The 71888-nt window shown below is 42.0% G+C and overlaps 2 protein-coding genes and 1 long non-coding RNA gene across 3 annotated transcripts; all 3 read right to left on the bottom strand.

Annotated features, from left to right (window-relative positions):
* Positions 1-5386: 5386 nt before the first annotated feature.
* NEFL (neurofilament light chain) lies at positions 5387-11036 on the bottom strand. Its single transcript, XM_077868812.1, has 4 exons — positions 9819-11036; positions 8619-8743; positions 7850-8169; positions 5387-7309 (listed from the first exon to the last, which is right to left on the bottom strand). The coding sequence occupies exons 1-4, from the start codon at positions 10863-10865 to the stop codon at positions 7167-7169; spliced, it is 1635 nt and encodes a 544-aa protein (XP_077724938.1). The 5' UTR covers positions 10866-11036; the 3' UTR covers positions 5387-7166.
* Positions 11037-23162: 12126 nt separating this feature from the next.
* LOC144296024 (uncharacterized) lies at positions 23163-50694 on the bottom strand. Its single transcript, XR_013363169.1, has 3 exons — positions 50408-50694; positions 28759-29304; positions 23163-24115 (listed from the first exon to the last, which is right to left on the bottom strand). It is a non-coding gene; the product is annotated as an uncharacterized LOC144296024 (long non-coding RNA).
* LOC144296023 (uncharacterized) lies at positions 46301-50078 on the bottom strand. The gene is made up of 3 exons (XM_077868811.1): positions 49887-50078; positions 49384-49689; positions 46301-46533 (listed from the first exon to the last, which is right to left on the bottom strand). Exons 2-3 carry the CDS (start codon positions 49651-49653, stop codon positions 46483-46485), a joined length of 321 nt encoding a protein of 106 aa, XP_077724937.1. The 5' UTR covers positions 49654-49689; positions 49887-50078; the 3' UTR covers positions 46301-46482.
* Positions 50695-71888: the final 21194 nt, after the last annotated feature.

Here is a 71888-nt window from a genome sequence, read left to right as displayed (position 1 = left end):
CTGTGCCTGTGTGTATTTTAACCTCTGAGATAAAAAGGTGATTTATTCCATTCAATAAATAATTAGAAATAAATTAATAGCTCAGAATGAGTAGATCATTCCTTCCTCTCAAACAAGAGATGATTAGGTAAAAGTCGAAGAGAGTTTTAATATGGGGTTCTGTCTTTAGTAATAGAAGAGATACAGAGCAACAAAGGAATATTTGTTTTACTGCATGGAAGTCCTGCTAGCATTTTGTTTTCTTTTGTTTCTTTGTTTTTTAGTGATCATATCAAGACATGGCCTGTACTCTATATGAAATTATACAGATGTAGGTGGTTATAGATGGAAAGAATGGCATTTAGCTAAGAGCAAAAGGATTAATGTTGATGCAGAAATGAAAATGTCTTTAATAGCTACAAGAAACCGGAGTCTCATCTACAGCCTGAGTTTTTTTTTCTAAAGCCACTTCATATTTAAGATTAGCTGTAACCAACATAACTTTTATTTATTGAAAATGTCTCATTTAAAATTACGTGTGTCCTATATCAGAATCTAAATATTAAAAAAAAAAATCTGAGGTCAACTGGCTTGACCAGCTCACAAAACAAGAACACTTTTATTTTCCTGTCACAACCTACCATAAGTCATGTATTAGCTGCCACCATATGTATCCCAATTAACTGAAATAATACATATTTCATTTCACATGAATTCATACAAGATAGCTAGGGCCTTGAAGTATAGCAACCAAGCTTGATAGAAAAATAATATGGGGATACATATCAGGAGTTATTCATATGTGCATAATACCTTTTTAACACATAATCCTTACAGGGGAATTACTGAAGAAATACTTCAATAGGACAAACATGAAGAAATCCATTGATAAAGACATTCATTGCCAAGCTGTCTATAATTTTCATGAACATATTTTTAAACTTAAATTAGGACATCTGATCAATTAAGGATGAGTACTCTGATGAGAAAAGAGGAATTTTTGAACCTGGAATTGTTTCAGAATCTCTTGAATGGAGAATTGTTCACAAAAGAAATCATCACATGCCCACTATCTTGTGGTAATCTCCAGTGATCTTCATCTCTTGATGTTTATTTCCTTTTCTGTTCCCTTTCCCACTGAATCAGGAAGGCTGATCTCTGTGATTGAAAAGAATATAGTGGAAATCATGGTGTGTGACTTTCAAGGCTAGGTCACAAAAGACATAGCAACTTCTGCCTTGGTTTCTTAGAAGCCTTGCTCTAGGGGAGGCCAGCTGCCACATTTGTGAGGATCCTCAAGTAACTCCCACAGAAAGACCCACATGGAGCAGAAATTGCCAGCCAAGTCAGTGAACCACCTTGAAGTAGACTGGCCTACATAAGCCTTCAGATAACAGTAAGCTCAGCCAACATCTAACTTCAACCCCACTGGAGACCTAGAATCAGAACATCCCAACAGAGCCACTTCTAAACTTCTAATCTGCAGAAACTAAGAAATAATGGGTGATCGGGATTGTTTTAAGCCACTAAGTTTTGGAGTAATTTGTTACACAAAAATCAATAGATAATACTTACTGCGCATGAATTTGATGAATATTATGTAGTTATCAAAAATAAGGTACTGTTTGCTGCTTTCCCTCTCCGTGCATTCACTCTGTCGTCATTAAAATATTACCTCAAGAACCTCTTAAATCTTCTCGCATCATGCCGTGTCTACTACTAATGTCTTCTGCTAAGTCATCATACCATCTTCTCCCATCTGTACTAAAACAGCGTTTTAGTTAGCCACTCTGCTTTGATTCTTGCTTTCCTAAGATCCATTCTCTATGCAGGAGCCAGAGTGGTCCTCATAAAGCAGAAATCAAATCATGCCACCCTTCCCTGTTTAACCCCTTCAAAAATTTCTTATTGCACAAGGAATAAAATTGAAACTCCTTGGTTGGTAGGCCCCTGCATAATCTGGCCTTTGCCCTGTCTTTCACTCTGTCTCATTCTTAATACTCAGCAATGAGCTGAAGACATTTTTCTGGGTTCAAACGAGCCAAGCTTTTGCACTTGCTGTTCCCTCTACCTGGAACACTCTTTCCCCAGATCATTGCATGTCTGACTCGAATCCAATGTCACCTATTTATTAACTAATTTACTTATCTATTATCTGTTTATGCACACACATATCCCACTGAGGTCCCAGAAAGTAGGGATATTGTCTGTCTTACTCCTTATACTTAGAACATGGCCTGTCACATCATTAATATGAGTGAAATGTAAGATAAGCTACGCCTAAATATGCATAAATAGAAGTAAGGGGGGGATTTCTGGGTGGCTCAGTGGTTTGGCACCTGCCTTTGGCCCAGGGCGTGATCCTGGGGTCCTGGGATCGAGTCCTGCATCGGGCTCCCTGCATGGAGCCTGCTTCTCCCTCTGTCTGTGTCTCTGCCTCTCTCTCTCTCTCATGAATAAATAAGTAAAATCCTTAATAAATAAATAAATAGATAGATAGATGATAGATAGATAGATAGATAGATAGATAGAAAGAAGCAAGGACTAAAAAATAATATATAAATGAAAATAATGGTGTTTGGAGGAAATGTTATTTTTTCCATTTTAAATGTGTTTTGAATGGGGCTGTTATATTATGTTTTTAAACCCTCCATAATTAATTAATTAAACCAGTTAAATACATCGAAGAAGGATTAAAAGGGTACGGATAGTTACATTCTGGGGATGATGAAATTTTCTTTTTTCTCATGATGCTTTACCTTTTGACTTTCTGGCTCTCACATAAGATGTTCACTGAGAATTTTCTAGAAGACCTTAACTGAAAATGGCTCCTATGTATAGTTTGTGTAATTCACTCCACTCCATTCTGCTGGACACTTTCCAAAGAGTAAAATACCCAGAATTATTCACAGGAACCCCTTTCAAGCATGAGTTATGGCTTGACCAATTCTGATATCTCACACTCTGTTGCCAAGAGGGAAAGAAGAAATTCTTTGTCCTGGCCATATTTATGGAAAGTTCTCATAAACATTAAACCTTTGCCATTCTAGAAATGTTTATTAAGATGCCTACTAAATGCAAGGCACCTGGTTGGATGTTGTAGACGGAAACCAAGGCGTTTATTTACTTAGTCAACCTTTATCTGCTTCCCAAAATGATTTGGAATAGCTTACTACAAGAAAACATGCAAGAGGGAGGGGAAAGGGGAAGGAGGATAAAGACGAGGAAGAGCAGAAATAGAAAAAAACAATAGCCAGTGGAATATGAACAAAACTAGAAAGCTATGACCAAATAGAAGAATAACACCATTAGAATCAACATCCCTAAAAGTTGAGGATCGTTGAAGAAAAACTTCAAATTTATATCTGCTTACAAAATTTGGCCCCTGCCTTCCAACAGCTTATAGTTAAGCAGAGAAATTAAAATATGGACATAACTAATCAAAGGAATTAAAGAAAAGCTTGAACATCCTAAGGAACTACAGGGGGACATTAAAAGTACAAATGTGTCCCTTGACCACTACAAGAATTGCACTGTGAAAATTCTAATAACTATGTGCAAATTCCGAGGGCACCATCACAACACATGCCTATGAAGATCTGCTCTGATTCCACAAGGATGCATCCCAACCTGACTGCAAAGGAGAGGCAGTACTGGTTAAGAGCATGGACTTTATTTTTTTTTTATTTTTATTTATTTATGATAGTCACAGAGAGAGAGAGAGAGAGAGAGAGAGAGGCAGAGACACAGGCAGAGGGAGAAGCAGGCTCCATGCACCGGGAACCCGATGTGGGATTCGATCCCGGGTCTCCAGGATTGCGCCAAACCGCTGTGCCACCCAGGGATCCCAAGAGCATGGACTTTAGAGCTGACTATGAAGTTTGAATCCCAGCCCTTCCACAAACTAGCTGTGTGACCTTGGTCAACTTACCTAATCTTAGCTCTCTCATCGTATAATGGGGATGATAATCATACTGGACTGAGAACATCGACATAGAAAGGACTTGATGAGTTAATATATATAATGCACTTAGGTCAGTGCCTGGGACACAACTATTCTGACAGCATTAAAATCTCCATGTGGGGAAAAAAAATAACCAGATTGATTGCCTACCAATTTAATGCTAGGAATGAATCTTTACACTAAGTTGAGCATCTCCCTTTAAGTGATGGGTTTTAGTGTGGGCATAATAGTTATATTGTATGTTTCCCATTAAGCCATTTAGCCTGAACTTCCCCAAGTTTTTCAGGAATTTTGAATCACAAATCTAGAAAGGATCTGACATATCAACTGTTGAACCTACATGCAGCTAAAACAATTGAGGCTGGAGTGGAGGTGGGGATGCGGACATAGCCAGGGCTTCAAAACAAAAACACCAGAATCCAGAATGAACAGGTAATTTTTGGACCCCTGCTCTTTCCACAAGGTGTTGGAACTGGGAGTGGGACTGATGAATGGAATACTCTTGGCTTTCTAGGCATGCTACCCTGTCAAGAAGTTATTAACTCAGTATTTCTTTGTGTTCTATTATGGTAGGAACAATGCTAAATGCTTAGGATAAAATGGTGAGCAAGGAGTCTGATTACCATGCTTCTGAAGATCACACTATGGCAGGGAATGCAGACATTTATAAAATGATCATGGAAACAGATGCAGATTACAAGTGTGTAAAAGTCTGCAAAGTCTATGTAGTCTTAAGAACACAATTAGTAGAGGAATTTGGCCCAGTAAGGAAAGGCTTCTCCAAGAGAATACCAACTGAACCTCAATTGGGCAAGAATGAGGGAAGGAAAGAAGAGTGCATCAGATGGAGAAATCAGCAAAAACCCGGTGACAGGTGGAAGAACAGAGGGCCAGGGTGATTGAAGCACTAGAAGTAAGGGGCAAAGGGATACACCGAGGATGAGGTCAGAGAAGGAGGTTGGGGTCAGATCTATACAGTCCTTCAAGATCACTTTAAATATCTTGATTTTCATCTTAGAAGAAATGGGAAAATATTGGAGAGTTTTAATCAAAGGGATGACATGACCAAAATTTCCTTTTTAAAGAATGGCTTACTGTAGGGTGCTGATCAAAGAAAGACACAAGTAGACACTGGGATTACACACCTAGGGTGGTGTCAGGGTAAATGGAGAGGTGTGGATGGGTAGATTCGAGATATATAGGAAATAATATCAGTAAAACTTGGTTAGATTAGACCAGAGGGCTTGGGGAGAGGAAATGGGAGGCACGATGTCATGCCCAGTCTCTGTTTTGCAGAATTGGATAACTGGGGAGTGATGTCATTAACTGGGAGAGGGAATACTGAAAGAGAACTGGAGTTTTGGGGGAAGCAGAAGAGATGGAGGTACTGACCCAGGTACCGGATTTAAGGAAATGTTTTTAAAGACTTCAAATCCATTTAGCTTAGGTTTTTTAATATTTTATTATGGCACACAGGATAGAATATGGTACAGTGTTCTTACTTCAAGTAATTCTGAAACCAACCATTTCCATTTAGCTAAAGTTACTTTTTTTTTACATGTAATTCACACCTGTCTTAGATTTATCATGTGTAGCATCCCATATTTAATGAACATAAATGTAAAAAGCTTGGTTTCTGAGGCGACTCCTAGTCTTTACAGAAGCCAATATACTAAGAATCTTCATAGTTCAAATCCATAGCATCATGACAAATAAATTATTTTACCTATTTGTGTGGTGACATTTATTTAAACAGAAATAGGCCGTATGAAGAATCAGATAAACTTAAATGGAGATGACTTTGTTCTCAGGTTAAATTCGTTGACTTTTGAAAGTTGTCTAAAGAACAAATACTAAATGAAATTAGCTGACAAAGCAATTGTGTAAGAACAAAAGCAGAAGAGCAGATAATCAGTAATTTCATCTACATTCCACATCAAGCGCAAGTGCAAGAGCTTTCATGACTTGACAGTGAACAGGGAGGATGAATGGGGCATGTGTTTGATGCAATGTCCAACCAGTTAGAGCTATCACTGAAATCCAATTATTTCCCAGTAAAGACATGCAGAGCAATGGCAATGCAACATACAGGTATATAACCTCCTCCCTTTACTAACCAATAACAATTTCATTATCTATATCCGTAGTGTTTTAAAAACTTTAAAATGGGTGGCATCAAATGTTTACTTTGAGGCAACGTAATCAGGCTATTAACACACTGAATCATGAGGTCAGGATTGCAGGCAACATGTTTGCAATGGCAAGTAATCTTTGATATTCGTACTGTGTCCATCCAAGGTTATACATGGGAAAAATTTCTTTCTGATTATGTCAGTTGTTTGGGTTTCCACTTCTGCCCATGATATTCAGAAAATATTAAAATAGTATGGTTATAGTAATGGATGGGTGGGATTCATATTCTATACACATTGCATTAATTATTAAATTACCTATTTACCACAAGAGGTCTATTTATCATATTACAGCATTGCCTCCAAGAAAACCATTCCCAACATTATAAAGTACATTTCATGGGACAGAGGATATTGCTAATTATAAAAGAAGAATCCCAGAGACTCCTATTTACTCGTTTATTATCAGCAAAATTTCTGAGGGGAGCAATTTCATGAATGGTCATGACCTAACTGTATCCCTCCGAATTACCAATTAGTGGGAAAAGTGCATTGTAATTGTTAAAATTTAGGACTTAAAAAAAAACTTGGAGGTCGATAGTCCACTTGGCTTATATTGGTGCCTTAAGATATTTTAATTAAGTCCACAACCACAGCAAGAAATGTCATTCAGTATAACTTTATTTACTATTTATTGCACATGATTCGAGGTCTTTAATTTCTAACCACCAAAGGTTCAAAGGACTATTTTTACCATGGAGTTTAACATTAACATTAGTGAATTCATTTATTCATGTTTTTTTTTATTGTAAACATCTGAATTATTCACATTGCCATAGATCCTGAACTCATAAGCGTGGACCATGCACAGGCTGGCAGCAAGCCAGGAAGCCACTCTGCAAGCAAACAGATACTCTGCATAAGGAGAAAAGTCATAGCACAACATTGAATGTCCAACCTAAGTCATCTCAGAATTATACATATATTGACTTCTTAATTCATATAGTATCTGGAACTCAACTGGTTGGTTGGTGATGGGGTTGACCTGATTTCGGGAGAATTCTTCCTGGAAGGATTAAGGACAGAGGGGCTCAATCTTTCTTTTTAGTTGCTTGCTCCTCCCCAGCACCTTCATCTTTTTTCTCCTCCTCTTCAGCTTCTTTGGTTTCTTCTCCTTCTTCGCCTTCACCTCCTTCCTCTTCCTCCTTTGCCTCCTCGGATTCTTCCTTGGCAGCTTTAACATAAAAAGACAATGTACAAACTGCAAGTCCAGGGCAAGTCATTCAAAACATTTCTGCTAAGGTTTTGTGTGGTACTTCAAATGTCAGCTTCACCCAAACTTCCTAGCTCCATCTCCCAACACACATGTGATTGACAATGCTGGCCCCTGAACTCAATAGCTCCTTCTTAGAAAAAAGCCAAAGAGCAAAGAATTATTATAAAAAATATTTCTGTTCTTAAGGCCACCAAACTGCTGGGTCAAATAGATTTTTTTTTAATGTGTAATGAGAATAAAAAGACAGCAGGAGGAGAAAATTTTGAAATGTTACCTTCCAAAAAGCTACCAAGCTAAGCAGAGAGGACAGCCAATTTGAGAAAGTAGGTACTTACAAAAGGCTTGTCAAACAATTGAAGGTATTATTTATGATTCTAAAGTCATATGTGAATAAAACTTCCTTGGCATAAGCAAGGCTTCATTTCTCCTACCCGTCTCCTAGCAAATATCTATGCCCTGATTGCTCTTGACCTTGTAGGGATTTCCTTTTTACCATACCTTCTTCCTCTTCAGCTCCTTCCTCTTCAGCAGCTTCTTCCTTCTCCTTTTCCTCCTCCTCAGCTTCTCCTTCAGAGGGGGGTTCGTCCTTGGCTTCCTCGGCCTTTGCAGCCTCGATGGTCTCCTCCACCTCGATCTGTTCCTCCTGGACGTGGCTGGTGTAATAAGAAGGGAAGGAGCGAGCAGACATCAAGTAGGAGCTGGTCTGTAACCCACCATAGGCAGATCGGCCGAAGACCTGAGAGCTCTGGGAGTAGCCGCTGGTTATGCTTCCCACGCTGGTGAAACTGAGTCGGGTCTCCTCACCTTCCAAGAGTTTCCTGGGAAGGCAAGGGAGGATGGGTTAATAAACACTAACACAGGAAATATGTTGAACTGCTTGCCTGCTCTCAGCCCACCACTCATCATCTTCCCCCTAAATACCACCCTTAAAGGCAAAGGAGAGCAGGAACAGGTGCAAGGCTGGGAATTATCAAAACTTCATGACTGGGGATATTGTGCCTACCATCAGGAAAAAAAGAAAAAGAAACAGAAAAACAAACAAAATAGTCCTGTCTATTCCATTTAAAATGTAACAAGAAACTAGGAATAGAATTCATTAATATCACAGGGTCAAATTCTTCCCTATTTGTCTAAATACCTTCTTGGAAAAAGCCAAAATGCAAACAGTTATTTCAAAGGACTATTCTTAAAGGCTTCTGACTCAATATAAATGAAACCTGATTTTCTTCCTAAACCACAATGGCTGCTACCAGCCCACTGTTTTTACCTGTAAGCTGCAATCTCAATGTCTAAAGCCATCTTCACATTGAGCAAGTCTTGGTATTCTTTAAGGTACCGTGCCATTTCACTCTTTGTGGTTCTCAATTCATTTTCTAATTTGTTGATTGTGTCCTGTTGGAGGACCAAAAAGAAAAAAAAAAATCCAGGCATAAGTCCCAACTGCTATCATTTTAGTGTATTACAGCTGCAAAGGCCTAACCTACATAAAACCAAAGTGCACTCCTTAGATAAGATCTCCCCTAAAACAACTGTCTTTTCTCTTTTTTAACCTTTCCTTCCTTGTATTAAAAAAAAAAAAAAATCCAGCTCAGGAAGCATGAAATGAAAACCAAAAAAATAAAAAATAAAAATAAAAATAATTTAAAAACCTGATAGAAGAAATATTCTTCTTTGTTTTCTTCTAATTGCTACTGTCTAATGATCATCATAAAATGCCTGCAAAAAATTTTTGGTCGATTAAAAAAAAAAAACTTTGTTTCACATTCATTAGTTAACTATGCAAGTGAAGTGGAAGAAATTACTCCATTGCTTTACAGGAGTAGGAAGTAGCTAGCTATAAAAGAAAAATGACAGTCATTGTATCTAAAATATTTTCTATGTATCAATATTATTTTTTTCTCCTTCCCAGAAAATGGAGATCCTTAGAAAAGAAATGTCTTTTTGTGAACATCATTACCTATTCCAATTTTGACTGCACTCCTGTCTACCTAAGGGCGAGGAGTGGTTGATAAAACTAGTCTCAAGCATGCTTGGTCACAGGTAGCCTGCAGAACTAACGAGAGCTGTGTGCTGTAATTATGAAGCTGATGGTCCAATGTGGAGGGCAAAGCGACCTGTGGTTAGTGAAGGACGTTAGAGAGACAGGCCAGAGGCAACGCCCAGCTCCCATCCCCTCCGCCCACCCCACCCTACCCTGGCAGGGCTGGGCAGCTTTAATGCGGAGCTAGATACAGCTGCACCAGGCACGTCTCCTCGGACTGCAGTGGGGCCCCCACCCCCCACCCCCGCCCTCCAAGTGCCCCACCCCTCCCACACAGTCCCCTGGGAGCCAAGTTCTACTGGCTCCTAGCTACCTGCGGAGGCCTCCTCGGTGGTCTCCACGTTCCGGGCGCGCCCTTCCCCTCCCGCCACCACTTGCTCCCGCAGCTCCCTCCCCGCCCCCACTGCGTTGTGCACCGTGCCAGACCTGCATAGCACTGATGTCGGCGTTCTGCTTGTCCTCCAGCTCCTGCAGCTGCTTCTCCAGCGCCTCGTTCATGCCCCGGCATGCTTCGATCTCCAGGGTCTTGGCCTTGAGCAGGCGGCGGCTCTCGGACACCTCGTCCTTGGCGGCGCGCACCGCGTCGGTGTTCTTGGCGGCGCTCTCGGTCAGCACGGTGAAGCGGCTCTTGAACCACTCCTCGGCGTTCTGCATGTTCTTGGCAGCCAGCTTCTCGTACTGAGCGCGGATGTCCTTGAGCGCGGCGGAGAGGTCGGGCTTGGAGGACACGTCCATCTCCACGGAGATCTGCGCGTACTGGATCTGCGCCTGCAGCTCGGCGATCTCCTCTTCGTGCACTTTCTTCAGAAAGGCGATCTCGTCCATCAGGCTGTCGATGCGCTTCTCGAGCTCGGCGCGGGCGAGAGCGGCCTCGTCGGCTCCCTTGCGCGCCTCCATCAGCCGGCCCTCGGCGTCCTCGCGGCTCAGCACCTCCTCTTCATAGCGCGCCTGCAGGTTGCGCAAAGTCTCCTCCAGCCCTTCGCGCTCGCCCTGGAGCGCCTGCTTCTCGTTGGTGGCGTCTTCCGCCGCCAGGCGCAGGTCGCGGATCTCCTGCTCGTACAGCGCCCGGAAGCGGGAGGGCTCGGAGTGCTTCTGGCGCAGCACCAGCAGCTCGGCTTCCAGCACCTTGTTCTGCTGCTCCAGCTCGTGCACGCGCTCGATGAAGCTGGCGAAGCGGTCGTTGAGGTCCTGCAGCTGCGCCTTCTCCTGGGTGCGGATCGACTTGAGGTCGTTGCTGATGGCGGCTACCTGGCTCAGGTCGAGGTTCTCGAGACTGGGCATCAAGGAGCCGGAGCTGGAGGAGTAGCTGCGGCGCACGGACAGCGAGGAGGAGACCGGCGCGGAGTAGCTGGAGTAAGCGGAGCGCGCGGTGCTGTAGCCGCTGCGCACGCTGGAGATGTGCACCCGGGGCGTCTCCACGTAGCGCCGCTTGTAGGAGGTCGAGTAGTACGGCTCGTAGCTGAAGGAACTCATGGTGGCGGTCGGAGGCCCTCCGGCTCGCAGCGGAGGTGGGGGGGCCTACGGAGAGAGAAGAAAGGGGAGAGAGGGAGAGGGGAAGGTGGATGGCTGTGTGCGGCTCGGCGCGGTCCTGCCACCCCTATTTATACGCGGGGAGCATTCTGACGCAGCCTGCGATCGATCACGGCGCGCCGGGCCAGTGGGGGCAGCGCGCTGCTGCAGCCAAGGGGAGGATTCTGCGCAAAAGGGAAGGCGGGGGCGAGCCACAGGCGGCTCCGGGCTGCGGCGCTCGTCCTTTCCACTTACTTGTCTCCGAGGCCTGCGATTTTTTTCCCCCCAAGACCCCTTTACCCCTCACTCATTTCCCTCCCCAACCCCCGTCCCCATCCGAGTTCCTCCCTGGACCCCGCATCACATGGATGCGCGTCCCCAATAATAGGTTCTCACTCCCCCACTGACCTCTTAGTTCTCTGTCTCCCCGCTTCCTCGGAGACACCCTCACCCCTAAGTCGCCCCTTCCCCACCACGGGCCTCTGCCATCATCCCCGTTGGGGCTTACGGGTGACAAGGCAGTGCCTCTAGGGGCTTCGGAAATTGAAAAGTTTAAGCTTGCGTGTATTAGGCCTCCAAGGGGAGGAAAGTTTCCTGTTTCTTTGTAGCTGTTTCTGGCACTTTCTTTAATTCATGTCCCTTGCTCCCGGTGATTTTTCTTTCTGCTTAACGCGCTGCTTCTGCACGCGCGCGCACACACGTGAACCTGCGGCACTGCGGGTGTGGATTTTAGCGTTTCTGACCCCCCGTAGAGCCGTTAATATGAGCCTTCCAGTGTTCTAGATTTAATCGTTTCTTTCCGGAGAAAGAGTGTTTTCAGCGTGTGGAAGCGCGTAGGTGGGGGAGAGCCGAGAAGTGAGTTTGAAACTAAGCGGGGGTTGGGGGGGGGGGGAGCCGACTTGCAAAGGCAGCGGCGAGCCCCGTAAGCCCGGCCCTTGGGACTGATTCACGCAGCCTGTATCTTCTCCATCAAACTGAATTCCCGCGGGGCACCACCAACTCCGACACACCCAGAGCCCCTTTCCCTCTTTTTTTACACCTGTGTAGCATCAACCTGATGATTTCCACAAGCCAGGCAGGTGGCCGGTTGTCAGAAGGAGGCTGCGGCTGCCAGCCCCGAGCGCGCCGAGGGCGGTCTCCCGGGAGGAGCACTCGGACCCCGACACGTCTCGTCCTGGGGCAGCCAGCAGAGAGCCGCGTGATTCTTCCCCCGGCTCACTCTGGTAATTAGATTGCAGACACAGTCAGACATCCGTGTTTCTTTAGGAAACACCCCGATACCTGAAAACAGTAATGCACATTGATACAACCCTGCGGTCTGCAGAGCATTTCACACGCACGATGCTACGGAGTCCTGGTTTCACGGAGCGATTGCAGAGATTTAATAGGATCACTAAGGTTTTTCTACACGAGCGCTTCGTTTCTATTGAGTTTGTGTAAGGGGAGCGTTTGATGTGCAACTTACTAATTTTTTTTTTAATAGCAAACTAAGGGGGGAAACAGGCTAACAGTTTGCAAAAAAGAAAAGCCGGCACCTCTTTCTTTCCCTGTGAGGCTGAGACGGTGAAGTGCTTGGAGCGGGTACCACAGCCGCTCTCAGACATACTGCACTCCTCGCCTGGCAGGCAGGAGGGTGGGATGGGGCTTAGCATCCGGGGGTCTTTGCAGCTCTAAAGAAGAAAAGAAAAGAAAAGAAAAAAAAAAAACCCTGCCTTTCCATATCCCCGTGCTCTTCGTGGCAGAGAGATAGACTGCAGCTGAGAACTTGCATAGGATTTCTAAGCAATATAGTTTCAAGTAATGCAATTTTAGAAACATGAACATTTGTAGTTGACTCTATGGAGAGGTCCATCCACATCACATTCTAGGATTTCAGGCCTGAGCTATTAGGCTCTCCCGGGTTGGGCTTGGCACTGAAAGGCACATTTGGGTCCTTATTCTAATAACTTTATATTGTATAGCTCATGTATCCTTGGCCTTCTCATTCATAGGTGATCCGACAGTGGGAAAGGCTTCTCTGGGGGAGAGAGAGAAAGGATGAGGGAGAGAATCTAGGTAAGTCATAGTTTTGCTTCCTCCCAATTACCCAGTTTGGCTGAAAAGTGGCATAATGGATTTGTTTTAGCCTGCCCCATAGAAGCTACATTGGGCCACATCACTGTGTGTGAGCCTGCCTGCACATGCCACATCCTTGAATATTCATGAATTCATTTTCTTTCTGCCAGTTCCCTTCCCTCAGAGTTTCAGGTCACCCTCTGAGATCTTAAGTCCATCAGCGTTTTTTTTTTTTTGTTTTTGTTTTTTTTTTTTTTTTTTTTGCCACAGCTCCTGGCTGAAGCCTTTGACTGCAGAGGATGCAGGACGCTGCCCCAAGAGGGGGGAGGTGGCTGATGGGTGCTGCAGAGCCCCTGGAATGTCATGCAGGAAGGAAACCTGGGAGAGGGGTGCACCTGCTGTCATCCATTGGGTGGCTGAGAAAGGAGGTGCAGTGGCCCTGCCCTGGCCGGACCTGGTGAGCAGGGAGTGGAGGAGAAGGGCAGATCAACTGTATTTCTGAATGTAGCTCTCTGGGCTTTTTAAAAATAGCTCCTGCCATAGTCACCTCAAGTCTCACCACAGCCTGCTTTCTGGGGGCTCCTGAACCCAGCCCGTGTCTGGGTTTGGTTAGCCTACTTTCAGCCTTCCTCAGCTAGGCGCCTGCCTCTTTTTAAATATTTTGTCCAGTCATCCTCCTTTTACAGTCCTCTTCCCAGCATCTTGCTCTGAATGCCCATGTGGCGTTTGTTCTGTGTGTCAAAGCAAAGGTAAAATGAGCGACTTTAGAAAACCTGTTTAGAAAAAAAGAATCTTGACTTTTTCTTCCCCTGTCATGAATGTTTCTGCCTTAGCATTGTTTGTGATAGTGTCTTTATTTCTTTAGAAGAAGGCTTTTGGGTCTTGATTCACACTCGTGCATTTTCTTTCCCTTTAAGCATATTCTCCACCAACATGAAATGGGTTGAGGGCTGCTAACAAAACATACTCTTAGGAGATACAGATTATTTTAAAAGCAAATGTGGAAGTACGTGGATGAGACTCATTAATAGAATCCCCTCAAGGACTGTTTGAGGTGATGTAGTTAAAAAGTAAAATATATTTGCGTTACCACAGAGCTCATAAAATATAACTCTTAGAACTGCTGCAAAGCTGTTACTTCTCCAAGGCCAATAAAATCAGAAAACTTCAGATGAGTAGGACCAGATCCCTTTTGATTTCATTATTCTAAGGCTCTGTCAGAGCAGGAAGTTCTGTATGAGCATTTGTTTTGAAAAGCACAGTCTGAAATTTAGGCTGAAATTCTTAAGAGGCAAACCTCAGAAAAGCATCAGCTGGGGGGGTGGGGGCAAGTGAGCAAAATTCTCCTGCCACCAGTGAGCTGTAGGAGTGGTTCTCCAGAACAACAGATAGGTCCCAGTCACCTCACCATCATGTAGAAACACCAGTGTCAGCATCCTTTTGAAGCAAGGAGGGATGAAGGAAATAAATATGTGCAGGATACCTACCCTATGACCAGCCTTTAATATCTACTATTTAATAATTCCAAAATCCCCCTGGGATAGTGGTTGTTATTCAGCAAACAGCTGAGGCCCAGAAAGGTTAAATAATTTGCCGACTCACACTGTTACTCAGACCTAAGCTCTGTCTGCTTCCCGTCTGAGTAGTGCTCTACTCCTGCACACATTGCAGCCGGTGACATTTGCTGTTTCCATATGTCTCTGTGGAATTTGATAATTGCGTGCTGCAGTCTGCAGAGTGTGCATGTAGTAAACATCTCATGTTTTGAGGACACCATTCTGAACTGATTTAGATCAGGAGACTGTTAACGAGCATGTTAGCAGTCTCTCTTGGACAACTAGTGATGACAATTGACTATGATTGTTGTAGATTTTTTAAATGGCCCCATGTAAAATTAAATGGAGGCTACCAGTGGACAGATAACCGGTGATGTCACCTTTTAGGCATTACTCTAAACATCGGTTTACAAAACACCTTTCCTGGGATTATGAGCTAAAGTACCACTTGGCTGATCTAAGTTCCTTAAAATGACCACATCGTGACTTCTGCCTTTTTTCCATTTAAAATAATTTCATTTTCTGCCCTTGTAAATAGGTTTGATAAAGTGACTTGAAAAAATTACTATAAAGAATAAGAGAGGGATCCCTGGGTGGCGCAGCGGTTTGGCACCTGCCTTTGGCCCAGGGCGCGATCCTGGAGACCCCGGATCGAGTCCCACATCGGGCTCCCGGTGCATGGAGCCTGCTTCTCCCTCTGCCTGTGTCTCTGCCTCTCTCTCTCTATGACTATCATAAATAAATAAAATTTAAAAAGAAAAAAAAAGAATAAGAGAAAAAAAAGAATAAAAGAAAAATGCTGGCATTTAATATCTCCCTATCAGAGATTGCATGCTTCTTGCAAATGTTTAACTTTTTAAAAAGAAACATAAATAAAATCAACAGAAAATGCCTAATTGGAGGAAGCCACAAATAGATTTTTTTCTGTTTCTTATCACTAGTTTCTTTCTTCATATGTTACGCTCACCATAGGAATCATCACACATGAATCTTCCCATCTTTTGGGAAATATGTCTGAAAGAAAACTTTTCCCATTGTGATACAAAATATGCCTAATTTTATAGCATCACGTTGTGAAGTAATGCATCATAAAATGCGCTATGCAGCTATATAAGATTTAGATTGCAGCAGGAAAGGAATGTCATTTGAATAGATTAAGGATGAAAAGCACGTTTATATTCAAAACACGTGCGATATTAGAAATGACAGGAACTTGCTGCTGTCCAAGCAGAAATGATGGTGATGGGATCAAACCCTAAATGCTTGCTCCACGGAACTAGCCAGGGTAATGTATTTCCTCCCCAGAGGCCTGCTCCACGGTGTCTTGCCCTTAATCACAGTCACCAGATGCAAGAGGTAAGAGGGTATGCCTGGGACATTAAAGGGCTTAATTTGCAGTCATTTCAGGCAGGTCCCAGCCATCGCAGTCAGAACCCACAGTACTAACCCTGTTTGTTCAGTCGTGACTACAGGGGAATACCTGCTGCTGCTGTAGTTTGGGTCTTAACTAGCCACTGAAACATTCCATGCGGCACCTGGCTTTCTCTGCTGACCTTTACAGTGATTTAATAAATCAAGTGGAGGAATGTGAGATTTACAGTTTGCAAAGATAGAGGATAAGCATTTCCGTCTGCAGGAGACAAAGCCCTGAGGTTGGCTCTTTCACAGCCCTGCTGGAGCCCATCCAGGGCAGCAGTTCACTTTCTCGCCAGTACTTCACCACTGCACTGCACGAATGCAGCAAATACTGCAGTATGATTGCAAATGGGCGGATCCCTGGATTCCTACAGTAAAGCAGGCAGGCTTCTCACCCCAGGATATGTAGCAATGGTGTTTGGTAAGTTGAATACATAAGAGACTGTCTGGGTTAGAAAAGTGAAACTTGAGTGTGTCTAAATGGCTTGTTGATTGATTAAATAACTCATATGTTCATTCATCCATTGAATCACCAAATGTCAGCAGAACACTTACAACATGCACAATTCTGTGCAAGTGCCATGGGGCGGGGACTGGGGAGTACAAGGAGTTATGGCACAGTTCCTGTCTCCAAAGGGCTTGGAAAATACTTAAGCACAATAAAAAGACCAGCTACTGATACAGCAACATGGTTGCATCTCAAAAATGATACACTGATACCAGGTGAAAGGAGTCTTAGATGAGGGATGCATACTGTATAATTCCATTTATATAAAATTCATGAACAGGCAAACTAATCTGTGATGGAAAAAAAATCAGAACAGTTGTTGCCTCAGAGAGTGTGAGGTGGGGGATGACTGGGCGGAGGCACAAGAGCACTTTCTGGGGTGAAGGTATTGTTCTAGGTCTCAAGAAGTTTGGATCGTGCAGGCGTGTGCCTTTGTCAAAACTCGGAATGTAACAGGATTTTGTGCATTACACTGAATGTAAATTTTACATCAGGAGAAAAAACTATCCACATAACCAATCACGTTATAAACAGACAAAATGCATGCATATGAAACTCAAAATACTATGTAAAATTTAAATAATAAAAGGCAAAATTCTAAGAGGTGTCATGAGGATGAGAAGAATGGTACAAGCAGTAATTGCTGTGGTTTTGGGCAGGGAAGAGGTCAAGTGAATGAAATGAATCAACATTTCTGTGACTGGTTACTATGCTAGATGCTTCGATCAGGTATCTTGTTTAATCCTCATGGCGGCTCAGTCAAGTGGATATTCTTGTTGTTCTAAAGATGAGATATTGTATTTTTATTAGTTTGTTCCAACACTGCATTATAATTTGTTAGCAATCTTACATTGCTGCCTCACCCTGAATTTGTATGGCCTTTAAAAAAAAAAAACTTTGAAATCCACGGTATTAATGTATACTGTGGCTTTTTAAAAAATGTAAAAACATGAGTTTCATTTATTTTCTTTAAATCCGATCTTTAATATAAACATTTTTGGTCCATTGTTCAAATCTGCTGTGATAGTTTTAAAACCTTCTAACTTTATGTCAAATTCAATAAGAATGAGTTTCCCAATTTTTTTTCATCAACACCATTAGAAATGTGCTCTATATGCTATGCTTCATAGGATTTTTGGGATTGGGAAGTAATTTCAATTTTTCCACTCAAATTCTCCACTGGTTTCATCCTCAGCAGCTTGTAGCTTTTGCTTTAACAATCCCTTTTACAGAGTGGATTACCTCCCTCTACATGTTAACCACTGGACATTACTTCTCAACAGAATTCCTAGGGAGGTTGAGGCATTGGCAGCCAAAAAATGAGCTCTAGATTTTCACTTTGTGTTTCTTTCTCACTACATTCAGATTTCTTTTCTGTGTGATTCTTGTGGCATCCTCACATTTCCAGCAGATATGATAGTAGTGATATTTACATGGAGAGCAGAGGTTTCCTAAGCCTTTCTATATCATATTACTGGGTCCTTACAGCAATCCTATGAGGCAGAAACATATCTGCAGATGTTACCACCCTCACTTTTTAGATAAGGATGCTGAGAGGTCTGCAGAGGAAAAGTGATTTACTCCAAACCATACCTCCTGTAACAGTGGACTCAGGGCTATAACCTGAAGTCCCTATCATCAAATTCAATGAGAATTTTCTCTTTAAATCTCACAGTCTCCTATGTCCCAGGCCTATCCTTTTTCAGATCCGCTCTTGGTGCCATTCCAAAAAGATAGGGAAGATTTGTTGCTTCTTACCTTCAGATTGGGTATCTGTGGATGGCTACTAATATTAAAGCCCCATCTCATTAGCTCTAATCATTGTTAAAGGCCAATATCAATGGAAGAGGTAAGAGTTAAAGCCGATGTTAATCCTTTGTACCGAAGATTGTACCTGAGATTGGTAATAGCTTTTGAAAGAAGAAAAGAGACAGAGACAGAGAGAAAGCTTGAAGACTTTGAGCAGTCAGCATAGGGTAGGATGGGGGAAAAGACAGTAAGTGCCATGAGGATAAGGTGGATGGTCAGAGAATAAGCCAGAAATTGCAACAAAATATTTTTCATAGGCTTTAAGTTCACCATGCCTAAAGCAAAGCCTCTACTCCCATGGTATGATTTAACTGGGATATAACCCATATTAGTTAAAACAAATTAAACCTGCAATGACCAGGATAGATTTAAATCAGGGAAGAATCCCAAAGCCTTATTTTGGGTTGTCTTCTCCCAACTGAACTTTGGCCAAGGAAATTCGGTACATCGACAGGCCTTAGTTAGTCTGAGCTTCTCAGCTCTTACATACTGGAGGAGGGGGCTCACCAATCAGGAAAGGAACAAATGGAAGAGTAACTAGAGAAGAAGCAAAATGTTAGAATTACCTGCCTATCAGGTAACCAAACCTGAGGAGAACTGATATAAAATGAGATCATAATCCTATAATGTAAGAGCCAAAGGAAAAGGAAAACTTGCATTTTGTATGAATAATTGTGTGCAATATTAATAATAATTGCTTTGTGTCAGGTACCGTGTAAAATCGTTTACTTGGATAATTTCACTTAACCATCACAAAGTCCCGATGAGTTGGCTGTTATAATCACCCTCATTTTAAACATTTGGACACTAGCATTTAAACTAGAGACTAGGGGATCCCTGGGTGGCTCAGTGGTTTAACGCCTGCCTTTGGCCCAGGGCACGATCCTGGAGTCCCAGAATCGAGTCCTACATCCGGCTCCCGGGATGGAGCCTGCCTCTCCCTCCTCCTGTGCCTCTGCCTCTCTCTCTCTCTCTCTCTGTCTATCATAAATAAATAAATCTTTAAAAAAATAAAATAAAATAGAGACTAAACTGTATGCCTAAAGAGTTCAGCTATTGTGTGTCATTAACCCTCGCAGAACTCTAATGAAGGAAATATTATTTTCATTCTATAAAGATGAGAATGAGGTTCAGACAATTCAAGAATGCTGGTCAAGGTCTCAAAGCCAGGTCAAGGTCAAAGTCAGCCTGGTCAAAGTCTGTTGTAATTCTCTCACTTCTGCAATGACCAAAGTGCAAGGATGTTCTTCAGAGGTGCTATGCAAATAAACGCTCTCACTCTTTTTTCTTCCTATGAAGTATAAATTTGCATACTGATGCAAGAAAATGCTGCCATAATCAGGGTCAAGGGTGCTTAAATCATGTACAAGTAATTATAATGGTCATCTAGACAAAACACAATAGACACAAACCAAATAAGTCAACACTTTGCTTTATTAGCAAATTCCAAAAACAGACATCTATCACTGAAATAATTCGTAAAACTGAACTGCTCTTGAACATCTCTCTCCAGATCCAGACTTAATGCCTTATTACTAACTAGCAGTTCCTTTTATTATTATATTGTCTGGAAGAGAAAATCACACATTAAACCAGATTCCCCTCACCTTTCAGGATCACTTTATCCGACAAATTTAATTAACTGCACTACCAAATCACATTAGAATAACAGATATGCTTTTGAATAGGTCTGAGATATTTCAATTTGCAAAGTGTTTTATTTTTCTTATGCCAAAAAAGTTTTTGCCCATACGTTACTTAATACTTGCTATAAAAGTTATCCAAATTAAAAATTTCTTCCAAATCAATCCCCTAGTCTAGAAATATTACTTGAATAAGGCACACAACTCTGTCTAACACTTAAATGTGCAGATGGGTGGAAAACTCAGCTCTAAATAAAATCCAGAGCTGTCCAAAGGTGAAAGAAACTGCTCAAGGTGCAAAGCAATAGCAGTTCAAAAGGGAATCACTCCACTTCTGAGCTGGCCTTGACCCTAGATAGCCTCTCAGATCCTCTGCCAACCTGAGAATCTCTGATTCTAAAATACCCAGAGGTGAAAAGCGCTGGATAAGCTAGGACTGGGGAGCATTCACATCTTACTGTGGTCATGAATAGCATAACATTACTCCCCAAACTAGGACCTGCTAATACCTTAGTTCAGATATGAGCCAAAGATAGAATACAAGGAAATGCTGGCAGAATAAGATGTTTGAGGGAGGAAAGACAGGGTTACTAACTGAAGTTTTGGAGGAATATGTGTTTGCTTTATTTGCAAACTTTATTTAACTTTATTAAACTCATCTTTCCAGAACAGATGAACGCTAATAGAGAATATAATAGAACAGAATAGAGCTAATAATAAGTCACTGAACAACTGTCAATATTTTTATCAGTTGAATTGGTTCCCATTCGCCTAACACAATAGAATTCACTGTTTTCTCACTTCTGGTCTTTTCTTTTCATGGACTGTTAATAAAAGAAAGGAGAAAAAAGCAGACGCTTCTCCTACAGTTGCTTCCAAATCAATAGTTGAAACAGAGCAGATACTAGGTCCATTTACATTTCTCTCCTAGGACTCAAAACTCCACATGAAAAATAGATCCCATGTTTTCTGTCTCTCATTACTTCTTTCTCAAGTCTTTGGTTCTTTATCTCCTCCTCAAATTTGTGTACTGCTAGTTTCCTTTTGAAGAAAGGAACCTCAGGATTTGAACTCAAAGCTCAGGGAATAGTAGAGTGTGCAGTCTGAGGTTAGAGAGAAGACATGCAATCTCTGGGTATCACTCTGGTAGCCGTCCTAGATGATGCATAACCTGCTGTTGCTTCAAAAAAGAGGGGGAAACCATCTAACACCACTAGTATCATCTTTTTCCAGATAACTAAATGTTTAGTACATGATGTTCTGCACATAGTTTTGAAAGTCCACATAGTTTTGGGAAACCATGTAAAAGAGCAGAAAAAGTGCTAGCATTGAGGTTGAGGTATCTGATCTGAGATTTAGCTCTGTTGCTGAGCACAACTGTCTCAAACTGGGCCACATCTTCCCCTGGAGGGGTTGGAGGACTTTCCAAGAGGTTCGCGGCATAGACAGAACTAAGGGAATATATCTGCAGATCCCTGATGGCCATGTGCATGCAGTCTTTTGTAAAATCTATTTACTTGCAAACTTGTACTAATTCTCTTTCCCCACTTTCACCAAAAAATGAATAAGCTGAATCTGCAGCAATAAGATTTTGACAAAAATGCATTTAAATCGCATAGGATGATAAAATAATTTTATTTTCAACATTGTATTGATAAAGATGTATTGAAATGAAAAGTATTCTTATTCCAACCCTTTCTAAGTATGATGGGTTAAATAATGTGCCTCTGAGTGAAAAATAAACAGGTGTAATTCATAGTTATTTCGTTGACTGTTATCAAGAGACTTGGTGAAGCCTCTTTTGGTATACTTCCCAGAAATGAAGTGAAGAAATTACTTTAATCAACCAGAGATAAACTCATATGCAAGTTAGTTGCTTTCCAAGTCTTTGCTTTTAACAAAATTCAGGAAGAACTTAATTGATTCAATGATAGATCATTAGAATATTTTTCATAATAGGTCAATATGTGCTTTTGGCCTAAATTTTGGAAAGATTCCAAATATTAACTGACATTGCTGAAACGATATAAAATAACCTAAAAACTTCTATTCCTGTATACTTATGCTCACATACTTGTGTATATACTTGTATACTTTATACTTATTTAGGTAAACAAGATTTCTCAGCAATTTTGTATTTTATATATGTGTGTATGTGTGCCCCCCACACACATGTGTGTATTTTTTAAAAAGAAAGAATAAAATCACTTTATTATTTATTTTAGTAATCAGTAGTATTAATTCATGCATATATGGATTAAAATATCCACTATGAATAAAAGCTTATTCTTTATTTTAATGATTACTTATTAATTTATAAGCTATCCATGCTTTGAACAATTGTGTACTAATAGTACTTATAAATCAACCCAGGAAATTATATAATACTTAGATACTTATAATTATATGAAATAAAACATTTAATTTATATGCTTATACTTATTCATACGGCAGAAAAGAATGATAGAATTATATATTTTTAAAGACTTGTATTTAATCATTTGATGAAGAGAGAGAGCACAAACAGGGGGAGCAGCAGGAAGAGGGAGAAGGAGAAGCAGGCTCCCTGTTCAGCAGGGAGCCCAACTCAGGGCTGAATCCCAGGACCCTAGGATCATGACCCGAGCCAAAGGCAGTTGCTTAACCAACTGAGCTACCCAGGCACCCTGAATGATAGAATCATAATTACATATGTAAGATTCTATATATAATATATAGATATATAAATCTATAACAAGATTTACAAGCATAAAATATACTATATGGGGATAAAATAATGTGGAAAAGAGTAATGGAAATAAAAGTTCAAAGAGAAAAATGAGTTACAAAATTGGTAAAGGGTAAAGAAGAGCTTATTCATGCCTTTTTTAAATGAGTGGTGATGAGTAACACGTTGATATTGTATTCAGATTCCATTTGATAGGTTTAAATGGGTAACTTAATTTTATTTTGAAATATCTATGTTTAAGATACATTGGAAGTTACAACTTTTGCAACTATTTACACTTACAATGAAAAGTTGTAGATATCAATTAAAATCAAGAGAAACGGGATCCCTGGGTGGCTCAGCGGTTTGGCGCCTGCCTTTGGCCCAGGGCGCGATCCTGGAGACCCGGGATCCAATCCCACGTCGGGCTCCCGGTGCATGGAGCCTGCTTCTCCCTCTGCCTGTGTCTCTGCCTCTCTCTCTCTCTCTGTGACTATCATAAGTAAATAAAAAAAAAATTTTTTTTAAATAAATAAATAAATAAAATCAAGAGAAACATTACGTAGATTTCCAAAATTTTTCTAGGGACTGTGTGAACAAAAAGTGTTTGAAGAATACTGCCTTGGAAAAAAAAATGAAAAGAAAAAAGAACACTGCCTTGGGCAAAAGATTTGAGCAGACATTTCCCCAAAGAAGATAAATGAATGGTTGACAAACACATGAAAAGATGTTCAACATTATTGGACTTTAGCAAAATGCAAATCAAAACCACAATGAGCTATTATCAGAATGAATACAATAAAAAGGACATACACTAACAAGTGTTAGCAAGAATGTGGAGAAATTGGAACCTTCAAATATTGTTAGAAGGAATGCTAAATGGTGCAGCTACCTTGGAAAACAGTTTGGCAGTTTCTCAAAATATTGAACAGAGCTATCGTACGATCCAGCAATTCTACTCCTAGACTGTGGTGATGGTTGCATAAGTACATAACACACTCAAAACTATTAAATTTAACATTTTAAACAGGGGACTTTTATTATATATAAATTATATCTCAGTGAAACTGTTTTAAAATGCCACAAATACAATACAATACATACATACATACATACATACTTGTTAGAATAAATGAATGTTCTTTCATTATGTTTACTCTGCTTGCTTGGAGGCAGAAGGAAATGATCAAACTCTTTGAGAGAGTGAGGGGAAGAATGGGGCTATTTCCCTGTCCCTCCACATTGGCAAAGTGGCCCAGAAAGTCAACTGAACCAGCATGGTGCTCAGCCTAGTCAGGACTGGACAGAGCCTTCTACAGACAGTGAGTCCCAATGGTTCACATTTCAAGGTCAAGGTTGTAGATTTTATCCTTCACAACCAGGTGTCTGTTCTATGGTCAGAACTGAAAACAGTTAATGGAGCTCCACAGCATTCTCTTTTACACAGAAGAATTTACCCAATTTCTTTCTATTGCTTTTCATCGGTAGACTAAGTTGGATTTTCCAGCAGATTATCAACCCTAGAAAGTGGAACAATTTGGTTATAATGCATCCAGGAGTATGAGAGAGGAAATAGACAAGCAATTAATTCTCAGTCTTTCTGCAAACACTACAGAGATGGCTGCTTTTGTCTACCTCTCAACTGAATACAAAGAACTAAATTCATAAATTCCAGTTTAAGTTTAGGATGTATTGAATATTCTTTTTCCAAATGTGTACCTCATATTTGAATAGCATAATGAAATCAAACAAGGAGTCAGAAGATCACATATTAAAGGGCTGTCACCCCAGTATTCCTTTGGAAGCCTGTGTACCTATTATAGCTATATTCTCATTGCTTGACATTTTGTTGTTGTTGATTTAGAGACAGTATATAAGCTACACAAAGAAACCAGCTGCCTTTACTTTCTAGTTATATCACACTCTTCTTACAAGGATACCCAGTTTTATCTATGACTTTATTTCTAGTTTGGATTCTCAGTGACTTTTGGCCATTTCCAAAAAGCAACAGATAAAAATGGGCCACTAATGATAATTTTCAAAATAATGGGATTTATTCACGTTGTTCTAAGGACATTCCCCAATATAAAATTTTCAGCAATATTTGGAATGTTTCTGCTCCCTGACGAAGTATTTACTGCCATACCTGTACATCATTTATTTTTGCTCCTATTCCTTGATTTGCTAATTTGAGACTCAACTGTAAATGAGAATGTGTATCTTTCTTAGTACACTTTTTAGTTCTTCAACTGGCTACATTTGTAAGTTTGAATAATACATTTAAACCTCTACTGGTTTATCAGATAGCAATGAGGAAGAGCTCCACTTTTTTAGGCTGAGAATATTAACATCAAAGTCTCTTCTCTTCACTTTGGTTCTCTCTCCCTTTCTCCCCAACTTTGCGATCTGTACGTTTACTTTAATGTTGTTAAGGCTGGAAACTTTATCCTATGTCCCATATTAACCAAAAATAGTCTTCTATGCTTTGTCTATAATGATTCCAAAAACCAACCTGTGGCATTTGGCTTCTTAGAACTACGTAAATTAAAAAAAAAAACAAAACAAAAAAAACAAAAAACTATGTAAATACTGCTTGCTGCAGAGGAAAGAACTATGCTCCATTTCCTTTCTTGACCATCTTCTCCATCCTCTTTGGAGTTTCTCATTTCTCTGTTTTCCTTCAGTCTTGGCTTTTCATACTGTCAATTTGTCCAGCTCCCTTATTATAGTACCTGGGACAAGAAGTCTTTTGTCTCAAAGCCTGCTTCAGCTTCAGGCTCTTGCTGTAGGTGGACTTGACTGTCCTCCACGCATCCAGGCATCCTGAGGTTTCCTTTATTTTCAGTCCTGGTTTGCATCCATTCCTGGATCACATGTTTTCCTCTTCCCCTACTTAAAATTTTGTTTTTGTAAAACTCAACTTCAAGTAAGAATCAGCAGGAGGTAAACTTCCTGAATCCCTGCATGTCTGAAAGTGTCTTGGTTTGCCCTCTCACCGCAATGACACTTTCCCTGGGTATGTAGATTTCAGAAAACAAAACATCTTCCAAGTAATTTATTTATATTTTCACTAATTTATTTGTATATTCACTTGCATTTCTAAGAGCTCTTTCTTATTCTCTCTTCTTTAAAAATTTTTTTAAAATTTATTTTAGAGAGAGAGCAAGCGTATGTATGCCCAGGAGCTTGAGCAGGAGGAGGAGCAGAGAGGGAGGAGAGGCAGGGAAGAGTAGAGAGGGAGGAGTAAATGTAGGAAGAGTAGTGGAGGAAGAGCAGAGAGGGAGGAGCAGAGGGGGAGGGAGAGGGGAAAGACCCTCCAACAGACTCCACTGCTAACTACAGAGCTCCAGCAGGGGCTGGATCTCACAACCCTGAGATCTTGACTGGAGCTGAAACCAAGAGTCCAACACTTAACCACCAGAGCCACCCAGGAGCCCTCCTATTATGTCTTCTTTATCACAGTATCTGATTATTGTTTTATAGAAATAATTAGTCTTCAATTTCTTTATGAACAGTAATGAGGTTAAAACAGAAGTTGACTTCAGTTTTACTGGATTACTTGTTTCCTTCAGGGTTAGATTAGATTTTTTCCATTTCCTTGGCTTTCTTTTATCACAGGCTTTCTTCAAAGGTCTGCTTTGAGCAATCCATGATTGCATATTCATACTTAAAACTAATAAAATGGAGAAGCTCCCTGAGAGACCTGTGAATCTGGGTGGGGGTTGCTGAATGATTTTTGTGACAGGATGGGATTTGGCCTTTATAAGTTGCTTAGCACCATTACCACCGAAAATGTGGAAGATTTTATTCTGAGGTGCTAATTCCCACACTTCTGTAGTTCTTCCTACACAATTCTTTTGGTCAATTTCTTCAGAAAAATGTTCTTTTCCCTTAGTATTTATGTAATGGGATGAAGCTAGGGGAAGGGAAGTGGTCCACATGCCTTAATGCCCACAGTCCTGCTTGAGGCAGGTAACAGGGAGTTAGGGATCATGGAACAGGTCAAACATTCCAGAAGACTGCCCATCACTCTCAGGGTTCTGTGTCATCCCCCATTCCTGTTTTATCTGCAGTCTCTGCAAGGGGGCCTCTCACAGTGGGCAGGGCAGCAGCCACCTGACTGTGGGAAGTTTGGGGGGGCTCCATGCAAATTCAGGGGTTGGTCACAACCCTTTCACTTGCAATTGACTTTCCCAGCTGTGTTAAACTCTCCTTCCCTAATGAGTCCTGTAAACTGTTCTGAGATTATGTAATTCTTCATTTCTTAATTATCATGCTAATGGTGTCTCAGCAGAGAGGATGAATATGTTCAGTTCTTATCTTGAATCAGATAGCTTTATTATTCAGTTTTTACATCTCATATGTAGAAAAAAATTACACACAAAATGTTTAAATCAGTTCTATCCACATTTCCACCAGCCCAGTCTAAACACTGATGTCAGATAAGTTGATAATCAAAAGCAGTGGGGAACCTGGTGGCTCAGTTGGTGGTTACTGGTTACATGTCTGCCTTTGGCTCAGGTCATGATCTCAGGGTCCTGGAATCCAGCCCAACATGGAGCCCCACATTGAGCCTCAGGTCAAGCCCCACAAAGGGCTCATTGCTCAGTGGGGAATCTGCTTCTCCCTCTCTCTCTGTCCTCCCCCAGCTCGTGCTCCCTTGGGTGCTCTCATTCTTTCTCTCTAATAAATAAGTTTTTTTTTTTTTTTTTAAGCAGTAAGTATCAAAGACCTAAAAATATGTGTGTCTCTGTGGGTGTGTGTATATTTCATGGGCCATATTTTCTACCCATATTTTAAAGTCGTACCTGTTCACAATCTGTTTCTTTCAGGATTGCACAATGGTAATGTGCCTTTTAAAAAATGAATAACAGATTTTTATTGAAAAAAATTCTAAGCAGGCATAACCAGCTCCTGGAAAAACTTTTTGCATTACAGCTTGCAGAGACTTATAAAGAACATTAAACACCATCTATCTCTTGCTCATCTGTCAAGTATTATCAATTTTGACAGATTTTCCTAGGATTTTACAATAAAAAATTATGAGCACAAAGACCTCTACCTAGCTTTCCTCAGACTCCTCATCTTTCTCTCCCAGTGGCAACCAGTAGACTGAGTTTAGTATTACTCCTTTGTATACTACTGAGATTCACTATAAGCAATCTGTATATATCTATAATAATATAGACAGTGGTCACTAATAAATACAGTCATGTTTTTTTAATTTTTTTTTTTAAAGAGAGAGTGCACACATGCAGGAATGGGCAGAAGGGAGGAAGGGCAGAAGGAGAGAGAGCTAGGCATGGAGCCTGATGTAGGGCTCGATCTCACAACCCTGAAACCATGACCTGAGCTGAAATCAGGAGTTGGACATTTTATTGACTGAGCCACCCAGGCACCCCTACAATCATATGTTCTTTTCCTTGATTCAGTAACAGGTTTTCTAGCATTAAATTATCTTTACATTACTGTAATCAGGTAGGTAGATAGATGATAGATAGAAGGGTGGATAGATGGGTTCATGCAGCTGTAAAATTGTCACATCTTTCTGGTAAATAGTTGCTTTTTCCATTATATATTTATAATCTTTACTCCTAAGTAATCTATTATAAATAGCAGATAGCTAGATTTTTTTCCTTTTCATTCAGTCTGGTGATCTTTAGCTTTTAATTGTTACATGAATTCACATTTATCATAATTACCAACATACTGTATTTATTTCTACCATGTTATTTTATGCTTTCTGTTTGCCTTGCTTTTCCTATGCTTATTTTTTCTCTTGTTCTGCCTCCATTTGGATTGGTTGGGTTTTTTTTTTTTTTTTTTAGTTTCCCTTTTCTCTCTCTTCTGTTTTAAAATTTGTAAACCTCATTTTTTTTTTCTAATAGAAAGTTAGAGTCACTGAAGTCTACATTTAGTCACTGCAAAGTAGCCAGTGTCGCCCATCAGTACCCCATTTCCACCAGCCCACTCAGGCAGCTGTTAGAGGCTTTGCATTCCCTCCCAGCTGCATCATTTCCTCAATGAAAATTCCCACTTAGTTGCAAGGTGGGAAAAAGACCCTGGATATTAAGTCCGAAGTCTTGCATTCCCATCCCAGTTTCACACCTCACTGAATGGAGGGTCTTGAACAAGTAACTTTATTGAGTTTTAATTTTCTTACCTGTACATAGAGTCAAGTATATGGCTACATATGTGTTGGGAGTAGAAGGAAGATAATATATGTAAACTATTGCATTATTTGGGTAGTCATAGGTAGACAATAGGTAGACAATAACTTTTGGCAGTTTCTCAGTTGGCTTATTTTATCTTCAAAGTCTTGATCTTGAGTCCCAAAAGGATCATTAATACAAATATCTTGATGTTTTGGTTCCTTTTTAGGTAAGGGTTTAGTGTTATTTTGTGTACTCTCTATCATATCATTTTTGTATTGGCTATAAGACATCAGCACCTGTTCCCTAGCTATAATCCTATCTATCATCTTCTGATAGATCTCAGCAAACCGAGGTTTCTGAATAATTTACGTTCTCTTCTTCCAAACTGGACCATTAGAATTTTCTCAGCTTTCCCTCAGTTTGCTAAGCCTTCCCAGAGTTACACGGATATAATTGCTCAGACGTGATCCTGATGGAGTAAACATTCAGGCCAACAGGAAGCGAGGAACAGGTCCATTTTACAGTTCACTTATTTTCTTAGTTCAACTTGGTTGCTAAAAGGAAGCAGGAAAAAATTCAAAAGGCAGGCTTATTAAATGAACTGAGAGCAATTTAATTCAGATAACTTAAGTGCCAATTAGCTCAGTGAGAACCCCATGCTGATAAGTCAGAAGGTATTAGCTTCCAGGCAAACCCACAAGACTCGGGAGGACCCAGATTCTCTTAAACCCACAGCAGACCATCCAATGACATGCACAGCATACTGAATGAAAGATTTAAATACAGCTTTAGGGAGCAATAGACAGGAAAGCCTTGGCTTCAATCTATTGGGTTAATTTCCATACAGTTCTCTATTGGTTTATATATATGCTATCTATTAAGAACAAGTCTTAATAGAACATTAATTGGATCTTTTAAAGAAGGCATTTTCTATACCTTAAAAAGTACTTTTAACGTGATTTCTGAAGGTCAAAACAACATTTTGAAGCTCTCAAAATGACAAGACCAACATCTAGTGGTGAAGTGAGTATACTGCAGGATGAATTCCGGCTTACACGGGTCAGCGATAGATGCATCTCTTCCTCAGAGAGGTTATTTGCTTTCAAAAACCAGGATTCCTAGAGAGTCACCCCAAAAGACTAAAGTGTTAGCAGTAGAATTCCAGGCATTTGTGAAATAAGGGACATTTCGGAGATAGGAGGAGAGTGGCTTTTTCAGTGCTACTTAATTTAGATGATAACAGCGAGTGATTTTCCAGTTTATTTTTAAGAACTCTCCAAGCTGAAAGTTGCTCCACCAAATTTTAGAGGACTTTTACATCCAGTGTAAGAGATACAATTTGAATATCGCTGATAATTGTTATTGACTGCCTGGCATGCACTAGAGCTGTTATTGCTTTAAATAAATTTCTCACGTAAAAGTTAGCTTCTAACCAAGTACTTAATTGGTTTATGCATTATTTTTGCCACCAGCCTGCCTTAGTAAATAAATCTGTTTCTTCTTCTGAATCCGTAAAGCTCATTAAGAACACTTACACAGCGTACTCCTCATCACTTACATCTCAACATCATTATAATTCTGATGCGTAAAATTGTTCCACAGGGGCCATGGCACAGTAAGCAAAAGACAGGAACTCCGAGACCATCCGAAGGACCCCCAGTCATGCCAGCATGTTCTCAGGGATCCCTGCCCACCTCTTCCTTCCTCTTTCACCCTGGATTTTCAGAATCCTTCTCTTCACTCTGATACCTGTGGCCCCATTCTCTCTTGGTCATAAATACAAAGAGCTAGACTAGCATATGATTCCAAGCCAGTTTAAGTAGCAGTGGGAGGTTATAATATCTCTTCCTGGCTTACAAACCAAATGAAAACTTCATCCTCCAGCTGGCCAGCTCTAGCTGTTTTCCTCTAAAGAAAGCACCACTTCTTCTGAATGTATGTCTCTGTCCATCCATCCCAGGAACAGAATATGAGGGTCCACTCAGTCAACTCCGTGGGCTCTTAGGCTCAAGTTCTAATGTTGCTTGACCTGCCTCTAATGTGGAACTGGCTTGCCCCTCTTGCCCTGTCTCAAAACACCTTCCTCAACCCCGCAGTATAGGAAAGTGACCCTCTTTAGGAAACGGTGCTGGATATTATCCAAGGGTTGTTCTTTATCAAGGCCCCTTTAGGCTTCATTATACATAGTTTTTGCAGCCCATGCATCAAGGGAAAACGGGGGAGGGGGACACTTAAACAGGCTTTTTCATCAGGTGATGTCATTATCTGGCTTGGTGTCTCTTGCTTCAATTACTCCAGGCAGAGGACCCATGACTTAGCCATTGTATGGTTTTTCATCACTTCCCTAATAGCTTTCCGTATCTGGATTTTGATATTAGAATTAGCATCCAGACAATTTAACAGAAGACCCAATGGTGAAGTTATGAAGCTGACTCGACACCTGAGTAGAAACCACTTGTGGGAGAACAGGCACCCCTGGTCCTCTGATGCTTCAAACAAAACACTTATCCAGGGGCAACTGGCTGGCTCCATCTGTAGAGCACGCAACTCTTGATTTCAGAGTCATGAGTTCAAGCTCTGTGTTGGACATAGAGCTCACTAAAAAACAAAACAAGACAAAACACAAGTATCCAAAGATCCCTCTGCCTCGGTTTACTCCCAACCTCAGCCCATCCACCCGCTGTTGCCAAAGGACACTGGAACACAGATCTGGCATTGTCATCAGCCCCTGCTCTGCAACCTTGTCCTTGGCCTTTCGTTGCCTTCTGTCACCCCCTCCCATAAGCTGCCCCCAACCTCCCTTTGCCACCCCTAGACTGAGCTCTGTGGTCTGACTTTCTCTGTTTAGCCATCACCGACACTGTTCTTCCCTGCACTGCCTTTCCCCATCTTTCAAGACTGAATTCAAATGTCTGCTCCTTTCTCTCCTCTGAATTGCAGTAACTCGGCCCCCACAGCCTTCCATTGTGTCTTAGAATAATTTCCTTACTCATCTCATTTTCTTTTTTTGCAGAGATTTACTTGAGGGTTATACAGTTTGTCTCTGTCACTTCTGAATTCTCCACCAAGCCTGGTACTTACTAGGAGCCGAGCAAATCATGACCAAAACATCTTTTTAAAAAGGTCAGAGAACCAGTGACTTTGATTTTTGGAGCCTTTTACAGGGCCTAGATTCACTTTGAATCGTTGGCTGCAGCATGACAGCAAAACAGAGGGCTTCACCCTCTTTACTGGAGAATGTATGATGTCTCATTCTCCCGTATCCCTGACAAATGATTTCCACCCTCCACCCCCTTCTCCAAGTTAAAATGGAGCAATAAGAGCCTGTCTTGAGATATATTGGAGAAACAGTCCGTGACTGGCATAAATTAAGTTGTTGGACGGTGAAAGATGCTGCAGTGCAGGCGGCCGGCACCTCCTGCACCAGTGAACTCAGCAGTAGGCAGCTGGAAGGCCGTGGGGAAGCAATACCGACCCCTTTTCCCTTTCTCTACAGCAAAGTGCCCTGTGATGCAGGTTTGGGGCACAGACCAACACCCACTCACAGGCTTGTGTTGCTCTATTAGATGGGTTGTTTGGGCATTAAGATGCCTTCTGTGGGATTTGGCTTCTGTACGGGAACAAAGGACCTCGGTTTCATCCTCACGGTAAGGACCACCGTGTACTGAGCTCTCACTGTGCACCTGGTACTGGGCTGTCCTGAGGGAAAGGTACTGTGGTTAACAGCACTTGACGAAGAGAAAATGAGTGTTTGGGACCCAAAAGTAACTTGGCCCAGGTCACGGCTGGTGAGTAGAAGAGGTAGATTTTGAAATCAGGTCTGGCTACTTCCAAAACCCACGATCTCACTCGGTGTGCTCCTGAGCCTTTCCTGAAGGAGCACTGAACAGAGAAGGTCAGGGCACCTGCAATTGAACCCAAATTGTGTCAGGAATTTGCTGTTGACCTCAGAAAACGTATTTTGTTCTGTCCTCGGCTATAAAATGTGCTTTCTGCAATGCCTATCTCTTGCGAACCTCAACTGAGATCATGCTAAGTAAGAAGTAATAAATAAAGGAATAAATAAACTACGAAAGTTCAATCACTCCTCTATTAAATGCCTACTGTATATTAGGTGCTGTACCAGGCATTCAAAATGAAGAATTTAAGTTCAAAGTCCCTTCCTTTGAAGTACTTAACAACCTAAAGGAAAAAGACAAACTGACACTAACAAGTAGCGTAACCGCTCTGCTAACTGCTCTGCTAGAGCCAGCACACATGCACCTAAATCCTCTACAGGGGGCAGCCTCTTGAACTTGAGGGTGGGAGAAATGTCAGGAAAGGCCACCCCCCGCCGCCCCCACCCAACAATCAGAGCCAGCATTCATAGGGTGCTTAGCTGCGTGCTGCTAACTATGGTAAAAATTCACATGAATTATTTAATCCCAACAGCTGCTCTATGTTGAGGCTTCTCATCTTCTTCCTCTTGTTAACATATGAGAAGATGGATGCTTACTGAGGTTGCTCAAGGTCACAGGGACAGCATTTTGAGTGAGAGGTCTGTCTGATATCAGCCCACACTGCTGCAGATCTGCCTTTCTTCAGAATCCAGGAACAACCAGAGTCTTGACGAACGCATATCCAGTGGTCAGGCCGATAAGGAAAGGTATTGTGGATAGAAAGAACAGCATGTGCCAAGCACAGAGATGACAGCAAGGGGAGTTTGTGGCTGAGTTTGGCGGCAGCGTAGAATGTGCTGGGGGAGTACTGAGAGGAGCAGACAGGGTGGGAGTGGTGATTAAGGAAAACCCAAATGAAAGCATTCACTCATACATTACTCCTTAAAGCTATGAACCTTGGTCTTTCTGGTGGCCCATTCAGAATGTCGCTGGTTCTCAGGAAGCAATGAGATTCACTTATGACTCTAGTCAACAGACAGAAGAGAGTTTGCAGGACTCCTGGTGTATTTCTCTCCTTGCGTGCCTTAAAACATTAAAGGGGCCTTAAAGCATTAAAGCAGGGCAGCCCGGCTGGCTCAGCGGTTTAGCACCTGCCTTCAGCCCAGGGTGTGATCCTGGAGACCCGGGATCGAGTCCCTCGTCCGGCTCCCTGCATGGAGCCTGCTTCTCCCTCTGCCTGTGTCTCTGTCTCTCTCATGAACGAATAAATAAATTAAATTTTAAAAAAAAAGCATTAAAGCAGCCACTTGAACTAATTATGGTGTGAAAGATCAATCAGAGCCAAACATACAATTTGCAAAATTGCAGGTACAGTAATAAAATAAAATATTGGATCACTGGAGCATTCATTTTGAGAACGATATTTTTGACAGGTTTCTATGTTAATACACTTTTTCCACTCCTTGACCAAGCTGGGAGACGCCAGCGTCCTGACCCTCATGACCGAGAGTGTGACCTGCTGATGAGAACGAAGACTGGGCTTTGGCGGCAGCCAGGCTGGCTCACAGTCACTCTCTCCCGCTGGCCCTTGCTGTGACCCAGAGCAGGTCACTCAACTGCCATAGGCCTTTGTTTCCAGGACCATAACTGAAGCTCACTGTAATGCCTCCCTCTGAGGGTGGTGGGGAGAGCCAGCGACGTGCAGAACGCCCATCACGGTACCTAGCATGTTGTAAGGCCGCAGTGAATGCCAAACATCATGATCGAAGAACACTGAGGCCTCGGCTACAATTCGGATCCCTCCACCCCACAGAACATACCATGGTGTGAAATATCAGCTCCACAGAGAAGGAGTCCAAACACTCGTCCCATCCCCAAACCTGCATCACAAAGCACTTCTTTGCGGGGAAGGGCAGGGACAGCATAATCGTCTCTCCCCACCCCCAGCTATAAGCAGTCTGTGATATGCTGAGTTGGGTAGTGCAGAGACGAGCTGCCCATCTGCACTGCAGCTACTTGCTGTTTTTGCCAGTCATGGGCATGGTTCCTCCACTATGCTTCAAGCTTAGCTCCTACTGCTATCGTTTTAAGCCAACAGTGGTGTCGCTTGGGGATGGGTGGGAGGCAGGAATCTCTCCTAAGGACGTGACAGAATGCCAACAAAGTAAAGCTATGAAGCATTCTGGGCTTTTTAAAAATATACTTGCAGCCAAGGATTTAAATTGAGTATATACCCTACAAGTGACTCCTGAAATAAGTCATTGGATCTCCGCACTTTCTGCTCAACGTTTCACTCAGCATTCAGCAGCATCGACCATAGGCCAGGATCTCTGGAAAATATGGGTATTAACGAGATACTGACTCAACCAGTTTGAGCTGCTAATGATAGAATATCACAGACTGAGTGGCTTAAACAACAAACATTGATTTCACAGTTCATTCTGCAGTTCTGGATGGAGGCTGAGATGTCCAAGATTGAGGTGCCAGCAGATTTGCTGTCTGGTGAGAGCCAGAGCCTACTTCCTGATTTGTAGATGACCATCTTCTTGCTACACTTGGGGGTGTGAGGGCGGGGAAGGGAGGATGAGAGAGAGAGAGAGAGACTATCTCTCTTGTGTCTCTTCTTATAAGTGCACTGATTCTATTCATGGGGGGCTTCACCCTTATGACTGAATTACCTCCCAAAGGCCCACCTCCAAATATCATCAAATTGAGAGTTAGGGTCTCTTTCTTTTTTTTTTTTATAAATTTATTTTTTATTGGTGTTCAATTTGCCAACATATAGAATAACACCCAGTGCCCATGAGAGTTAGGGTTTCAACATAAGAATTAGAGGAGGCCACAAATATTCAGTCCATAGCAGGTATCCATATACTTTATCTACAAAACAGTTTTATCTACAGCTTAACTTTATCTACAGAGGAATTATATCATGTAAGGAAATTATCTTAAGTCAAAATAGAAAAACAGTAAATACTGTAAGAGAGAGAGAATCAACAAGTTAAAGGAGTTCACAGGTTGGGAGGAGATCTTCTCTGGTCAGGGAATCTAAAAAAGGTGCCTTGAAGAACCAGCATTTGTGTTAGGCCCTGAAGGATGTGAATAGGGCTGTTCAGGAAAGGGAAACACCACATTGCGGGGCAGACCTGGGAAACCCAGGAGCACAGTTTAGTTTGGTTAAAGCACACAGGGTTGGAGCAGATCTTAGAAGCTTAATTAAGATGCAAGGACTACTTTTGAGTAGGTGGGTTCCAGGAAGTGTCCATTGGCATCAGTGGATGGGCTGGACTAGGTTTGGTGGGGAGGGGAAACTGAGGCAGAGAAATCACTGGGAGAGCACTCTGCCTCAATAATTGGAGGACCCTGGATACCTGTGCCTACTTTCATCTTGAAGAATGAGCATGACATATTGGTGTTTTGTTTTGTTTTCAAAGAAATACGTGCTTCTCCCTCCTCCTGTGTCTCTGCCCCCCCCATCTATCATAAATAAATAAATATTTTTTTGAAAAGGGGGGGAATCCCTGGGTGGCTCAGGAGTTTAGCACCTGCCTTTGGCCCAGGGCATGATCCTGGAGTCCCAGGATCGAGTCCCATGTCGGGCTCCCGACATGGAGCCTGCTTCTCCCTCCTCCTATGTGTGTCTGCCTCTCTCTCTCTCTCTATGTCTATCATAAATAAATGAATGAATGAATGAATGAATGAATGAATAAATAAATAAATAAATAAATCTTTTTTAAAAATAAAGAAATACAAGTTATCTTACAGCTCTTTTTTTTTTTAAAAGATTTTATTAGTATTTATTCATGAGAGACAGAGAGAGAGAGAGACTCAGAGACACAGGCAGAGGGAGAAGCAGGCTCCATGCAGAGATCCCGATGTGGGACTCAATCCTGGGACTCCAGGATCACACCCTGGGCGGAAGGCAGCCACTAAACTGCTGAGCCACCCAGGTGTCCCTTGGTAGGTCTTCAAGACTGAAATGACGTCACTAGACTACAACCCTTAGTACTACTTGGCACCGCCCTCATAAGGAACTCAAAACAGCATACACTGGCTGTAGAAGTGATGGCGTCCTGTAAGATAACATGGACCAGTCACCGTGTTCAGAATGATGTGGGAAGTCTTAGAAATTCTTTTCACCTGATTTGTTTTATATCTTAAGACTTTTTTTTTAATTCAGTAAAATATACATAACAGCATTTATCATTTTAACCATTTTTGAGTGTACAGTTCAGCAGTATTAAGTACATTCATATTGTATAACTATCACCAGTCTGACGATTTCATCTCCAAAACTTTTTCATCTTCCCAAACTAGAACTCTGTCCTCATTAAACACTAACTCCCCATTAGCCCTCCCCCAGCCCCTGGCTGCCACTGTTCTACATTCTGTCTCTGGGAACTTGTCAGTTCTGGGTACTTCCTGTAAGTGGAATCATAAACATGTGTCTTTTTGTATCATCTGGCTTATTTCACTCAACATGATGTTCAAGGTTCATTCATGTCATAGCCTGTGCCAGAATTTCCCTCCTTTCAGAGACTGAATGATCCATTGTATGGATAAACCACATTTTGTTTACCCATTCAGCTGTGGATGGGCATTTTGGTTGTTTCTACCTTTTGACTATTGTGAACAATGCTGCTATGAACATTAGTGTCCAAATATCTGATTGAATCTGTGCCTCTAGCTCTTTTAGATATACACACAGAAGTAGAAGTTCTAGATCATATGGTAATTCCATATATTTAATTTTGAGGGGAGCCACCATACTGTTTTCCATAGCATCTGCACCAGTTTCCATTCCTATAACCAGTGCACAAAGGTTCCAGTTTTTCTAGGTCTTCACCAACACTTGTTATTTTGTTTTTTGCTTTGGTTTTGCAACAACATCCCAATGGATGCAAAGTGAAAATTTGATTTTAAAGTGGGCAGAAATGCCTATTCTTTATGCAGAAGTGACCCAGTATGGGAAATGGACAAAGCCTATTAAACGCTTTCTAAAAATCTATTTTCCTCTGCCCTTGGCTCCTTGGGGTATTATTTACTTACATACTTACAAATGCCTTAGGCTGGTTTCTTACAGCATATCCTATGGGATGAAAAAGATCTTTCTTTTGTCTAATGATGTGGCTCTCAGTATAGTTGGTGTTGGGAGGGGTGGGATGGAAGAGCAAAGTAAAGGTCAGGGGGTCACTCGCTAGCCCAGTAATCTTAACTGGAGGGGACATATAGCTGCTCTCTGAGCCTGCAAGGCCCACATCTAAATATCAGGGAGATGGCCTCACTAACGTGTAAAAAATCTTCACTGGGACTAAGAATGTGTGAAACACCAACTGTTACCTACAAAGTGTAGGAAATCTTCACTTTATTCTTTTAAGATCTTTTATTTCTAAGTAATCTCTATACCCAATGTAGGACTCTAACTCACAACCCCGAGATCAAGAGTCACATGCTCTAGGGACTGAGCCAGCCAGAAGCCCCAAGAAATTTACATTTTAAAAGAAGACTGAAGACCAGTAATAATTCTTAAAAATAATAGGGTTTATTCTTAATCAAAATTAATGTACTTTTAGCACTTAGGAACTATAAAAAAATTGAAGTAACGTATAATCTGAAAGATAATTAATCTTAGCATGTTGGCATGCATTCCTCCAGTCGTTATCCCACTCAAGCTCCTAAAATGGTATTATTTTATTTTGTAGTTTCCTTTTTATCACATTACAGCAGGAATACCTTTCCATCTTGTAAAATATTCTTTTCTATACATCATATTTGCTGGCTATCTAACATCCCATTATAATGATATGCATTTATATTCATATATCATAATTTATTGTATCTATACCTTAATTTTGGGAAAAAAAGATTAATCCAAAATCACAAATTCAAACATTACCCTCCCCAAATACAACAACCCTGCACTTCAGTTCACATGCTACATAATTATTACAATTCTTGAATATCATCATTGACTCTACCATTTTCCTTCTCCTATCAACCCACTCTTCTGTCTTGATGTCCATTTTATTTAGTATAGTTTCCACAATCTACTACACTTAACTCTGTCCACCTCTCCTTCTGCTGCATGATAATGAAGGTAGCAGAACTCCAGCTGTGGATAAACCCAGAGATCTGACTTTTGTGACCCAACTTCTCATTTGTTTGAGTGTTACTGTGAAGAAGACAACTATACTCTTATCTTTCTCAAATGAGCACTCAACACTTCCCAGATATTGCAACATGGTTTCTTAGTAAACTTGTTCAAACATTCCCCACCAATGAAAATTTCACAACCTTACTTAATCTTCAAAATTCCCACCCATACTCTACTCATTTTTCCTCACTTTCAGATACTCTCTTGCATTGCATGGATTCCTTTATTAATGAGCAAGTATTTATTAAGCACCTATCAGGAGATAGGTCCTGTTTAGTCACTGGAGGTACTGCAGTGAACTAAATAAAATTCTGTGCTCGTTGGGCTGCCTTTCTAGAATTTGAAGAGATGGACCAGGAACAAGTAAGCATTTAATGCATAAAAATGATAGGTCGTGTCAACTACTGAAAAGAAAGCTAAAGCAGAGTACAGAGTCGATGGGAAAAGGTGAAGGGGTTTCTAGACAAGGTGCCCAAGGAATACTGTATTCAAGCAAAAACCTAAATGCAGTGACAGAGCAAGTTATTTGAAGCCCCACTCAAAATGATTCAACACCTCTTCATGGCGAGCTTCTTAGCCTGTGTTCAGTGTCTTTTGTGAAACACCCCAAACTTTCCTTATGCCTCAACCAAACCCAGTGGTGCTCCCTGATTTTTTGGTTTTATATCTTCCTATACAGGTGCCTTTTTCTGGAATGCCTTCCCCTCTTCCTTGAAGATTCAATTCCAGCGTTCCAGCACCTGCTCCTTTCCTGATCACTGAGCTTGCCGATTCTGAAATTCTCTCTCCTCTTGGCTTTTATGACCTATCATCACTCCCCTAGTCTTCCTACCTCCCAGGCAGGCTCACTTCTCCTCTCTCAGCCCTGCTCCCTCCCTCCCTATGGCTTAACCTATCATCTATGTGCAATAAATCCAAAAATTTATACCCCTTGTCTACATATTTCCTCTGAGTGCAAGGTCGCTTTGTATCTGTAATTATATTTTCCCAAAATTTACATCTCTGAAATTTAAGCCTTGATCCCCTTGCCTCTGTGGGTGACCTACCACCCAATTCTTGCCACACCAAAAACCCGGGAGGTCACCACTCTTATCACACTTGGTATCATTCCCCACTCTGTTCACCTGACCAGTTCTCAGCTTAAATTACACTTCACTCAGAGAGAACGTCTATGGACACTCAATCAAAAGTGAGTTCCCTTTCATCTCTGTTATGTTCTCTCATAGCATCCTGTGTATTTCCGGCATAGAGTTACTGAGATTCGTAACTACATGTTTTGTCTACTTCTTTTTCTTCATGTTGTGTTTTCCCAATAACCCTATGCTTTCTGAGGGTAGGGATTGTGGTTATCTGTTAACTGTTGATACTCATAACCCGGCTTATAGGAGATGCTCAAGAAATATTTAATGGGAGATGGGACCAAAAGTATTAATGTTTGAGGATTCACAGACTTCCTTCCTTCTTTTCTTCACTTGGCCAAAACATATTCAGGCACCACCTGCTTAGCTTTCTTCCCTGCTCCTGACCTGTAAGGGTTAAAAGAAAAATAAAACAGACTCTGGGCATAAGAAATTATATTCCTTGGGGTGCCTGGGTGGCTCAGTGGTTGGGTGCCTGCCTTTGGCTCAGGTCGTGATCCTGGGGTCCTGGGATCGAGTCCCACACCAGAGTCCACACAGGGAGCCTGCTTCTCCCTCTGCCTGTGTCTCTGCCTCTCTCTCTGCATCTCTCATGAATGAATAAATAAAATCTTTTTAAAAAATAAGAAAGAAATTATATTCCTCAAGTGGCTTCACATGGTGGTGTAAGAAGGATTTAGGAACCAAGATAAGGAAGTAGGAGAATAACAGTCTCCTAGAAGCATTTGAGAAGGGCAGTGGACAAGTTCTGTCAATATTTATTTATGTGAATTATGTGCACTTTGACTTCCCCTGTTTGAAGATATTTATTTATTTATTTATTTATTTATTTATTTATTTATTTATTTATTTATTTATGACAGAGAGAGAGAGAGAGAGAGAGAGAGAGAGAACATGGACCTGTGCAAGGAGAAATGTAGAGTGGAAGGGAGAGGGAGAGAGAATCCCAAGCAGACTCCTCATTGAGCACCAAGCCCCACGAAGGGCTCAATCTTACAATCCTGGGATCATGACCTGAGATAAAACCAAGAGTAGAAGCTTAACTGACTCAGCCACCCAGGCACCACTGACTTCCTCTGTTTGTAAGAAACAACATAAATACTAAATATTACTGCTCTTGTTTGGACTATTTTCATTCGTTTACTTTTTTTTAATCCCCAAACCAAGCCTGATAAACAATTTAAAAATTATCTCAAATAATAGGAATATTGATTTATTTACTAGCAATATCTATTCTTTTAATGAATTGTCTGTTCTGCCATCAGGCTGAACATCTGTGCTAAGTTTAGGAGGTGGCATCTTTTCACATTTTAAGTGAATGAGTATTTTTAGTGAAAAGGTGGGAAAAGCTGTACTAGGGGTGGCCGGCTAGATGCCATTATTAGAAAGAAGTCCCAGGAAGAACGCTTTTAAGATAAAGAGGGAAGAGATCACTCTTTGGGGGTTGATACTAAAAGGGTTATGAGTCAAAATGAGAGCAGAAACAAGGGCCTGAGCATCACAGATGAAGGCCACACGGGAGTCTAGTTCTAGACAGGCTTTCTAACACTAAGAAAGATTTGCTAGGAGCTTAGGGACGTAAGTGTGGAAGGTCGGAGTAAAAATGCATTGGGAATGCAAAGCCTTACTGGAATTCTGTGTTAAAAAGTGACAAGAAAGAACAGGGCCCATCTTTTCAACTGGGGTCAAAGTGCTCCCTGGGCGTCAGAGCCCAGGGATAGGGGTAGGGTGAGGAGAGGTATAGAGGAACTCTGGGCATCCTGTAGACCAGCTCCTAAGGGACCTGCTCCTGGTCTTCAAGGCTTCTGATTTCCAGGAGTGCTCACACCATGAGTGTCTGGGAATAATCTGGGTGAAGAGACAGGTGCCATTTTAAGCTAAAGCAAGTCACTGCTCTATGGCTACAAACGGTGGGTGGCAGAGGGCTACCTCTAGGAGCTTCTCCTTTTGAATCAGAGGGCAAGACAGAAGCAGAGACTTGGTATTTTTCACCTTGGGGGTATACTATCTCCAGAGTAAATACCAAAGATATTTCTGAGAAAAAATGGAAAACCTCTGTGCTCTTTAGACTCAAGTAAATTTTGGATCTTCTGGTCAGATTTATGTTACGCAGGCTCTTGCTCACAGTGCAATGAGTCTGACAGAGTGCCTGGGATCACGATATTAGGTGCCCTCTAATTACCTAAGCATCAGTTCCCCTGCTGTAAACCACAGATGCCAGGATAGAGGTAATAAAGCTCCAAGGATTGCATTTTTCAGTCAATTATTTTTGATGATATGCTAGGAGCCAGGTCATCAAATTGAAATCCCTCTGTGTGCAGCAGAAATGTCTCATAATGCATTTTGTGAGATCAGGGCAAAGGCCTCAAAAAGACACATTTTTTTTTAAACGGACTCTTTTTTTTTTCTGGTTATAAAAATTACATATGCCTAGTGTAGAAGCTATAGAAATGTACATAGAAGAAAATAAATATTATGGTTTTAATAAATTTTCACCCAAATAATCACAGTTAATTTTGGGGGGTTTCCTTTAAAGGCATGAACCTTATAATCAGCTAGAGGTATTTACATAGCTAAGTCTATGCAAACTAGCTGAGAGTAGCATTTTTCACTGGACTTCATATTGCAAGTGTGAAAAAGGAATCTATTTAGAACTTGAGTCCTACAAAGACCAGAAAGCACTGAATTGAGTTAGATGGGCTCTATCACGGATACTTGGGTAATTCAGTACTAAACTGATTTCACCACTACTAGCATTGGAAAGCAATACAGCCAGATATGTCACTGGCATGCCAAGAAAGTGGCCCCCATAAAGAGTGATAGATCATCACTGTCTCAGTACATCTGGAAATATCCTCCGAGCCTAAAAATAATGGGCCACATTAGCTAATGCAGAACAGTTATTTGGCTAAATTAAACTTCAGCTACTCTCAAGAGACTCATTCCAAAAAAAGGATTTTTTAAAGTAATAATAATAGTACCTTATTAATTATTCATAAAGTAATTATATTGGAGCCCCTGCTGCCTCCATCCATCCAAATGATACCGAAACTAAAGAAGAGGGAAGGAGGAAGAGTTAAATATTATATCCCCATTTTTCCATCAAAGAAAGTATTTTTCTAGGCTGAGAGTGGTCCTTGGGAAAGGGTATAATCAGGGCATTTCATTTCTTTCCTGTAGAGGTATTTTGTTGAGATGGTGTTCCAGCCCTTGTACTTTGTCAGTTTCTGACATTCTAAGATGTCACAAGCCTTTCTTTCAATCCACAGCCAATGCAGCAAAGCTTACACTGAGGAAATGGGGCAGAAGCAAGCAAAGCACAGGACATCTGATCACAGCACAGTAGCCAAAGCTTTGGTGGCAGCCGACAGCCAGTGTGTGCTCTGGCTGGACTCCCATTTGCCTTCTGTCAGCAGAGAGTGAGGACACAGGAAACTTATAGCCTCTAGACAAGCCCACTAAATGGACTTCATCAGGCCTCTCATCTAGAAATCTCAAAATTAAAAATCTGGACCACCAGAATGCCCCCACTGAGGCACAAAACCAACAAGAAAACAGGCACCAGCTGTCTGACAAATAAGGCCCTGGAGTCAGATGCTGGTTACCATGTCACAAGCATACACACACCTGGTGAAAACTAAGTGAATGATCAGTGACAATCCCACCAGATGCTCTTCAATTCACAGTGGGTGGGGATGCAGGGAGGTGGCTGAAGAGTCCTACCTGTCTAGTGCAGAAAATTCAAAATCTGTAGAACTAAAAATCTCCATGCCTGAGGAAATTCACTGCTAATATCTCACCATATTACCTTCCAGACTTTTCAACGCAGATATACATGTTAATCTCTAGTTTTGCCCGAATTGAGATTATACTGTATAATATTATATCCTGGTTTTTAAAATTTAATGTTATATACATATATTTTTTAAGGTTTTATTTGTCTATTCATGACAGACAAAGAGAGGCAGAAACATAGGCAGAGGGAGAAGCAGGCTCCATGCAGGGAGCCCAATGCAGGACTCGATCTCAGGACCCCAGGATCAGGCCCTGAGCCAAAGACAGACACTCAACTGCTGAGCCACCCACGCATCCCTAATGTTCTATATTTTTAAAGAATATTTTCAAGTCATTAAATATTCCATGACTCATTTAAAAGACTGCTTAATACTCTTTCACATGTATGAGTCACAGTGGTGTTTAATTTATCTCATCCTGTTGGATATGCAAATAGATTCCAGGTTTCTTATGAATATTAATAATATGACAATAAATATCCCCATACATAAATTTCTGTCCCTTATTGTACCCTTTCTCCAAGGTATGTCCCTATACTTTATTTTATGTGGCATTTATGGACAATTTTTAAGCTCACACTCCCTCCAAGCAGAGTATGAAAACACCTAGTTCTTCAAATCCTCACTAACATTGAAAATAATCATTATTTAAATCTTTGTTTTCTGGTAGACAAAGTATATATTATCACTGCTTTAACTTGTAGTTGCCTGATTATTAGGGAGCTAAACGTCGTTTTTTGTTTGGTTTGGCTTGGTTTTAGTTTGTTGCCATTGTACTTTTTTTCTGGAAATAGAGTATTTATGTCATTTCCTTTCTTCTCTTTTGGATTATGTCATCAATTTCTAAACAAATTGTTTCTTTTACATTTGTGACAAGTAACTAACTTATAAATGGACAAGGATCTTCCCTTCTTAATTCATTTTATTGCTCTCACATGCAGGAAATCTTGCCTCATGCTGAGATGAGATACATCTCTGGGTTACCTATTAAAAGAAATATACGCATGCTGTATCCAATGAATACGATCCTTTTGTACTCACTTCTGCTTGCTCTCTAACATCTAGAAGTTGCTTTCAAATGAGGGAACAATGCTCTGTTTCCCCAACCTGAAGAAAGCTGCGATAAATGCCTTTCTTTCTTTTATATCTGAGGCTTAGCCGAGCCACCCGCATGCATGTACGTGCAGTCAGCAGGTGTGTTCATTCTGTTAAGCCATCTGGGGCCAACTTAATACCAATCTGCATTCTGCTATCTATTCTTTCCTGTCCTTGGTTGAGATGGGATACAAGGAGAGATCATTTTTATCCTTTTGAGAGCTGAGAGATTAAAGAAAACTCAATTATTCTATACTCAGAACTGGTCTTCAAAAGAACCCTAAAAAATTAATGCCCAGATTTGAATCTCAAAAAAAAAATATGCCCGCGTTCTCTGTCTTAACCAAATAATGCTGTGTGATTTTAGACAAGGGTCTCACCTCTTTAAGCTTTGGCTTCCTGATGTATAAATTCCAGACAATGAGCCCTACTTTACATTGGTGCCGTGATGGTTAAACAAGATCATGTTCCCGGTACAGCCCTCAGTAAACACAGGCCAATAAATGTGTGTTGAATTTGAATTTAAGGGAGGCTGAATGGGAGTGACAGCTACAAGGCTTTAAATTCCAATCTGGCAAGATTAAGGCCCTTTCCCAAATGTTAAGGTCCTTCCCTAGAGTGTAATTTACTACAATAACTGGCACAAGATCTGGGGACACTGGGATGATATGTTTGCCAAATGACTTGAAAACTTTTGAAGGGAAAATTCTTAGAGAAATAAAAACCAGGCAAAATCAGTATATAAACAGGAACCCTGGTCTCCTAGGTTTGTGTTCGTTTGTCACAGAGAAATGATAATGTTAAGATTGATTGAGGGGAACCATGTGGTGGACACTGCATGCAGACTATTTCTCATCCTCTCTCCGGTCTGTTCAGAGTCAGCACTGTTGTGAACACTGGATTACAGATGAGAAGAGGGAGTCTTGCCCAAATTCAAACAACTAGTGAGTGAGAGAGAAGACTCTGTGCAGGTGCCAGACTCCTCACAGCTTCATGAATACAGCCATGAAGGAGCATGTAAGCCATAACAACTGGTCACTGGATGAGAGACCACACCTCTGTAACTTGCCCTGCAGTCTGATCCTTAGCAGAATGATATCCGAGGTGTTCTAGAAGGAATTTTTGTCTCTCAAATACCTTCTCCATCTCCTCTTATGATTCAGAATATTTTCTGTTCTGGAATCCGAACCTTTTCATTTCAAAATCAGATAGGTCTTAAACTGCCAGTGGCCTCTGGTTTCTATTCTGAGGTATTTTGGCCCAGGAAGGTGTAAGTGACTGACAAGAGAGTCTTTCTGGAGAAAGGGTTTGGCTGGGTGAGGGGAAGAGAATGCAAAACAACTGGCAGAACCAGGGAATCCCTCAAACAAAAAAACTTAGAAGATTCCACAATTTTGCTCTGAACAGGACATATATTGTAGAATGTATTAGAACCAAACTGGCAATTTGCTGCATAAGAATTAATCAGGAAAAGAAAATCTACTTGTACCTTAATTGAATGGCTTTTATTTTTCCTCTTAATTAATAGGATATCCAAATTCTTTAATTAAACTCATTAACTAAGAGCTTTCATTTCTTAAAAGTTCCATTTTTAGGAAGATAGATACATGGAAAGAAGATTTTATTATTTGAATACTTTGTGCCGTTTCTGATGACGCATCATCTTTATTCCTTAATATTCTTTCCAGAAACTGTCGTGATTGAGTATACTCAGACCCTGGTTCTGTGAAAACATAAAATCATCAAAGAGTCTTTATATTAAACCACATTTCTAGACAAAACTAAATCGGAACATACTTAACGGCCATATTATACGTTAAACTTGGTTTATCTGTTTCTCTCCTCCTCCCGTAATATAACCTATGCATAAAGTGTGGAATTATGGTAAAGTTGAAGACATCGTTTAGGGGCAAATGTATTCCTTTAGCTAGAGGGGTGACATTATAAGACCCAAGGGGACTGCGGAAGTGATGACTACGGGATAAATACCCTTGAATTATTGGTGTACTGTCTTCCTGCTTATTTTTCAAAAGAAAGAAAAAGTAAGCGGTGGTCAGGATGCCCATATTTCTTAAATTATGTACATGGCTCTCTTAGTCCCTCTGATTCTATAAAGCTGCGTGGCTGACAGAAGCATAGCATTATTGCCCATAAAACTCCGATGCATAGAAACACTGTAAGAGTACACAAAGGACTAAGTAAATTGCTGAGGAAAAAATCGGTGTGAAAAATTGAGAATTTGAAGCCCATATGCCATTTTCCTCATTGGCCTCCTACAGCTGCCCTGCAGAGCTCCCACTTTGCAAATCTAGATGCGAGCACATTTACTGGGGCAGTGCTTCTTAGCTCAGCTCACCTCCTTAGAGCTGACAAGTGACCGCCTGCACCCGGCTCTTTGGGGAAGAAAGCTTTTAGATGGATTAAAATGTCAGACACACAGACTGTTTAAATTGAGAGTGAGGGGGGTTTCCTAAGTGCGCAGCTCCCTGCTGCCTAATGACACCCCACTGCCCTGCTCCACTCCTCAGCAGCAGGAAGAGACAAAGTGCAGAAGGATCATAAACAATACATCTTGGTGTGCCGAAAGCACACAGACTGGAACCAAGCCTGCCATGTCCATCTTCCAGCCAGACTGCACATTAGGCAGCACACTATTTTCCATTTCCTCTTGCCTTGCTGCCTCTCAGTCTCCCCGCTACCCCTAGCTCACAGTAACCCCCCTGTGCCAACTGCATACCCAAGAGACCCCAGTGCAGCAATTTTTTTCAGCACTCACTTCTCCATGCAGTTCTTTTCTTCCTTCAAGACATCAATTATACTAGCCTGTCATTCTAAAAGAATTCCCATTCTTTTACTATTAAAAGTATTAAAAAGATATTAATGTATTAGCATAACTATCCTGCCAAAGGCGGGCACATGGGTGTGCATTTGTGTGTATGTGTGATAAAAGAGCATCATCCTAGTTCTTTTTTATTTTTTGAAGATTTTATCTATTCACTATTCATTCATGAGAGGCACACAGAGAGAGAGAGGCAGAGACATAGGCAGAGGGAGAAGCAGGTTCCCCAAGGGGAGCCCGATGTAGGACCCGATCCCAGGACCTTGCGACCATGACCTGAGCCAAAGGCAGCGGCTCAACCACTGAGCCACACAGGTGCCCCCATCCTAGGTCTTAATTGCAAAAGAGAGAACTGAACAGTAGTAAAGATGCAGCACAGAGAACTGAGTCTTGGATTCTAAAGTTAGCAAGCCTTTTAACTTCCCTGGTCTATTTCCTATTAAGCAAAGGACACAATTGGACCAGTTCTCCAAGGTCGAGGAGCATGTTTCAGGCTAATGGGAGGAGTATTAGAAGCACAGAGTCCTTTCTGCGGTGTAGCTTTGCAAAATGATTTCCGTGCCTGTCCGTGACACAGGTGCCCCATCTCTCTCGAACTATATAGACTTGGGTGGGCCAAATTTGCAACCATTACTGTGCTGCCCTCAAATGGCACATGTTTTGATCAGAAACTGCAGGAGAAAGCACTGTGCCTCACAGTGGTGCTGGGGAAGAGTCCACAAAGAGGTCTGAGGTGGGTCTGGCCATTACTGTGCTGCCCTCAAATGGCACATGTTTTGATCAGAAACTGCAGGAGAAAGCACACATCAGTGTGCCTCACAGTGGTGCTGGGGAAGAGTCCACAAAGAGGTCTGAGGTGGGTCTGGCCATTAATAGGTTACAGCCCAAGTTCATCTTTTCAGCCAGAGACATTATCTCATCAGCAGGTCTTGCCAGAGGCTGAAGTTATGTCTCATTAAGAGTCTCCCAGGCACTGTGATTCTGCTTTGTCACAGACACCCATTTAGTTTATAGTTCTGCTATGTCATTAGGCAACCTTTTCAGAGCAATGCGGGAAAGAAGAGTCTGCGATTAACCAATTCAAGACAGAAAAGAATGAAAAGAATCATAGAACCACAAAATGTCCAAATTAGTGACAGAAAAGTAAAGGTCTATATTTCTATATTAAAAAGGGACCCGAGAGGATGGGCTGCGAAGGGAATGCTTGCTGTATGTGAAAATGAAAGAACAAAAAAAGAAAAAGAAAATGAAAGAACGAATCAGCCTTTCTTGGCTAGGCACAAGATGAAGGAGGTAATACAAAGCACTGAAAGTGAGAAGGGGGGCTTGAAGCCTAGGACCCCACCCTAAAAGACATGAAGAAAAGTCAGAGGAATCAGTGGGAATGTGGCCTTGGATAGGAAAGGAGGGAAACAGACTTTTTTTTTTTTTCCCCCCATAAATTTTGGTCGTTGGCTGCATCAAGGCTAGGACCCTGGGATAAATGTGTAAGTAGGCTGGGCTGGAAAGTAGCATCATTTAGAAGGAAGGCAGGCAGTATCCCTTCTCCTATTTTCTGTTACCCAGGCTATTAGACCTTTGGCCTCACAACCGATGGGGGGCAAAGAGAAAACAGCTTACATGTCTTTCTTTTGGAAAAGCTTTCTGGGCTCCTGTGCAGCCGTGCAAAGAACGTTCTGAGCTGGGCGCGGACGCTTTTCTAAAAAGCCAAACGCCTCCCTTTTGGGCACCCACCTGCAGCCCCCTGCTGGGTGCGGCGCTTGCCCGCTGCGACAGCGCCCCCGCTGGGGAGCTGGAGCCGAGCCGCCACGGGCCTCCCAGGGCGTCGCCCGCCGCACCCGCAGAGAGGTGCGGGTCCCCATCACCGCGCTGTTTGATGCAGACTATGTATGCGCGGAAAATCCTTGGTTTGCGTTGCCGCCCCTCTCCCCGGGGTGCGAGGTCGGCGCCGGCACCCCCGCCCGCTCCCCCAGCGCCGCCTCCGGGGAGCTGCCGCCGCCGCATCCCCCGGGCCTGAAGTTCAGCCTCGCTGCAACTTGCCTAGGGGGGGAAAAAAAAAAAAAAAAAAAAGCAGAGACCTGGCAGGTGGGAAGGGGGCGGGCCCGAAGGCACCGCAGAGGGCTGCAGGGCAATCCCGTGGACCGGGGGGCGAGCGGGCTTGCTGCCCCCCAGTGCCCCCGGGGTGCGGGCTGCTGCGGGCCGGGGCGAGCCTGCGAGGGGACAACCTGGGCCCGCACCGACCCAGGGGCGCGGCGAGCACCGCCAGGGAACCGCAGGTCAAAGAAGCAAGGGACGGTCCTCGGTCGAAGGAGACATGGGGGTTGGGGGCGACATCCCCAACTGCCACGCGTCTGGGAGCTCGGGCTCAGGGCGGCGCGGTCCTCGCGGCCGGAGGATGCTGAGTCATGTGCCTTCCCCGCGGCGCGGGCGCCGGGCCCCTAGCGGAGGGCGGGGGAAGGAGCCCCAGCTCGCGGCCGGGTCGCCGCTGCACCAGAGCCCAGCGGGGGGCACGTGCGGGAGCCCCGGAAAGCGCCCCGCACCTGACGTGTATTCGAGCACAAGCACGTGTTTTCTGCGGGAGGAAAAATACCAAACTTCCATCGCAATTGAAAGGCATTCTAGACTCAAAAGGAGGGCTTGGACTCTCTGGGCGGTAATCCCTTTGTTTTACAGTTGGGGAAATGGGGACCCCCCCCCCCCCCGCCGAGAAGGAAAGGGCTTCCCGCAGCCTGGGGTCTCCTGTGCGCCTTACACTGACCTTGCTGCTGTGGCTTTTGCGCTTTAACCTTGACTTGTCCCTGGGCTTCTGTCTCTCCCGATCTAGTTACTACCCTCCATGGTTTGCAGCAAGCATCTTCCCTGAGGTTATTTCTGCGATTTCCCCGCAGAGCGTGCCTCTGCCCGTTTCCAGTTCCTCTCGTCTTTTCAGGGCACCCCACTCTCTTGTCAGGCCGGTTGAGGCTCCTGGTTACTGCCGCAGGCACCTTCAACATCCTGGGAAATGGGTGCTAAGCAGCCCAGAATTCTCTTGGTCTGATCTCTCTCTCTCTCTCTCTCTCACACACACACACACACACACACACAGACACGGACCTCTTAGTGGTTAGGCTTTTAAGGAACTTTGTGAAGTTTCTACTCTTCCAGTTGGCAGTTTTTCAAGGCACAACAGCGAGATGAAGGCTGCAGGTGGGAGGAAGAAGCCCGTCCTAAAGGATCTCCTATGGCATAGGGCACAGCCCCCCTTATAAGGACGCCCACCGTCTTCCTCAGGCCTGAGGATGGGGTGACTGTGCTTTCTGGGCAGGGTGTGGGTAAGCACTCTCTCCTGGAGCATCCACAGGCCATGTGTGCCGTTCTTACTGTGGGCTAACCTGCACAGCCCCTCCAAATTAACCAGAATCTTTTGAACCAAGGAGTGGTGCCCACAAGAAAGAGAGCATGAGCTGCTCCAGCAGAGGGGGTTCCTGGGGGGCGGGGACGCATGGAGCCTCAGCCCCCCCCCCCCATTTCCAGTCCACACCCACCTCAGTTCTCCACTTGTTCATTTCTTTTTTTTTTTTTAAGATTTTATTTATTCATATGAGAGAGAGAGAGAGGCAGAGACACAGGCAGAGGAAGAAGCAGGCCCCATGCAGGGAGCCCCACATGGGGCTTGATCCCAGGTCTCCAGGATCAGGCCCTGGGCTGGAGGCGGCGCTAAACCGCTGAGCCACCCGGGCTGCCCTCCACTTTTTCATTTCTATTGAATTAGTCCAGTCTTCCAGGCTCCCTGCCTTTGCCAGTATTCGCTGGTCGATTGAACAAGGGCTCAAGATTAATCGGTCGTCCTAGCAGCTCTTTGGGATAAAAGCCACACTCTAGCTGTTGAAAGCTCTGCTCTCTATTCCAGGAATCCGTTTATTTTTCTGCTTTTCTTATCAAATTTCCACAATTGACTTTAAATTTTTCCCGTGGGCGTCTTGCACATCCCCCAGGCAGATTGTATTATTTACTTTGGCACCGTGGAGAGGAAGGCTACTCATTTAGCTGTGTGTGGTTGGTTGCCTTATCTTTGTTCTTGAGAGATTAGGCAGTCTTATTCCATAATACATGAAGGTTTTATTTGTGAGCTGTGTCCCTCACCCCTGCTAGCCACAGCCGATAAAATTAAATAGAAGGTCATACTTGTATCTTCAGGGCGCTTGCTGATTATCATAATCATACAAGTAATGAACATTTGACCACCTTCTCTGTGCTCACATGCTTTTAACCCTTACAGCTCTGACAAAAGATAAATCATTTTTATAGAGGGTACCAAGGTCTGGATTTGAACCCAAACCTATTTCAAAATCTTTCCATGGTCTGGGAAAAGAGTTATGGGCACGGAGGCTACGAGATCAAGACTATTAGGAGTTATTTATAATTCCAGAAATCCTAGGATTATGGAATCAAAGTGTTTAGGATAGTAGTTAGAAATAGGAACAGCACAGTGGTTTGCAAGCACAGACTATAATCTTATTGACTTGGTCAGAGTCGGATTCTGCTCATTACCATCTACTACGAACTACTTAGCTTCCTCAGACTTAATTGCTTTAATCTGAAGATGAAGCATAGCAATAATACACATCTCACAGGTTCGCTGATGGGATTAAATTAGAGGTGTTTGCAATGTTCAGCACAGGGACAGACAGAAGGTGCTTAATCCATGTTAGTTCTTATAAATATTAAGGTTAAAGAAGGATGAGTGAAAATTTGAATTCCTCAACTAACAACACTCCTACTATTTCTATTCTCCAACTTGTCCTTTTGGATGCAGATAGGCTAATCTCAGTCTAGAAGAAATCACACTGTATACTATTTCCCCTTCTTCAACATTCATATGCAAGTAAAAATCAGTTTAAACCAAGGACACATTTACAAGAGTAAGTAACAAGGAGTAAAGCTTTATGAATTGTGTATATAGGGAGGGAGGAGCCAGTTCTGTTCTTTGGTGAGGTTGTCTGGTGTCTGCAAAAGTGTTCCAAAGTCGTAGGGACCCACGTGGCTTCCAGACGTTCACAACGGTCTGCTGTGAGCTGGCACAGATTACTTATCTCTCAAAGCCTCCCATTTTTCATTTATTCAAAATGGTGATAATAATACTATCTCTTCAAAGCTGCAGTTAAACTTAAATGATCTTATATATGTGAAAGTGCTTAGCAGAGTGCCTGAGTCATCATCATCTCCCAATAAATAAAGGTTTACTTTCCCTCTTTCCATTGTCCTGATTAGAATTAACTGGGTTATCTATTGATTATTTTGTAGGGGCATCCGTGGCTCCATGTTTGGAAATGTGTACTTATATTAATGTTAACACAAACTGATGTTATAAAGTATAATTCTAAAACCCCATAACCATGAATGGGGTGGGGGGTGGGGCAGGGAGGGAATGGAGATTGTCTTGAATCATCCTAAGGAAAGAAAGGTCATGTGTGGGGCTAGTTACCAGAGTCCCAAAGCCTGTAGCAGTCATTGCACTCAGGGAGTGTTGGTTGGTTCATTTTGCAAATGGTCTATGAACTGCAGATGTCCCTGCGAGAGAAAACAGAAAATGACTAGCAGATCCCTAGGAGAACATAGCTTCTTTAGGAAGATGAGAAGATACCTGAAGCTGGGAGTTAGTGGAGAAATGAGAAATCGAGCCACAGACGATGAAAGATATCATCTACCAAGAAGGTGATGAGGCTTTAGGAACTGGAGGGATTGGGGTGCCTGGGTGGCTCAGTGGTTGAGCATCTGCCTTTGGCTCAGGTTGTGATCCTGGGGCCCTGGGATCGAGTTCTACAGCAGGCTCCCTGCGGGAGCCTGCTTCTCCCTCTGCCTGTGTCTCTGCCTTTCTCTCTGTGTCTCTCATGAATAAATAAATAAAATCTAAAAACAAAAAAAAATTGGAGGGATTTATACTTCCAGCCATGATGGAGTAACTGGCACCAAACTAGTCCTCCTACTGCAAATGGTCGTAAAACTGGATGAAAATTTTTCAGGCAACTGTTTGCAGGCAGTGAACAACAGGCAGCCCAAGACTGTCATCCCTGAGAGAGAAAAACGTAAACATAAACCTACAGGCATCCAGCTAGCTGCCTGCCAAAGACAATTCTTTAACTAGAGCACTGAAGTCCAGACAGGGGTGGAAGTTGAGGTGAAGAGACAGAGAACAGAGTGTAGCACAGCTGAAATAGCTGGAATCTGTGGAGTAGGACATCAGCAAGGAGAGAGCTATGCAGAGAGGGTTCCCCAATAGTCTATATGGGGGTCCCCCATGAGACCCTGCCTGAGGCCTGGGCTGTTGATGAACAGAAAGAGTCTACCTGGGGTTCACCAACTAGTAGCTGCTGGGGTTTGAAAATGAGCAGATGCTACCAATGCTGGAGCAACCAAAGACTTGGAAGTTCTAAACCCCATAGAGTTGACAGGTCTCCATAACATTTTAGAAACACCCTTTGGAAAATAGCTAAGACACCAAGAAGGTCTTCCCTTAAGAGTAAGTACTATACTCTAGAGAAAGGTTCAGCAAACTTTTTTGCAAAAGACAGCGTAGTAAATATTTTCCTGTCCAGGCCATATAGTCTCTATGGCAACAACTCAATTCTGTAGCATATAATCAGTCAAAGACTTTATGTAAATGAATAGCATGACTGTGTTTTAATAAAACTTTACTCTCAAAAATGGGGATGGGGCAGGATTGGACTGAGGATCATCAAACATTCTAGAGTAAGACTTATTCCAGACCTGCATTAACAAAGCCTGAAGCTAAGCCCTGACAAAATCTCAGGTGAGGCAGGGTTTGAAGTCTGAGCCCCAACGAGGTAGAAGAGCTTGGGAAACAACCTTGGGCTTTCCACAGACCCTATAACAAAGTACCAAACTAGCCTACAAAAGTTCAAAATGACCAGCTGGTAATTGGACTACCCACTAAAACAGGTATTAGCACTCTTCAGAGGATGATGACAGAACTCAGAATCTTTACAACATACAATGTGAAGTAGCCAGTACTCAATAAAACAAAATCACACACAAAACGTCACTAATGTGATTTATAGCCAAGAGAAAATAACAGTCAATATAACCGACTCCAGGTAATTCAGATGTTGCACTGAGCTAAGGTTTTAAATCATTTATAATAAATATGTTCAGAGAATCAAATAAAAATATGCACAAAATTTAAAAAGTATGGTCTAATGGGTGAAGAAATATAAAATCTCAGCAGAGAAATGAAAATTGTAAAAAAAATAATGAAATCAAAATTTTACAACTGAGGGGCACCTGAGTTGCTCATTGGTTGAGCGTTTGCCTTTGGCTCAGGTCATGATCCTGGGGTCATAGGATGGAGTCCTGCATCAGGCTCCCCAGAGGGAGCCTGCTTCTCCCTCTGCCTATGTCTTTGCCTCTCTCTGTGTGTCTCATGAATAATAAAAAAAGAGAATCCTAAAAAAAAAAGAAAAAAGAAAGAAAGAAAAAGAAAATCTTCAAAATTCTAGAACTGGAAAGTACAACTAAAATGAAAAAAGTCACTGAGGGGCTTAATTACTTTTTGGAGATGGCAAGAAAAGAGAATCAGTAAACTTGAAAATGGATTAACTGAAATTATTCAATCTGAAGAAATAAGAGAAAAGAGAGCGAAGAAAACTTGAACAGAAACAGGACCTATGGGACAATGCCAAATAGTGCCCCAGAAGGGGCGAGAGCACTAGTTTGGATTGAATGCCTCCAATGTGGTAGGCTGTAGGCTACACACTTTAAAATCTGACTTAATTGGCACATCAACACTCTGTGGTAGAAATTACTGTCCTTACAGATGTGATTCACAATTAACAGATTTGAAAATAGGACCAGGGGATCCCTGGGTGGCTCAGCGGTTTAGTGCCTGCCTTTGGCCCAGGGCGTGATCCTGGAGTCCCAGGATCGAGTCCCACGTCAGGCTCCCTGCATGAAGCCTGCTTCTCCCTCCTCCTGTGTCTCTGCCTCTCTCTCTCTCTATGTCTATCATAAATAAATAAATAAATAAATAAATAAATAAATAAATAAATAAATCTTTAAAAAAAAAAAAAAAAAGAAAGAAAATAGGACCAAACAGGAAGGATAGTACTTGACCTTTAGTCCAAGTCTGCCTCAGATCTACTTAAGATTGAGCAACGTCAGCATGATCCCATAGCTTCTAGAATCATCTAGATGTTATCTTACAACAGATTTAGGATCTTTGATGGATTACTTATTCATTGAGCACTTACTATGTACTAGAAATTGCAGTATATGTGATTTCATTTTAATGTAGACTTTGTATATAAATTTCATTATAATCCCCACCACAATTCTAAAAAGTTGGTAACATTATTCCCATTTTATAGATAAGGAAACTGAGGGATCCCTGGGTGGCGCAGCGGTTTGGCGCCTGCCTTTGGCCCAGGGCGTGATCCTGGAGACCCGGGATCGAATCCCACATCAGGCTCCCAGTGCATGGAGCCTGCTTCTCCCTCTGCCTGTGTCTCTGCCTCTCTCTCTCTCTCTGTGACTATCATAAATAAATAAAAATAAATTAAAAAAAAATTTAAAAAAAAAAAAAGATAAGGAAACTGAGGTTTTGAGAAATTAGGTAATTTCCTCATGGTCATACGATTGGTAAGATTAAAACCTATGCCAGTCTTTTGCCAAAGAGTGTAAAGTATAACATCACCCTAGGGGGAAAAAAAATGGTTTTTAAATTTCTGAAAGTAACTTGCATTACTTTTGCTGTTTATTCCTAACACGTATTGTCTTTTAATATGAACAATAAAAACTTAGTGCTAATGTATGATAAGGAAGAAATGATCATTTCTTCTTACTTTAGGAGACAACCCTATAAATGTATAATAGCAGCTCTAACATTGAAAGGACTTTAGATTAAATCCACTGGGGCCTGTGTGAAGAGGAAAGACTCCCACTGAAATTGCCCTGAGAGTCTACAAGGGCTTAGACTGGAAGAGTCTCCTTGGTTAAACCTCTGGTCATTTAGAACATCAGCTGTTTGAATCATGACTTGAGCTTTCAGAGGGGTACCGAGTTATCATTGCAAACTTTCCACAGACACAACTCTCGCTGATTGGTTGTAAAGGGTCAGTTTCCATCTACGGAATATCCCCCCAGTATCTTTCATGTTTCCCTTGGTTTGGAAGCCTCTGTCTAGAGCAGAGGTGGCAGGGGTGGGGGGACTGGGGGTCGGGGGTGGAAATATATCATTACTGCTTTCTAATGTTAAGGGAAAATGTTGCATTTATCAGAAATATATCATAATAGGGGAAGTCATGTGTTGAGAAGGAGGCAGAGCAGAGTGCCTCTTTCCCACAGTGCTCTGGAGATACAAAATCGGAGAACACACCTTACCAGCTGCCAAGGAGCATATAACCATTCAGGAAGGCAAGACATATGTGAATGAAAAAGAAAACATACCTTCCAAGACAACCCAAAACTGCAGTGCAGGGGGTAAGAGCAGTGCAGGTGGTAAGTCTTCTGTGGTTTTCAGGTGGAGAAAACCACAGAAATCTTCACTTCACGGCAGAGACTGAATGATAGATTGAACAGAAATGGAGAATGGGTAGAGGAGATGACATTCAGAGTCAAGAGGCAGAGTTTGGTAGGCTTCCCAGGGAGGTGGCGGGGGAGTGGGGGTCTTCTGGAGATTTGTGAATCATCTAGCTTACTTAAAAACTTCCATGTATTTATGCACTTTTTTCTGGAAAGAAAGGACATAGTTTCAAAGGGGTTCCTAACAACCTCAAAAGTCAGAACCCATACTGTAAGGGCTAGAGAATTGTCAAAAGCTTAATCACTGGTCTTACAGTGAGACCCCCATCATCTGCTTTGGGTTTTTTGTTTGTTTGATGGTTTGGTGAGGTTTTGAGGTTTTTTGTTTTCGTTTTTGTTTTTTGTTTTTTTAGTTACTTGTAAGTCATTCAGATACAGATAATTTCAACACTACGGGGAGGGTGCCAAGGTCAACATTGGAGGAGACACTGGGGACAGAAAAGTCTTTGGTGCTGCCAGCACACTGGATAAATGGCTGTCTCTATGAGCCAGCTATGCTCACAAGTTCTGGAATCATGGCACCTGGGGTCTCCCATAGGGAACCATGTGTCCTGATTTGGGAAATAGCAGCTACAGTAGTTTTCTGGTGTGTGTACATTCATAGTATTTGTGTAGAACTTAAAACAGTTTCCACCTTGCCCTCCTCCTTCCACTTGCACCTTCTGGAGGACTGTGGTCTGTGACTCCTGGAACTTCTAAAAAGCTTATTTAATACTGTTGCCCTCCTTCCCACTGTCCACAGCAACCCCACCTTCTACTCCAATTCCAAATTTCTCCTATTCCAGGGAGCATTGTGGAGCATTTCCTGCATCTATCTTCCAGCTTTCAATATTACCTATCATCAAAAAGCTGAATTTTCTCTTCTCTTTCTCTTTAAATTTAGATGAAAGCAAAGAGAAACAGATTTGCAAATTTCTTTACCAAACTTGACAGGTTATTTTGAGCTGGGAACTGATTGATCGGAATTGACTTTTGTAGTGAAAACGAGGCTGGAGTACTTGATATTGTTCTAATTTTCTGGTTACACTCAGGAATGAATCACAACAAATTTCAGTGACTCATCATTTCGGAGAGAAAGCCTAAATTTTGATTCTATGAAAAGTTTTGCTTTATTAGAAATGACACAGGAGCGTTCTCTCTGTTCCAGTTCAGGCACCATCATAGGCAACCTAGGTTTTGCACAGGTGTCAAATTTTCTTAAATAAAATCACACAAAGCAAGTATATCTTGATTTTCAGGGCTGGATTTTTTTTCCCTCTCTCTTTTGCCTCTTTTTGAAAGAAAGTGTCTTCAAACAGGAAGCCTTGAGCTACTCATAAATTCTCCCTAACACTGCAGAAACATATTTCATTCTGAAACAGTGAGGATAGCAATAAGAGCCTCTTGGTTGAGGGACAAAGCAGCGACATCTTGAGTAGTTTAGAAGTTTAATCTTCCATCCTGATACCATCCCAAGAATATTATGCTCCTGGGGTTTTCTTTATTGCCAGCTATTGTTTAATGCCAGGGTGAAAGGAATAATTTAATGACAAGCAAGGGCAGCACAGTCTGTTCCTGCTACTATTAAATTTCTTTCGGTTTTCCTTTTGTTTTCAAATTACAGAATGAGAACTCAAAATGTATCTGGTGCAAAATGCTGGGTACTTACTGCCTCAGGCCATAGAGCAGACCCGGCAACATTGGAGGTGGCTTGGATAAAAGGAGCTCTTTGCTTCTTCTGTAGTTAACAGGATGATAAAGGGATTCAGTCTGGGATATTTGATTGATTCTCCCTTGGGAAGGAAACATAAATTATTCTTAATTGCTGAGTGATGGGTCTGTTATAATTAGTTACAAGGGAAAAAAAATGATGCCAAAGAAATAAGGAATGGCCAGCCTGCCTAAAAACAGATGTGTCTTGGTCCCATCCCCAGCCCAGTTGTGAAGCAGCAACCCTTCAGCTTTCTTCCTCTGTCCAATGTTCTCCTTGCCATCCTGAAATCCCACTGGCCCCAGAAGCTTGCTCTGATCTCTCAACTTTCCTACCTGTGTCTAGCCATAGGGAGGGAACCTGAGTCTCTACCCTTTTGGGTGAAATCTGAATTCTGAGAAGCGCAGAAAAATTCCTAAAATATATGAGTAGCAAATTGGCATCATTTTCAAGTTGCCATGCCCTCAAAAGAAAAAAAAAACTGGGGGAGGAATTACTTAGTCATTTTAGGTTTGTAGATGGACCAATGAAAGAATCTGTTTGTGTCATCCAGAAAAAAATTTAGAGCCCCTTGGTGTCAAATGACCCAGCTAGTTGACCAAACCTGAAGATAAACCCACCCCTCCAGGTGCTGATGATAATACCATACAGATCTCCGGGTTTCCCATGTTTAGAGAAGACCCTGGGACACTGTAGAGACCTTCCAAAGCTTTCCAGACATTTATGTATGCTCGGGCAGCTAAGAACCACTCAGCTTCATGAAGCCTTCCTAAGAGAGATGTTCTGCAGAAATCCCATCTCCCTAACTGGAGTCTAAGTGCCTCATGAGAAGAAATCATATATTGGATGCTCATTCTTATACCACAAGTGTGTAGTAAACTTCTGTGAGGTGTCAATGCTTAATGTACATTTGATGACTAATGGAATATAGTCTCTAAACTTGCCTTCTGAAACCCACCCTCCCTTGAGCCTAAAGCTTGAGAGGCAGCAGGGAGATGGGAGATGGTCCAGACCTCCCCCTCTCTCTCACTTTGCATTAGGCCATGGTAAAGTTGTGGCACCAGAAAACATTTACCTTTAACCCTCCAGCGTCTCCCTCAGTGTCGCCTCTTACCGCCAAATCGATGATGAATGCAGGAGTGAGGACCAAACAGAATGCATGGGCTTAGCAGTAGCTTGGCTTAGCTATGCTCCAGCTGAAAAGAACTTTCTTTCTTTTCTGATCCCAGAATCACGTTAGGATATAGTAACTGATATTAAGATTTCCCCCCAAGTAAGGGTACGTGCATTTTTAATACACGGATGAAGCAATAATGGTGACATCTCAATAGTTAGACCACAATTCCGAGCAAGACTCTCTGTTCCTTCTTATACTAGAACAGACTAAAAGCTTGCTTTTGCATATATGTTTTCCTGAGACTCAGAAATAAACTGAAATTCATGGTTTTTTGTTCCAAGGCCAATGTTTCAGTGTAACTTACCCTATTAAAGAAATCTAAAACCTCACACCCAATTCAGAGCTCACACAATGAGGATAAAGTATTTGACTTCAAATTTGGAGTTCCAGGCTATCCCTAAGGGATATAGAAAAGGAGCAAAAGCATTATAAGCTCTTGTGAGGAGGCACTTCCTCTTCCTTTGGTGTAAACAATTTGTTGGTAATGTGACAACCTTGAGAGGTAACCATGTAAAGTAATGTGGAGCCAGCCAACAAGGCTCCCTGGGGACTGAGGGAACAACAAGGTGTCTCAATCCCAGATTTGATTAACCCTCCCTCTAAGACCTCCCCTTGCTGACTTCTACAATCCTGGACCACAGAGATGCTACTCCTGTCCCTTGGGTACATACAACAGAGAGAGGACAGCAGAGATATTCATATTGCAAGATGGAGACTACCACATCTCTAGTAGTTCTGCTCAGAGATTCTCAGTGAGGTGAAGGGAAGCAAATCATTAGACACTCTTAGGTGTCCAATGCTTGGACAAATAAGTTTCATGTACTTCCCCCAAGACTAATTACTACATTATGAGTAAAGCAGTATGTACCGAGTACCATACAGATTGAAAAGTCCTTCAGATCTCAAGGACTAGGGCATAGAAATTGAAAGAAGTTTCTCCTAGAGCAGCAGAAGAAGAAAGTGTGTGGAAATGTGATCATTGATCTTCAAAGATCCCCTCTAACCTGTGCTAGAATAAGGAGATCTGTGTTGTCTTTTGATCTCAGGGAACTCTAGCAAATGCTGGTGAAGAAGGAAGCAGGGGCTTGTCCCAACAAAGGCCAATATGTACTCTCCTCAAGAGAGGCTGCACCATGGATAAAACTTTCTCTAAACAGGCCAAAAAGGAGAGAAGTCAGGGTGGCCCTAAAGAGAGTCCAAGGGCAAGTAACAGAAGGAAATAAACAAATGGAATTTCCTTTTTGACCTTAAGCAAGTCCTTTTATCTCTCTGGGCCTCAATTTCTGTATCTTCAAGAAGATTGTCTCTTAAGATCTAACCACATCTATAATCTCTTAAATCCACATTTATGAAATTTTGATTCATAAACCTATGATGAATCAATATAGAATCAAATAGAATATATCTATCCTAGAAACATATTTCCTGTGGAAGATGGAAAAGACCTTAAGCTACAGATCACCAAAATGATTAAAAATATAAATAACCATAGACAGGCATCGCATTCATCCACTAGGGCTTCCATAAAGAAGCACCACAAACTAAGCGGCTAAACAGAAATGTATTATTTCATGGTTTTGGAGTCAGAAGTCCAAAATCAAGGTATCAGCAGTGTTGGTTTCTTGTGAGGAATGTGACGAAGAATCTGTTCCATGCCTCTGCCCTAGCTTCTGGTGGCTTGTTGGTGATCTTTGGTGTCCCGTGATTTATAGACGCATTACCCCAATCTCCACCTTCATCTTCACATGGCATTCCCCTTGCCTGTATGTCTGTGTCCAGATTTGTCCAAATATCCCCTCTTTATAAAAACAATAGTCACATTGGATTAGGAGCCCACCCCACACCAGTTTGATCTCACTTTACCTAAATATATTTACAATGACCCTAATTCCAAATAAGGTCATATTTTGAGGTACTAGGGGGTTAAGAATTCAGCATATGAATTTGGGAGGGACACAATTCAACCCATAACAGCCATACAGCACAGAGGTTAAGCTCATGGACTTTGAAGTGAAACAGCCAAGAGGTCCAATCTGCTTCACTTACTTGACTGAGTGATACAGGACAAACCTCTGAATCTCTCTGAGTCTTGGTGTTCTCTTCTATAAAATAAGATGAAATGAGGAAAAACATACCAACAAATTAAAATAAGCACATCATGGTGGTAGTAACTTGTAGGTGTTCAATAATTGGTAGCTATGGTATTTTCTTCAACCTAAACTATCTGGACAAGTAGTTGAGGACAAAATAGCTTTGAGAGCCTTACTAAGTCAACAAAGGTCTACATGGTCTGGTTCCCCTAGCTGCCTCTGATCCCATTCTTCACATCTATCCTGTCACTCTCCAATCTAGCCACATAGACCACCTTGCTGCTCCTCAGATATGCCCACTCACTCCCACCCCATGTCCACTCATTCCCACCCCAAGGCCTTTGCATTTGCCTTTCCTGCTGCTTATAATTTTCTCTTCTTGGATACCTACATAACTGGTTTTTCCATTGCCTTCAGGTCAGCTCAAATATCATCTTATCAGTGATTTTCTTCCTGACCATCCCTTAAAAACAATATGCCCTGAACTTCTATTCTTCCCAAACCCCTTCTGCTACTTTATTCTTCTCCTGAGTACTTATCACAATCTAATGCACTGTTAAAAGTTGACTTATGCTCCAAATTCACGTTGAAGTCCTAACCTCCACTATCTCAGAATATGACCTTATTTGGAGATAAATTGCCAGAAAGAATTAGTTAAGATGAGGTCATATTTGGGGTAGAGTGGGTCCCTAATCAATATAACAGGTATCCTTATAAAAATGGGAAACTTTGAGACAGAGATATATGTACAAGGAAAATGCATATGAAGATGAAGACAGAGATCAAGGTGATGTTCCCATGGTCTAAGGAACTCCAAATATTGGCAGTAAGCCACCAGAAGGATAAGAGAAGAGTGTGGAACAGATCCTTCTCTCACAGCCCCACCCACTCCTGATCTCAGATTTCAAGCTTCCATAATTGCTAGACAATGTATTTCTGTTGTTTAAGCCACCCAGTTGTGGTACTTTGTCTTGGCAGTCCAAGCAAACTAATATTTGTCTGTTGTCTCTCTCCCTTGACTTGGAAGACTTGACTCCTGAGGCCAGGCACTCCAAAGAAGAAAGTATAAGACAGATGAGTTTCTGGAATTGGTATCACATACCTGTAAGATTACACCCACCTAGGCTCAAGAACCAAAGAGAGTAAACAGAATTTCAATAGAAGGTAGAGTCAAAATTAGCAACTAGAAAGTAAATATGCTTAAAGCTAATGTTAGAGGTTGGAGAAATGTGCTTCAGTGGGCAAGGATAGGAAAGTTCTAAGGCCTAAGTCATGGAAAGGCTGATCTTCCAGGAGGGAGTAAATAAAGGCGTTGCCTACAGTTCCAATTCATAAAACCAAATTGGAGAGAAGAGAAGATCCGCAGTGAAAGAGGAGACTGAGAAGAAGTTTCCAGGTGGCACGGAGGGTCTTCATGTACCCTTGCTAGTGCTGGATAGCCATGCACTCCCTTGGGGCAGGAGCAGTTCCTCAACCTCAGGGTCATTGGCATTTTAGGCAGGACAAATTGTTTAGTATCTCTGCTCCCTGCTCACCCTTTAAATGCTAGAAGTGTCCTTCAATCCTTGTGACAACCAAAAATGCCCCCCTCCTCCCCTCCCACTGCAACATATTTCCAATTGCTGCCTCCTGTTGAGATCCACTGGGCTATACTGAGAAGTGTTCAGTGTACCAGACATTGCCATCCAGTTGGGAAAGGGAACAGCAAAAGTAAGACAAGTTTCATCCTAGGGAAGGAATGGGTGTTCAGCAAGCAGGCTGAGAGGAATATAGGGGCAGGAATGACACCAGAAGTCCTTTTAGTTCCAATGGGGTCCAAGGTTGGGGCATACCAGATGCTGAGACCAAGAACACAGAGCTAGAGCCACTGATGTACCCTAGACTTTAGGTTAGGTCCAGATTCCTTCCAGAAACTGAGGATGAGGGTGAATCTGTAAATGGTGAGCAGGTGGGAAAGATAAGGCGCACCATAGTCAATGCAGCAGCAGGGGAAAAAATATAGGAGGTTGAATGTTTCTTTGCATTTCACTTAGTTGCAGCCAAGAACAAAGGGCAAGAAGATTGTCTTGTGTGTGTACCCCAGAGTTAACCACCCCCTTTTTCCCTACCCTTTCCACCCTCACCCCATTCCCTCATTTATCCAGAAGAGGTGGGGTCATTATGAACAGTGGGGAGCAAATCACAGAAGGGTGAGGTGCTGGTGAGTGGATGGCTATTCCCACATCTCCACCTGGGATGGAGAAGGTTTACCAGCAGGCTGTGCCTGTGTTCTGAGACTGCAGGAGGCAATACTAGGTCATTCTCTCATTGTCTCCATGGCTTCCTGGAGTCACTATCCAGCTACCAGAAGATCAACATTTTTCCAAAAGCGTGGGTCCTCAAGCAATGCCCTGGCCTATTAAGCCCCTAAAAAGGCTGCTGGAATGGATTCCAACTTGGCCGAAAGGAAATGCTGGACCCCAGACTAAACCAAGGTCACTACCTCAGAAGCAACATTATTTTCCTGTAGCCCCAGGATCTGGAGAACAAGCATAGACAAATTCTTCCTCAGTAAGGAAAAGAAGGTCAACAACTTCTTGGTTACTTTTCAAAGTCTTACAGAAGATCTTTACTCATTAAAAGGCTCTTCAGGTGCCAAAAAAATAAAAAGGCACTTCATGAAGTTGATGCAGGGAGTCCACTTACCACAGGACACATGGCTATTTCTCACAGTCGATTTCCATTTAATCACCCTCATTAGCATTGAGCTGGTGTGTAACAGACTCCTATGGGTTATTCCCCACCCCTTGTCTTTCTGTTCAAAAGCATCTAGTGTGCAAGAAAAACAGAACATAAAATTCTTCCCCTGCTCCTTTGGGCAGTGACTGTGCTTTTATATCAATGCTTTATGATGGGCACCAGGGTCCTTTAATAATCCCTGTTTCTTTTTTGAAAGAATCTTAAAAGCAAATATGCATTTACCAGAATTTGGGCAAAAATTCCAGATGAAAAGCCTAATCATGTTTCTGAGAAAAGCAGAATTATACATCAATAGTCAGATAGCTTGTTCTCTGACAGAGCAATTACATTAAAGGCAGACCTTCTACATACAACTAATAAATAGTCTCCTGTTTCTAAAATAGGGAGGAATGTAATAGCGCTTAGAGCTGAGAATGCCTTGAGTTCCATCATCCATTTTGGTTTGCAAATTGATTAAAGGGAGATTTAGAGGAAAAGCCAAAGGTTTTTTTCCTTTGCTTAGGAAGCACAATATGCTGTTTATGTTCTGTTTTCCTTTTCACTGACTATAAAAATTCGTTATTGCTTCGCAAAGAATAATTCTTAAAACTCTAGTTTTAAGACAAAACTTTAGTTTCTAAGAAGAAGAAACGGGAGTGGGGGAGGAGGAGGAGGAGGAGAAGGGGAAGGGGAAAGGGAAGGGGAAGGAGAAGGAGAGGGAGAAGGAGAAGGGGAAGGAGAAGGAAGAAAGAAGAAGAAGAAAGAAGAAGAAGAAGAAGAAGAAGAAGAAGAAGAAGAAGAAGAAGAAGAAGAAGAAGAAGAAGAAGAAGAAGAAGAAGAAAGAAGAAGAAGAAGAAGAAGAAGAAGAAGAAGAAGAAGAAGAAGAAGAAGAAGAACCCTCCAGAGTCTTGATTACTCCTGAGGTCCTGGTGTGGTACAGCTGGGGAGTGTGTCAAAACGGAGCCAGAGTTCTTAAATGTTGTTTCCTGATTTTTTGCAAAGGAGGCATGGGCTTGGCTTCTAATCTCAGCTGGGGGACTGCCTGCTGAGCCTTCCATCTCTATGTGCCTAACTAAGAGAGTTAGCAGAAAATCACCTTCCATCCCAGCATTCTGCGATCCTATAAAGGCAAAAGTTCTCTTCCGTTTATGCTGTTAGTGTTTTTTTTTTTTCCTCTCTCTCTCTTTCCCATACCAAATGAAAGAAAAAAAAAAAAAAACGAATGAAAAGAAGGGAAATAAAAAAGACAATCTCCCTGCCTGACTTTGTATGGATAGGAGAAACAGGATCTGCTTTATTTTGGGATCCGAAGCACCCAGGGAGTGGGCGTCTCGGTGCAGTCGGATCTGGAGGCCCAGCCCCGACCGCTGGGCGTCAGGTGTCTGCGGCGGGCGCGTGGTCCTCACCGCAGAGCATCCTTCGCGCGGTCCCCGGGCCTCGGAAGGGAGCAGCGCGCTCGCAGCCGGTGATAGGTACACGGGCCATCGAACAAGCCATTAGCTCGGCTGGCGCCGGCCACCTCCCCGATTTTGTAAATGGATCTCATTGTTAGGGTAATTTACTCCGGGAGGATCTGCAGCAAACCTGGCAATTGCTAATCACCGACTGTGGAGCTGGTGGAAATCTCAGGAAGCCACTGGATTTGCTCATTTTGCTGTAGGAAAAAAAAAAAAAAAGAGGAGATTCAGAAAGAAGGTGTGACTACTGTTCCGGATCATTCCTCGGGAGGGGCAGAGCCTGGCGCGGGGGGGGCGGGGGGGTGCTGATTCTGACCTCCCTAATGACCCAATGACTCCTCCGTTATGCTGTCCAGCCTGCGGAACAGCTGCACCCGGGCTTGAGCGCAGGGCCAGGGCACGGGGGACCGGGCTGGAGGAGAGGGGAGCTGCCTGAACCGCGTGCCCCCGCCTTGTCAGGGCGTTGCTGTCGGGGCGCAGCAGGGACAAGCGCTTGTGGAAGGTGGAAGTACACAGACCTGGTGTCTCAGTCAAGCTAAGCTCTGCTTTGCGACTGGCCAATTACCTTTTTGAGTCTCAATTTCCAAGTGTCTAGAATTTACCCACAATGCAAAATTATCAGAAAGATTACACAAAATAATTTCTAAAAAAATATCTGAATCTGACACAGATCATGAATATCTGCTCCCTTTCTCCTTTTAACTTCCCTTCCTCTATTGTTTTTCTGTTTTGAAAGAAGGGGGTGATATCTTTTTTTTTTTTTTAAGATTTTATTTATTCATGAGAGACAGAGAGAGAGAGGCAGAGACACAGGCAGAGGGAGAAGCAGGCTCCCTGCATGGAGCTCAGTGTGGGACTGGACCCTGCGATGACAACCTGAGCCAAAGGCTCAACTGCTGAGCCACCCAGGCATCCCAGAAGGGGATATCTTCTAAGTTATGTATTTCTCCTACTGTAGGAAAGTAGCAAAAATTGCATGGATGTGTATTCTATAACCTATATATTCCCCCAAAAGCAGTTTTAATGTTTAAAATAGATTTTCTATGCCAAAATATAACATGGCTACTAAATTAATAGGATGCTTGCATGAAAATCACTGTTTACTGTGATAATGAAGCATTTATCAAGACCCCCAGGTGGAGCATTACATAATAATGTCTCAGCCACAGGATTACCATCAACATCATCAATGTAGCCATTATCATAAAGAACCATGGCTTAAAACCTTCACTGCCCGTGAGTATAAACAGATTACCACACAGATGAAGAATAGACCCTTTTGCCCCAAATATCCCGAACAGATGTGGTCCCTGGCCTCTGTGGTATCCCTTCACCGTTACTGAGAAATCACAGCCTAGGCTTCTCGGAGCATTTGCATAAGTGCAGCCGATCAGTCATTTTAAAGTGCACAGTGTGAATATGAAGATCCTTCCCGTTACTGCTATTTTATTGACCAGAACTGTAATGACACTTATTATATAGTGACACACCTACATTTTTTTTCATAAAATAAAATGGTTCGTTAGTCAAAAGGAAGGATGCTCAGTATCCGCTGATGTTTTAGGGCCCCGCTATGTGAAAATGGACAAGAATGTTTTATTAAGATGACCAAGCAGTCAGTATGGAGGAAGCAGCCACTCTATGCCAGCACTATTCTTAGTGAGGAATATAGAACAGGTAGGAGATAATTCTACTCATCCTTGAAGATTCTGGTGGCTCTCTATCATGCAAAAGTAACAGCTCCTCTTTACATAATGCCTCTTACAGCCTCAGGCAGAAAATATAATATTTTGTTTTGCTTATGTTCTTCCTTTGTGCTCCATGACCCTTTGAATAAACCTCTACTGTGGACATGATCATATCGTATTATTGTAATTGTTTACTTGTCTTCTTCATTAGAGGGGTATGAAGCCTGTCTAACTTATGTAGTGAAGGCTTCAATTTGAACCTACCATTCCTGCAAAGAAGCAGGAACACCAAGGATATTGAAGTGTAGAAAAGTACACTAAATTTTAAATATTAAATTAAAGGGGAGGAGGGCAGCCTGGGCGGTTCAGCTGGTTTAGCGCCACCTTCAGCCCAGGGCGTGATCCTGCAGACCTGGGATCCAGTCCCACTTCCGGCTCCCTGCGTGGGGCCTGCTTCTCCCTCTGTCTGTGTCCCTGCCTCTCTCTCTCTGTGTGTTTCTCATGAATAAATAAATAAAATCTTTAATTAAAAAAAATAAATTAAAGCGGAGGAAAAATTAAATTTTCCCATATGATTTCTCACCATTCTGGGGTCTGGAAGCCTAAGATCAGGGTGTGTGCATGGTGGAGTTCTTCCTCCACCTTCTTCTAGCTCATAGACAACTGCTTACCCGATGTGTCTCCACATAGCCTTTCTCTCCCTCTTCCTCTAAGGCCAACAAACTTATCAGATTAGGACCTTACACTTACTTCACTCAATTACCTCCCATAAGCCCTATCTCCAACTACAGTCCCATTGGGGCTTGAGACTTCAACATATGAATGGGGGTTGGGGAGGCACAACTCAATTCATAGAATATGGCAAGGAGGAATTAGCCTGCGCACATAGGTGGACAGGGTGTTGTTCACTGATACAGAGAACATAGGAAGAGGGGCAATGACTGCTTTTATGGGAACAGCAATAAGCTCAGTCTAGAACACAGTGAGTGTGGGCCATCTGTGGAACATCCAAGCACTGATGAATGTGTCTGGCCTTCAGCAGACAGATCTGGGTTGAAGGCACAAACCTGAGCACTGTCTGCAAACACATAAGGTGAGTCCATGCGAACTAATCAGAAAACCCAAAGAAAATGAAAAACATGAAAAAAACAAAAAAAAAAGCAGTGAATTTCGGACAGAACCCTGGAGGGCACCAAGCCCTTTAGGGATTGTAGCTGTCGGAACCCTGTGAGACTGAGGTGGGCAAAACTATAGGATGAAAACCAAGGGGGAGTGGTGACTTTAAAGTCAAGTTTGGAGGATTTCCAAAAGAATTATGTATTTAGAGTGTCAAATGCCCCAGAGAAGGCAAATGAAACAAACTATTCTTTGAGAAACTACTGAGTCACTGGGAGACTTAACAAGTCTTGTTCTATTGAGTGATGCCTGCAGGATCTCGGTTACAGTGGGCTAAAGTGGCATTGAGAGGTGAAGAAGGGGAATGGTATAGATATTTTTGTATGCTGATTAACATCTACCCATAGATCAGCCCGTTATGAGAATCACTCTAATGAGCTATTAACCTATCTATTCATTCTTACATATATATTTCTCTAACTTTTCCACAAAAACCTCATAAAAGACATTATCAAAAGCTTTGTTAACAAGAATGTTAACATGGCATTATATGCTTTTAATTAAGTGCTTCTACTTCCAGGTAAGAACAAATGATTCATTAAGTAATTCTATATTTTGGAATTATGTAGGGCCACATCAAGCCTACTTACCTAACATTTTTAAGAATGTACCTTCTTGGGAGATCCCTGGGTGGCTCAGTGGTTTAACACCACCTTCGGCCCAGGGTGTAATCCTGGAGACCCAGGATCGAGTCCCATGTCAGGCTCCCTGCATGGAGCCTGCTTCTCCCTCTGCCTGTGTCTCTGCCTCTCTGTCTCTCGTTGAATAAATAAATAAAATCTTAAAAAAAAAAAAAGAATGTACCTTCTTTACCCTTTTGAAAATCAGAACAGATTTTGTCCATCTCTAATATTCTTATTCTCTTCTGACTCCAAGACTAATAAAAAACACCAGAAGTGCACATGTGTTCTTGCAGGACAGCAATTTGGAAACTTTGCAAGCTATTGCAGTGCTCTGGGAAATAATACTTTTTGGCAAAAAGATTTGGACTCCTATAATGTAATGGGATCTCCTTCTCCTAATGTGGGCTTCCCATCTCTCTTAAAAAACATGCTTCCCCTTGGAAACTTCTCACAAATGCATATTCATAAATGCCAGTGTGAGAGTATAGATGCATTACCTTCTCTTCCATAGAATTATGCTTACCTTCAACTTTCAATGCTATCTTCTAAAAACCATGCACTCACACTAGATTTTTCTCTTTCTCATGGACTCCAAAATTGCATTTACTCAAACTTTCCATTACTTACATTAAAAATATATATAGTTGGACTTAGGTCCAGAATAACAATTCTCCTAGTTGTTTTCCCCCCTGGCTATTTTAAGATATTATCATTGATTTTCAGCAGTTCGAAAACTAGGAATATAACTAGATATGATTTTTTTTTTGTTTTGCTTATTTCTGAGAGTGAAAGTCCTTTTTTTTGTCTGCTAGTGAGTGTGGGATGGGGTTACTAACCATCAGATTCCTTCTAGAGCTAAGTTGAGCTGGGCCAGACCATAGCTTTAATTTACCTAGGTGTGGGTATCTTTGTATTTATTTTGCTTAGGGTTTGCTGAGCTTCTTGAGCCTGTGGATTAATATTTTTCATCAAATTTGGGGAAATGTTGGCCTTTATTTCTTCAAATGATTTTTCTAGTGACATTTGTTTGTTTGTTTCTTTTTCCAGGATTCCAGTTATATGTAGATCACATTATATTATTCCACAGGTCACAAATATGCTGCTTTTTCTTTTATAGTCTTTTTTCTTTTTGCACTTCAGTTTGGTTAATTTCCATTGACCTTCTTCAAAGTTCATTGATTTGTTCCGCTGCAGCATACAATCTGTTCTTAAACTCATCCAATGATTTTTTTTTTAAACTTTCAGATCATATATTTTTCAATTCCACAATTTCCATTTGGTCCTTTTATTTAAGTTTCAATTTCTTTCCTAAAATGCCTCCATCTATTTACCTATTACATCAATCTCTTCCTATAAATTCCTTAGTGTATATTTGATGGTTGTTTTAATGTTAAAAGTTGTTTAAAGTCATTGCCTGCTAATTCTAACTGGATTTGCTTCTAGTGACTGCTCTTCTCTTTATGAAAGGTCACATTTTCCTGCTTCTTCGGGAAATGTGTCTCAACGTTTTTCATTGTATTCCTGTTGTGTGTTTAAAAAAAAAAAAAGTGGAGACTGGTATATTATTGTTTTTTCATTTCTCAGAGAGTGAAAATCCTTTTCTTCTGTCTGCTGGTAAGGATGGGGGAGAAGGGTACTGCTGACCATTCAGATTCCCCCTAGAATCTAACTGAGCTGGAGCTGGACCAGATATTTAACTAGATTGATTACCCACCCTCTAGTGTCACACCCACTGGCCAAAGGATGATCTTTATGGATCTTATCAGTATTTTGAACTGGGAGTAGACTGCACTTCAATTTTAGATGATTTTGGTTGATCTTTGAATTTCAGCTTCATAGGGCCCCAGAATGTAAACAAAATTCTGAAAATGTGATCTTTCTACTATCCAGTCATCATTATGGTTTTCTCTGCAAAATTCAGGGTGTAAATGTGTTAATGGGAGTTGGGGGGGAGGGTGGTGGTAGATTTTTGGACCAAGTGATTTGATTTCATTTTTGGTGCTCTTTCAAAGTCCAACTCATCCAAGACTTTGGTTATTTTCTT

Source organism: Canis aureus, chromosome 24 (genome assembly GCF_053574225.1).
Source record: "Canis aureus isolate CA01 chromosome 24, VMU_Caureus_v.1.0, whole genome shotgun sequence".
NCBI lineage: Eukaryota > Metazoa > Chordata > Mammalia > Carnivora > Canidae > Canis > Canis aureus.
This window is presented reverse-complemented; position numbering and strand designations above follow the sequence as displayed.

Coding starts and splice junctions, on each gene's coding strand:
- NEFL (XM_077868812.1), bottom strand. CDS start 10,865: ATGAGTTCCTTCAGCTACGAGCCGTACTACTCGACCTCCTACAAGCGG. Junction 8,170..8,618: donor ATTGAGATTGCAGCTTACAG/GTAAAAACAGTG, acceptor TTGCCTTCCCAG/GAAACTCTTGGAAGGTGAGG. Junction 7,310..7,849: donor AGGAGCTGAAGAGGAAGAAG/GTATGGTAAAAA, acceptor TTTATGTTAAAG/CTGCCAAGGAAGAATCCGAG.
- LOC144296023 (XM_077868811.1), bottom strand. CDS start 49,653: ATGCGGCGGCGGCAGCTCCCCGGAGGCGGCGCTGGGGGAGCGGGCGGG. Junction 46,534..49,383: donor CACCCAGCAGGGGGCTGCAG/GTGGGTGCCCAA, acceptor ATGTTTTCACAG/AACCAGGGTCTGAGTATACT.